The sequence below is a fragment of the Ziziphus jujuba genome, chromosome 1 (genome assembly GCF_031755915.1).
Source record: "Ziziphus jujuba cultivar Dongzao chromosome 1, ASM3175591v1".
Taxonomy (NCBI): Eukaryota; Viridiplantae; Streptophyta; class Magnoliopsida; order Rosales; family Rhamnaceae; genus Ziziphus; species Ziziphus jujuba.
Window position 1 is genome coordinate 7,431,461 of NC_083379.1, and position 72,089 is coordinate 7,503,549.

General features: G+C 31.8%; 5 protein-coding genes, 1 long non-coding RNA gene, 1 other non-coding gene and 1 pseudogene across 10 annotated transcripts in view; 5 read left to right on the forward strand and 3 right to left on the reverse strand.

Moving 5' to 3' along the window:
- Positions 1–514, forward strand: part of LOC107415179 (nudix hydrolase 13, mitochondrial) — a 3,208-nt gene extending 2,694 nt beyond the window's left edge. The window contains exon 5 of the mRNA XM_048467643.2: positions 30–514. Within this exon, the coding sequence (XP_048323600.2) occupies positions 30–287 (258 nt within the window). The 3' untranslated portion in view covers positions 288–514. The remainder of the gene's footprint in view (positions 1–29) is intronic.
- Positions 515–11,989: 11,475 nt separating this feature from the next.
- LOC107415202 (zinc finger protein CONSTANS-LIKE 5) lies at positions 11,990–13,855 on the forward strand. The gene is made up of 2 exons (XM_025072776.3): positions 11,990–12,939; positions 13,054–13,855. The coding sequence occupies exons 1-2, from the start codon at positions 12,205–12,207 to the stop codon at positions 13,426–13,428; spliced, it is 1,110 nt and encodes a 369-aa protein (XP_024928544.2). The 5' UTR covers positions 11,990–12,204; the 3' UTR covers positions 13,429–13,855.
- An 11,743-nt stretch (positions 13,856–25,598) lies between these two features.
- Positions 25,599–27,915, forward strand: LOC125418447 (uncharacterized). The gene is made up of 3 exons (XR_007237415.2): positions 25,599–26,185; positions 26,855–26,937; positions 27,576–27,915. It is a non-coding gene; the product is annotated as an uncharacterized LOC125418447 (long non-coding RNA).
- A 5,107-nt stretch (positions 27,916–33,022) lies between these two features.
- LOC107414288 (uncharacterized) lies at positions 33,023–35,110 on the reverse strand. The gene is made up of 3 exons (XR_009635467.1): positions 34,290–35,110; positions 33,592–33,920; positions 33,023–33,371 (listed from the first exon to the last, which is right to left on the reverse strand). It is a non-coding gene; the product is annotated as an uncharacterized LOC107414288 (transcript).
- Positions 35,111–36,145: 1,035 nt separating this feature from the next.
- LOC125419609 (probable receptor-like serine/threonine-protein kinase At5g57670) lies at positions 36,146–50,194 on the reverse strand. 4 transcript variants are annotated; one of them, XM_048465860.2, is made up of 12 exons: positions 49,677–50,174; positions 40,847–40,950; positions 39,256–40,769; positions 38,913–39,031; positions 38,647–38,765; positions 38,432–38,550; positions 37,958–38,353; positions 37,605–37,859; positions 37,287–37,444; positions 36,973–37,188; positions 36,616–36,765; positions 36,147–36,522 (listed from the first exon to the last, which is right to left on the reverse strand). In XM_048465860.2, the coding sequence occupies exons 3-12, from the start codon at positions 39,566–39,568 to the stop codon at positions 36,376–36,378; spliced, it is 1,992 nt and encodes a 663-aa protein (XP_048321817.2). In that variant the 5' UTR covers positions 39,569–40,769; positions 40,847–40,950; positions 49,677–50,174; the 3' UTR covers positions 36,147–36,375. The 4 variants fall into 4 exon arrangements, with proteins under 4 accessions (XP_048321812.2, XP_048321815.2, XP_048321817.2 ...); XM_048465862.2 differs by having other exon boundaries at positions 36,148–36,522; positions 37,958–38,350; XM_048465855.2 differs by having other exon boundaries at positions 36,146–36,522; positions 37,958–38,550; positions 49,677–50,175.
- A 1,434-nt stretch (positions 50,195–51,628) lies between these two features.
- LOC125420628 (PTI1-like tyrosine-protein kinase At3g15890) lies at positions 51,629–53,360 on the reverse strand. The gene is made up of 4 exons (XM_048467290.2): positions 53,183–53,360; positions 52,916–53,072; positions 52,565–52,827; positions 51,629–52,461 (listed from the first exon to the last, which is right to left on the reverse strand). Exons 1-4 carry the CDS (start codon positions 53,227–53,229, stop codon positions 51,750–51,752), a joined length of 1,179 nt encoding a protein of 392 aa, XP_048323247.1. The 5' UTR covers positions 53,230–53,360; the 3' UTR covers positions 51,629–51,749.
- An 11,747-nt stretch (positions 53,361–65,107) lies between these two features.
- LOC107405926 (alcohol dehydrogenase 3-like) lies at positions 65,108–67,199 on the forward strand (annotated as a pseudogene).
- Positions 67,200–68,427: 1,228 nt separating this feature from the next.
- LOC107415172 (probable leucine-rich repeat receptor-like protein kinase At1g35710) lies at positions 68,428–71,215 on the forward strand. The gene is made up of 2 exons (XM_048480506.2): positions 68,428–70,248; positions 70,695–71,215. The coding sequence occupies exons 1-2, from the start codon at positions 68,487–68,489 to the stop codon at positions 71,078–71,080; spliced, it is 2,148 nt and encodes a 715-aa protein (XP_048336463.2). The 5' UTR covers positions 68,428–68,486; the 3' UTR covers positions 71,081–71,215.
- Positions 71,216–72,089: the final 874 nt, after the last annotated feature.

A 72,089-nucleotide genomic window follows, 5' to 3' on the forward strand; every position in this document is an offset into this window, starting at 1 on the left:
AGACTTGTGGTTTTCTATACAATCTTCAGCTTACCATAGAAGAAGCATTCAGACTTTGTCGGTACGATTGGATGAGAGATGCCCTTAAAATGTTTTTGGCAGCTCTTTCAGAGGAAAGGGAAAATGAAAGGAGAGAAAAATTGGTGGAGCTTCCAATTAGATTGGCAATATCTGAAGCTGTGGCAGATCAAATATCATCAGCTGCAGCTGGCTGTTATAGTAAGCATTCTGGTGTCAAACACCAACACCTTGAAAGTGTAAGTACCAAATGTGTTGTACAAGGTTGAGAATCTATCCTATATATATATATATATATATATATATATAAGTGAAGCTTCCATCTTTATGTAATACATGTAATGCAATCCTTAGTTATTGTAATCTAAGATAATCTTTAATCTAGCTTTCTGTCCACCAAGTTTGTACAGTTCTGTAACCAAATCAAGTTTGATGAACTTTGTGACCTTTTCCAATTTTATTTTGTAGAACATATATTAATAGTGTTCTCATGCTCCACATGATTTTAAGATTGGGATAAATTTATTAGAGTTAGATTGGGAAATCATGGTTGTAGCTATGTATATAAGGAGTGAGTTGCAATTTTATTTATCTCATCCAAGCTGGAGTTATGACTTGAACCTTAAGCAAAGTTTTCTCATCCATTATTCAAGCAACGGATGGCACAATAACCAAATATTTGGGAATTAAATCCACTAGCAAAAGCACTAAACGAAGTTATTCATAGGTTTGGTCCAATAATAAAAATGCTGAGAATACACTTCGATTCAATTTAAGCCTGAATAAAAATTTACTGTCCTTTAGTTTATATATATATTATAATCCTAAAGAAAATAAATAAATAAAATAAAATAAAAGCTTTACATGTTTCCAATAAATCTTAAAACAATTTAGCTACTAAATACTTTCTTTTCTAAGTTTTCAATTTCACAAAATAATGGAAAGCTACTTTTTTTTTTATTTTTTTTTCTTTTCCCGAATGAATTCAATATACCTCAGATGTAACCTTGTTATTCATTCTTATACGTTCTAATATTAACTTTCCAATTAAACACGTCAATTTGTTTCCTCTCTTTCCATTTCCTAGAAAGTTAGTAAAAGTTTAAACTTTTAAAAATATTAGAAAATTGTAATCTTAATATCTTTCCTTGAAGAAGTTTGGATTTTCACATAATCATAAATATTATGATATATGAACCATAATACATGTAACTGCATATATGAACCATAATACATCTAACTGCATAGTGGGGGAAAAGTCGGGCTTTGGGACCATGCCTGAGTTTGTCCATGCTGTCTGATAATTCATATTTGGGCTCAATAGACAAGGCCAATTCCTAACATTAGCGTGTACAAGGTCCGATCAGGTTAGGTCTAATCTAATTTCTCAACAGATATTTTAAGACAAATAACTTATTTAACCGAAATATTGTCTGTCTCCAATTTATTGGATGGTATTCTCTCCTAAATAGATATTTTCATGGTTTTCCATTATAGGTTTTACGTATTTATTAGTTAATTTAAATTCTTTAACTAATCACACTTCTGATGTCCCCAAAAAAAAAAAAAAAAAAAAATCTTAATTATCTCCTTTCTTTTCGCACCACCAAATAAACTCTACACATGAGTTTCTCATATGTAAAATGGTTTTGGAATTTTAGAAAATTTTACAAAAAGATGTATGTGTTTGTGTGTGTAGTTTAAATGGTTTTGCAGATAGAATTTCCCTCCTTTAATTAGGTTGGCCCAACAATAAAACAACCAATCCATAAGGTCTAGTTTGGTCCATAAATATCTCATGTTAGTTCAAAAAACGAATAGAATCTTTGTTGCTCATAAGATTATTTTAGCCATACAAAAGTAATATACCTACAATTTCTTTGCAAAATAATTTTTTAGATATTACAAGTGCCATTTGTGGGAATAGGTCTATAAAACCTTCAATTAGTTGGCAGACTCCATTCTAATGGAGTCTAGTACTATTCAAGAAAATTAATTCTTATATTGTGATTCTATGAAATATCAGGTTTTCGAAATATAGACATTTAAAGATTATTGTTTGGTTTTATTTTAAAAAAAAATTAAAAAAAATAAAAGATTATTGTCTGGCATAAAAGTTATGAAAAAAGAAAATATAAAGTTAATATTCACATGTAACGTTTTTATTTTCTTAAAATACAATGAAAAAAAATTATTACGAGCCTAAAATAACATGGTCATCCAAATAATACTCTTCTAATTTTTAATTAAGTACCACAAGTTTTACTACACCTAGTCCAAAGTCCAAACACAGTAGTTAAAATAATAATATTAATAATAATAATATTATTAATAATAAATAATTTAATTTTATGACCGAGCAGATACCATAACATGGCATGTCTTCAATCTAGGCCTCAAATATGGTCTTACAATTGAGAACCATCTAATTCATTATTTAACCTTTTCTTTTTTCATAAACTGGGGAAGCAAATTTTAGCACCACATATATCTTAAACCTAAAACTTTATAGATTATTATTGGTAGTCTTTACCAATTGGGATGTTTCAAACAGACATTCATTATTTAACTTTAACTTTGGTTTTCACGTTATTTTGTATTTTTAAAAAATAATTTTAAAATACAAGAAATTATCCATATAATTTACTAATTGACTAATAAAATGAAACACGTTAAATTATACATAATTGGCCAACAAAAGATGAGCACATTTAATTTGCTTTCAAAAACAAAACAAAACAAAAAAAGAAAAAAAACTCATTTTCTTCTTTATCTTATTGGGTACCTTTTATATTAGGAAAAAAATTTAATTTTAAACCTCTTCAAATTTTACCATAATTACAATTAAACTTCATATATTTGAAAATTTATCACTTAAACCTCATCTATCAATTTTTATAAATTACTTTTAACAATTAAGGACTATAATTATATTTTTCAAAATATTATTCATTTATAAAATATTGATTTTTAATCTTCTTTTAAACTTTAATTGTAAAAAGTAATTAGAAAAATTGACAGATAAAACTATTTTAATAGATACTAAAAAAATTAATAAAAGATTAATGATGATTTTATTTATTTATTTATTTTTTATTTTATTATTTTTTTGGCTAAGAAGATTTCCATTTGATTGTTATTATACTAAAATTGAGGATGTATAAATGAAATTTACTCTTCATATTAACATCGTCATTAATTGGAGACAAATGCCTCATTCATCAGTACTTATGAACGGTTTGATGCTTACACGCTACAAGAAGACTAAACTACCCTTTTCAGCTACATTCACGTGTGGTCCTTTTCGATTTTTGGATACGTGACTGCCCGCCCGCCCCATCAACTGACAGAAAGAGACCCAACAAGCCCCTTATTTTTTCTTTTCTTTTTTTTTCCCTTTTTTGTCCTTCCAAAAGCTGTGATATTTACGACAATATATAATTTCATGTATTAATATTATTGTGTTTTAATTTCCAGTGCCCTATCTAATGATGGAAAAAACATTTTCCAATTTATTTGTAATTTTATCAACAATTTTAGAAATACCAAAACATTCATTAAATTTATAAATATATTTATTAAATAATATAGTATTATTTAATTAATTTTTTTCGATTATTCATATTTGGTTGTATAAATATATGTAAACCAATCATACATATCTTTTAATTTATATTTTTTGTAAATATTTTAATTCCTCAATCACTAGTTTTTTTTTTTTAACCTTTTCCAACTTGTTTATTTAGTATAAAATATTATATTTATTCAAATTTAAGACGGGAAAAATGGAAGCATGTGAGTAACAAATTGCTTAGCATAAAATAGTATATTTATTCAAATTTAAGTCTGGAAAAATGGAAGTGTGTGAGTAACAAATTGCAAATTTCATTATTAATTAAAATGGAATAACTAATAATGCCAAAAAAAAAAAGAAAAAAAAGAAGTAACTAGAGATAACATTGTTGTCAACTCCAATGCTTCAATTATTAAATCTAATTATTTTATTTTAAAAAAGTACAGCTTTAAATACACCTCTCACTATAATTTTTTTTTTTTTTTGAAATTTGAATTCAATGAATTGTCCGATTTATCTTTTGTTTCTTAAAAATTGATATATAACTTAAAAATATATTGAACAATATTTAACGAAATTAACAGTTCAAACATAATTATTTTATTTAATACCACAATATATTAAAAGTTGTACTGTTAGACTGTTACAGGTTTGCAGGTATACAGTTGTATAAAAGTTATAGGTTGTAGATCGCTAGCGTAGTAAACAAACATGTGAATTACGGAACTTCCCAACAGCCACCAAAAATAAAAAATAAAAATAAAAACAAATATGACTTTCTTTGGAAAATTGATCATGCATATGTACAAATTTTTAATATTTTCAAAATAAAGTTATCAGTTAGTTATAAAAAGCTTAATAGAGGAAAAAGATATTGTAAGGTGAAACTTCAACCACTGAACAGCAAAAGTTAAATGCCTTTAAAAGAAAAAGAAAAAGAAAATAAACTCAATAAATGAATTTAAATTTTTTTTTTCTATAAATTCAATGAAAAAGAAAAAAGAAAAAAGAAAAAGAAAAAGTGCGTTGGTAAAATTACAAAGGAAAAGGCATACCTTCAAGCTTATCTAACAAAATCTGATCCGCTTTAAAATCGGCGGTTAAACCATGTACTATTTCTTTTAAACCATTTAAAACTTACGTATAATTTTTGTCTGAAAATTGGAGGGTCAACAAATTCTAAAATTTAAATTTTATCACATTAATTAAACATAGTTTTCTAGTTTATACATGTCCAAATCAAATTCTACTCTCTACTTATTGACCTTAATTTTCCAAATAAATTATGGACTTCAAGAACTTATTCCACGAGTTGAGAAAATAAAAACTTCAACATATGTATTATATATATTAGCACACAATTTTTTTCAATTAACCATCTTTGGAAGATGATTTTTTTCTTTGTCATAAAAAAAAGGAAAAAAAAAAAGACTACTAGCAATAATGTCTATATATATCTCAAAGGTATTTTAATATCTTCAATACATTAATTCCGACCAAAAAAAAAAAATACGTATTTTATTGTTTAAAAAAAAAAGTGAATTATTACGAAAATTTGTTATCAGGTAATAATATTCTATGCAGGGGCAAAGCCACGAATTCTAAATAGTAGGGTAAATTAAAAAATAATATAAAATGTTACAAAATTATAAAAAAAAAAAATCTAGATACACTATTACTATTTAGTTTTGAATATGCACCAAACAATTATAAATGTAATTGTAATTGTAATTGTTGTTAAGAGAGAGAGAGAGAGAGAGAGAGAGAGAGAGAGAGATGGGTAAAACTTAACTTATTTTATGTAAAAGAAAACAAAACAAATAAACAAGCTATATAACATAGTGCATAACCAAATATTTAATAGCAATATAAAGACTTTTCAAAAATATATGTATACATATATACAATGTTAAAAACCAATTCTTTATTAAATAAATAAGATTCCACAATAAATCGTACCAAAAAATTTTAGGATTTAAAAAAAAAAAAAGATTTAGACGTGTAATAATAAAAATATGGTTTAATTTTATAATAAAATTTAAATAATCCTAATAAAATATATCTAAAAAATTATTTTGAATTAATAAATTTTATATAAAATAAATAATGAAAAGATTTTGTTTGAAACAACATAAAGAGAATAATAAAAAAGATTGAATACAATTATCTTTTGTTGGCATTAATTAGGTATCATTTAAGGTGAATATAAAATTTGTCAAAAAATAGCCGTTCGTAGAATTTACTCCTTAATCCCAATTACACTCATAAAGGAGAAGTAATTCAAAATATTAATCGGACCCATGCCCTTAGAACCAAATCCTTTTTCATGAGAAATATAAAATTTTTTTGAACAACGGAAAATATATAAACGAAATTAAAAATTCCATCTATGCTTCTAGATGTAAAAAATTGTTAAAAAAAAAAAAAAGAGTGCATGCTACATATATGTAATAAATTAGGTGGAAACAAATAAAAATGCTAGAAGTTAACCTTCTTCGTCTTACGCGTAACATTTTGAAATTTTATATTTTGAGAAAGTTATTTTTATTTGAACTTATATCTCTATGATATTAATGAATACCCATGTACTTAAAAAAAAAAAAAAAACAAAAAGTGAATTCCCCTTTAACATATAAAACCCTACAATTTTAACCCTCCAAAAAAAGAAAAAAAAAAATCCCACACAAAATTGGGCAAACCCCAAAACAAACTTCTACTTCCAAGACAAAATATAATTCGAATATAAAAATGAAATTAGAAATAAAGAAAATGACGCAAAGCCCCGAAAATTTGAAAAACAAAAAAAACAAAAAAAAAGAAATTAAAAAAACAAAAAATCCAGGGGGGGAAAATATCGGGGAAGATACAAACGAGAGGATCGTCATGAAAATCAAAAAAAGCAAACACGGTTTGCCGACCTTTGTCTGCCACATCTGCCAGGCTGACAGAGACTTTATTGATTTCTGAGCCACTAGTTGTGTCTGAATAAGGGCATTTCTGTCCAAATATCTTATAATATTCCCTCCCGCTCACGCACTCCATGACGTATACATTCAACCGTCTTACCTGATTTTCAATTCTTCACCCGCCCAATACTTTTCAGGTTTATATTATTATAATTTAATGATTACCCTTCAATGGCATCCGGGTCTCCATTTCCGTCCGGAGCGGGGCACCCAATTTTTCCCACTATGTCCCCTCCTTCTCGCCAAACGTCGTTTGCCTTTGCAGAATTCAAGTTCCAATATTGATTTGCTGTTATTGACCAAAAAAATAATATATTATTGATTTTCATTCCCCAAAAAAAAAAAAAAAAATCATCTTGATTTTCCTCTTCCAATAAAATAGGGTTATTTACGTTAATACATTTTATGACTTTACATTTATCACCCATGCTTTTGAAGTTCACAAAAATGTACACTTATACTTCTTAAACTTCACAAGAATTTGCACCTATGACTTTAAGCGCTAAATTTGTACTAATTTAGAAAGGTGTAAATGATAAATACAAAGTTGAAAGGACAAATCGCAAATCTATGTAAAATACCTTCTAAAAGACAATTTAAGTGCTTTTTTTTTTTTTCCCACATTACTTTTGGTTCAATATTTAAGTTAATTATGTCTAAAGTAAAATAAAAAAAGTTAAATATGTGTCTTTTTGTTTTTTTTTTTTTTTCAATTACATATATGATACATAGTAAATATGTGTTTGGTTTTGTCATTCTAAGGTATTGACTACATTTGTTGACCATTAAAAAAAGAAAAAAGAAAAAAAGATAAGTACTTTTCATTGCTACATTTTAATTGTTCCATTTTCCTTTAACAATGGTGGATTATAGTTAAACCCATCTTAAGTTATCAATTAAACCCATTATCATTGAATGTTAGGATATATTAATTATATTTTACAATGGTAGTGAATACATTTTGATTAATGAGTCTCGTACAATACAAACACACACAGGCACATATTATTAGACCAAATCTACCCTATGTAAATAGAGAAAAAGAACTACAAAGAAAAAGAAAAAAGAAAATTGCTGCTTCATATTGACTTGTGGGAGATATATTCTATTTACCTGCTTTAAGGGGGAAAGCATATTGCAAATTGAAAAAGATAGTACAGAGATTTTACTTTCTAAAGTTCAAAGACAATCTATGACTTTTCCAATAGATCCAAGTATACATGGTCCCGATAGATCATCTAGTCGTTTTCCAATCTTAATTTACCCATACCTAGATTCCACAACAAAAATGTGCCTCGTAGAGTTGCAAAAGTACACCAAATTTTCTACTGCGTCGTATAATTTTCCATTATGTTTTTTACATTAAGAAATGCATATAAAGTTTGATTAAGATAAACAGTCACTATGATATATATATATATATATATATATATTTTTTTTTTTTAGCAAGGACCCTAATATGTTCTTAAGTCAGAATCAAATTTATATTATCATATAATGAAATCAATTTCAGTTAAATTAAGTAATTAATGGGCTGTTTTACGTTTTTAGTTTTAATTATTCTTTTCTATTTATAAATTGTATAGTTTGTTTACTTTAAATGTTAATTATTATTATTATTATTATTATTATTTTATGTTAGGGATAGGAGACCCAAAACTCTTGACATTGGTGCTAATAAGATATCTTAATTAATTACAAACTTAATTAAGCAAAAAAAAAAAAAACATTCACCAAATTTAAAACATTAGTTGGAAATGTTTAATACACCACAACCAATACATAGTTTAGCATTTTGCAGTCTTAAATTTTATTTTTTTGGTCTGATGCTTCCTTAACTTCACATTCTGGTTCACTGTTACACCTTATATTTATATATCTATGTATGTATGTGTGAATTGGTATAATATAGTTTGTTTTATGTGCCCATTTCGTTGGGAGAATGATAATTTGCATTAGTGAGTGGAGCCCTAAATGGTGGATTCAACACGGATGGGATATTTGAAGCTCAGGCACTTTAAATTTGAAGTACTGTGCAAAATGAAAAGGATACAGGAATGCAGGAATATTATTATAAACCTAGGCAACTAGGTTTAATTGTTTAATCTATTTAAAAATAGTTTGGGTCATGCCACTAACTTTTTTATTGTGGGGTCTCTAAACCACTCTGTTTCATTTTATTTATTTATTTTTCAATATAATAATATTTTATAAATTAAAAATTAAGAAGGGATATACCTCATATCCATAACTATAATGTTATAGAAAAGCTTATTGTTAAATCAATTTCACCTGTTGTCAAACCATTCCTAAAGCTAAAAACCCAGGATATGGTCCAATCAAATGTAGGATATTCTCCCATTTTGGTGTTCTTTTATCTTAATATCCTTTTCATTATTATTATTATTATTTTCTATTTTTGGGTCCTTATTTTAAGAAGTTGGACATGACACAAGAAAATCTGCAAAGTCCAAATTAAGAATGTATATTTTTAAACGTTGGATATGATTTTTTGGTCGGACTTATAGTTATTTTGTAATCCAAAGAGGAAATTGGTTTAACTTGATTCCCTAACATAAACCATACCATTGGACCAACTTTTTTTGTTTTTTTGATACCTCACACGTCCTGATAATAATAAATTCCATTAAAGAAAAAGTTGGGGTGATGGACAAACCCAAAAAAATTGTATTTAGTATTAATTTTTTTTTTTTTTGGTCAATCACTATTAATTAATTGATAAAAATAGGTATAAAATTTAAAAAGCTTATTATTATTATTATTTTTTCCTTTTGGGTAAGAAAAAGCATACAGCTACACGACCGAAGCAGCCAACTGAAAGGGCTCTACTCTACAAGAAGCAGTAAAATGAAAACCATCACATTTGATTGAAGCAAAAGACTGATCAGCCTGTACATGTACAAGTTCATGACCTATAACATGAGAAAAATTGAAATTAATTGCCCCACCTCTACTAGTAAACTAAGTTCTTACACACATCAAACCAAGTCAGTCTAAGAATCCTGGATTTTACCTATAATTGCTCATGTTTGTCCACGCAATCTATTGCCTAGCTAGCTATAGGGTATCCTCTATTTTCTTTTTTTTTTTGCTTTGAAATATCCTGTACCTTTTTTTTTTTTTTTGGGGGAATAAATATCCTCTCTTATTTTTTTTTTTCCCTGAATAAATATCCTTTCTTGCTGCTTTTATTATTATTATTATTACTAGTAGTAGTAGTAGTAGTAGTTTATGAATATTCTATCTCGCTTTAGATATATAGATTATTGCCCCTGTAATATCTGCTATATATTTATCTTAGTATATCCTAGTATACACATTTATATGATGTGACTTCCATCTACCATATATTTGATATACATGACGAAGAATATTTTTTAGAAATATCGTGCATCTTCATTGTTGAATAGATACATATCTAGCAGCATATAAATCATGGTCTTAACTACCATGATTTATGATTTTTTGTGCACTATTAGATGTATTTATTCCAAGTATATATCTAGTACACGGGATATACTCCATTATATAATATATTAAGCCAATTTTTAATGGGATCGACCTAACAGTTTTTACATAAAGGTTTCTATTTCATCTTTTAATTTACTTTAAATTAATAAGGAGCCCAACACTTTTGAGAAAATTCAACAGGTATGATAGAATTCCTTATTTTAAAACTATTAATTAAATTTTTTGTCCCTATATTCTTCATAAATCTTTTACAAAATTTTTATCAGATCAAAATTATATATCTCCAATTCTTTAGGTGCAGCCTTACACCTATATATGGTCACCGTATTTGAACAATATAAATTTCTTCTATCCCAGGAGAAATTTTCACCATCGGTCCCAATTTTATTTTCCTCAAATCTTGATCTTTGCAAAATGAAAACATAAGAGATCATTTTCTTACCAGCAAGTAGTAATTTTCACTTCTTTGGCATTAGTCGAGTTTAATTTTTCATGTAATTTTTGTTAATTTTCTTTTGTAATACTAATTAGATACCATTAGTAATATTAATACAAATTTATTTTTTTCATGATCAATTTTTTATGCAGAAGATTTACCCACGTGGACATGAATGATCCGCAAGTCCTTGTGAAACGCTTGACTTCGCTCTGGTCAAATATGATCCAATACAAATCTTTGCACAGGATTTGGAAGATGATCTCTTTAATTTATTCAGTACAATAATTGTTGAAATCCAACTCGGCGTGTCATAAAATCAATTACTATTTGGTAAATTCCTTGATTGTTTGGAATGCTTATAGCCGTGTAATTCTTTTTTATACTGGACCAACTAGATTTGTTATTTTCTCTCAACTAATTATAATCTGACGGTCTTTATGGAAACAATCTAGCAATTAAATTCATTATTTTTTAAAATAATAATCAATTTTCTAATTTCCTACCCTAATGTTAAAAAAGAAATAAAAACTATAATCTGACTATTTTTCTTTCTATTTCCAGTGCATGCATGTTCATGCATTTTTATAATTTTAGAAACAAGGTTATGGCATCTATTTTAAGAACGCAACTGAAATATCACATACATCGAATATTAATCCGTGGTTTTATGGAACCAATTTATTAATATTAAATTAAAACAATAAATGGATGTTGGGTTTTTAATATGTAATATATATATGTAGTTTTGTCACGGAGATAAAGATTTTATAATATTAAAAAAAATTAAACAAGTATATTTCAATAAATAAACCGGTTGTAAAATATAAAATTTAAATATTTTGTAAAGATAATAATAATAAAGAGAAGAAATACTATACGAAACAATCACTAAAAGAAGAAATGCTTTTAAAATTATTAATTTGGAAAAAAAGAAGAAAAAATTGAATTAGATTTATTCGTTACAGGGGTAAAATAAAAAAATAAAAAGTAAAAAAAGAAAATAATTTGAAGAAAGGAAAAGCAGAAAATGCAAAGTAATAAAATAGAAATAGAGTGCCACCGAACCCTTTTAGAAAACCTACGGCTTTCAGTCTTCCTAACTCGAGCTGGTCGCCCCTTCCCCAATTCCAGCCAGCCCAGACCCCCAAATCCCAACCCGCAAACCCCAAACGTCTCCCCACGAACGGACCCCACATCATCTACTCTCTCTCTCTCTCTCTCTCTCTCTCACATGGGTCCCACGTCGGCACAGAGCCACACACACAAACGACAGCTACAACTCTCGAACATTATTATTATTATTATTGTTATTTTATTTACTATTAAAATTAAAATTATAAAAACGAAATTTGGGAAGTGGGAAAACCTTTTAATTGAGGAAAAAAATGAAAACCTTTTTAAGTGGCTAAGAATGACCCACGTGTAACTATCTTACTCGTCAGCACCAAGATTTTCTTCCTCTCTGACTAGATAGATAGCCAAAAACACTATGCTATCTCTGCTCAAAACTCTTCCGCCTTCAAAGTCTTCCCCCAGTAACTCTTCACTCCCCTCTCTCTCTCTCTCTCTCTCTCTCTCTCTCTCTCATACACGCTTACTCTCTTCCCCCCTCCCTTCCCCACAACACACACACACACACACACACCATCCTGAACGACGACCTGCACAACAACAACAACAACAAACAACAAACAACCGGACGCAGTCTAAGTACTATGGGAATTCAAAGCGGAGAGAGCCTTAGGGGCTTTGGAGGTGGATGGAGCGTCGCTGCTAAGCCATGTGACTCCTGCAAATCGGCGGCTGCGTCTGTCTTCTGCCGACCAGACTCGGCTTTCCTCTGCCTCGCCTGCGACGCTAAGATTCATTGCGCCAACAAGCTGGCTTCGCGCCATGAGCGAGTGTGGATATGCGAAGTCTGCGAGCAAGCTCCAGCTGCTGTTACTTGCAAAGCTGACGCCGCAGCTCTCTGCGTCACGTGCGATGCTGATATCCACTCCGCTAATCCTCTGGCTCGACGCCACGAGCGCGTTCCCGTAGAGCCTTTCCTCGACTCCGCCGATTCCATCGTTAAATCTTCTGCTATCAACTTTCTCTCATCCAACGGCGCAGGCTCCGATGATACCGGTGGTGGAGCGTGTCGCCATGAGGAAGCCGAAGCCGCGTCTTGGATCCTCCCCAACCCAAATTTCAGTTCGAAGCTTATGGATGGACCTGATGTTAAGTCCTCTGGAGAGCTGTTCTTTTCCGAAATGGATTCGTTTCTGGACTTCGATTACCCGAATCCGGTCCATCACAGTTCGGGTACGGATAGCGTCGTACCTGTTCAAACCAAACCGTTTGCTCCGCCTTCAGTAATCAATCAATCATCGGAAAATTGCTTCGACATCGATTTTTGCAGATCTAAGCTCTCTTCTTTCAACTATCCCGCACAGTCTCTAAGTCAAAGCGTAAATATCTACATCCCTTTGTTCTTTGTTTGTTTGGCCGGAAAAGAAAATTGAAAAAACGAAATTGAAATAGAAATGTTAGTCATACTGATTTGAAAAGCGAACAATTTTCAGGTTTCGTCGTCGTCCTTAGATGTTGGAGTGGTTCCAGACGGGAATTCGATGTCCGATACATCGTATTCGTTCGGTGCGAACGTGAACCACAACGGTGCCGATCCCAGCGTTTCGGTCTGCGCGACCGCCGCACAAGCAACTCAGCTCTGTGGGATCGATCGGGAGGCCAGGGTATTGAGGTACAGAGAGAAGAGGAAGAACCGGAAGTTCGAGAAAACCATTCGCTACGCTTCGAGGAAAGCCTACGCCGAAACCCGTCCAAGAATCAAAGGCCGGTTCGCAAAGAGGACCGAAATCGATACCGATGTCGATCGCATCTACGGAGCCCCTGCGGCTTTCATTGACTCTCAATACGGCGTCGTTCCTACGTTTTGATTTCGAATGATGAGAAAAAAATAAATTAAAAAAAAAAAGAAAAACAAAAATAGAAATTAGATGCCCAGAGTTTAGTTGGGTTGTAATTTCTCATCACAAATCCTGTACTTCTCTTAGTAATGATTCTTGTTTTGCGACTAGAATAATCGTACGGTGTTGGAAGTATAGGGAAGTGTTAATTATGATAATTGTGTAAATTAGTGGTTTTTTTTTTTTAAGTGATGTAATTTTTCCCTTTGATCGGTGTAGTTTTTAGCCGTGAATCTGCAGGAGCATGATGTGGAGCCGAAGCACCTGAATGTATCCTCATCTCCTGCCCAAAGCCTATCTACTTTTTTTTTGTTTTTCCTAAGTATTATTCAGCTTTTCCAGGGCTCATGTAAACTCTTTTTCCTATGCAAGTGAAACTCTTTTTTCTTCCCTCTTATTTCACGTCTTTTTGCTTTCTTCTGCCGTCAATCTGATCACGGATCTGTTTCTCATTTCTGATTGGTTCAAAGTTTCCAACCTCATTTTTGTCTATAATGAAATATTCTAATAACATATCATTATGCTCATTTAATAATGGGGTTTGAATACTAAAATAATAGATAAGTTCCATCGTGGCCGGTGGGGGCTTGATTTGAAGGGTTGAAAATTAAATAAAATATAGTGGTTGGGGATTTAGCAAGCTAACAGTAAAATATTAAACTATTATATTAGTTCGCAAGTTGTTCTGGAACTTTGTGTGACTACTGCAGGCTGGTTTAGTAGTCTCTTTGTATGACAGCTTGGCTTTCCAAGAAAAGCAACATCACGTTTACAGGACTTGTGACCTGAACCATCTTTTACTCTTTCTGTTCCTAAAGGCTATATCATATGATAGAAGATAGAAGGCAATTTTGAACTTCTCTTTCAGAAATTGTTTTCCAAGTTTGATGCAATTTTACATCTTTGGTCGATTTGGGTGCTTCCTCCAAAGCAAAAGCAATTTAATATTTCATTTCTTTGTAACCAAAGAACATGCATATTTTTTTCCATACATTTTTCCCCCCCTTGTGCCATAATTGAGAGGACTAGGCTCCCTTGGAAGTGTAAAGATTTTAAAGGAAATTAATGCTTGAAAATGAGTTTTTCAAAAATTAGCTTAAGAGAGTTAATTTTCTCGAGCTTTGGTTAGTAATGAAAAAATTTAGAACTTACAAGCTTGGAATTTTAAAATTAATAATAAATTTATTTTTAATAAAATAGATAAAATTAGTTTTCAGAAAATCTAACAATAACACAATTTTGGAAAGAACCATTTGGATGCGCAATTGCATATTGTATTCATATCAAAATGTTTTCATCCAAACTGAATCCATTTAACTTTTATATTGGAGTATGCAAACTCAAACTCGTTTATTAAATTATTGTATTATTTATTGTCTACATCGCTAATAAGATAAATTTTGTTATAAAATTATTTTAAAAAGATAAAAAAAAGTATAATAACAATATTAAATGAATAAAATTAATACAAAGCTATATTTAATTAATAGCTCATCTTGCAAAAAATATATATATAGATAATTATAAATATAAATATTAAATAGTTAATGCAAAATTTAAAAAAAAATAATAACAATAATAAACCCAATGTATCTATGTGATAGTGAATAGTATTCAAAAAAATTATTTTTTTCATTGTACAAATTGAAAGTACAATAAAAAAGTAAAACAATATAATTAAAATCAGTTAAAAAAAAACGTACTCACATAGTAATTATACAAACCAAAGTACAACATAAAAATAATTAAAACATTACTGTCTAAAATAAAATAACAATAATACATTAACATGTTTCAAAGTTAGAATTTTCCTTTTCTCTTATTGAGAATTGCAAAATTACTTAAAAACTTTTTTAGTAGAGAGATGATTCATTGTAGACCCGATCCGTTACATACATGCCTAAATTCTTAAAAATGCGAGTGGGTTCTTGTTGTGTTAATGGGTTATGTTGAAATTTACTAGATTTTTATTTTTATTTTTTGTGGATTTACAATTTTATTGTGCTTTTTTTTTTTTTTTAAAGAAAATAAGATTTTTATTGTTACATTCAGCCATATTATGTACAGATCCATTTTACAAGAGCCTTGCTATTTAGTATATTATACTAAAATAATTTTATTATTTTTATACTAAAATTATAAAAATAAACTATTTAATAATAACTGTTTGAATTATCTTCTTTCGTGTAGATTCCATAGGTGATTGTTCACTAATGGTGACAAATAAAATTTTTTTATTTTATAATAAAAAATAGTCCCAAAAAAAAAAAAAACTCGGTTTAACTAATAAAATCTAGAGGTGACAATTTGGGTCATGATACGGGGACATGACTCTAAAACGACATGGGATAAATGAGATTGGGTTTATCATAAATGGGTTCAGATCATAATCGAATCAACACGTTTAATACGATTATTAATCGTGTCATTTTCAGGTTGATCCGTTTAACTCGAAATTGATTCGTGATGACTCATTTATTAAATGTGTCAGTTTCAATCCGACAGGATTATATACCTATTAGAACCTATTTAAATTTAATTTTAAATTATAATCTGACCCATAATATATTATTTAATAAATAAAAAAATATTATAAATTAAAAAACTCTATAAAAGTAAATTTTTATAAAAGCAGAGATTTATGTATTGTGGATTAGGATTTGCAAATATAATTTAAGGGTAGATTACTATGAAATTTGAATATTGTATCTTAATTTTTTAATGCTTAAATTTATTTTATGTTGTTTTTTTAATTATTATTTTTAAATCATTTTCAAATAGGGAGCTTAATTTTCAAATTAGTAGAATAGATATATTAATAAACAAGTTAATTGAAAATAAATAGGTTAATTTTGAATTAATATGTTAATTTTCAATAAATAAGTTAATTTTTAGGTTAATATTCAGGTCATGTGGACCTGTAAAAGTAATCGTGTTAAACGGATCGTGTTGGATTGATTTATTTATAAACAGGTTGGGTTAGTATTTTAGATGCCTGACACGATTAATAAACGGATAGGGTTAGAATTGAATATTTTTAACACGATTATTAAACGGATAGACATGAATACGACACATGAACACGAATTGCCACCTTTAATAAAATCTACATAATCCAATTACAAGTTTAAACAAATTTTTCGATATATACTGAGCTGAATGTTGAAATTGGTTTGTATTGAATCGAGTGTTAAAACCAATAACTATGGGAACAATTTGGTTATTTCTCAAATAAAGCGGTTCTAGATCGATGAACCTAGATAATTAATTTGTGAATAATATATGAATAATATGACTACATAAGTATTTTTATTTTTTATTTTTAAAAAGAAGTGCTTGTTTTCCTGATCGATTTCAACTATATCCAAAAAAATGCATTTTTTATAAGAAAAAGTTTAAAACATGTTTTTCTAGAAAAAATTGAAAAAATATATATATATATATATTATCTTTTGTGACAATAGAAAAAATATGTATATAGAAAAGAATTTTTTATTTTATTATTTCACTCGTTTAATAATTTATTGTTTTTTTTTTTTGTTTGATGTATCAAACTATTATTATGTTATTAATAGTTATATTCTTATCATGTATATTAAAAGCAACTAATTTTAATATATATTTAATGTCCATGCTTTTGTTTCTATATTTTTTTTAATTTATAATCTATTAGTACGTATTTACCAAATTCATAAACTTCTTGTTACATATAGTTATACACGTATATATTGTATACATATTTTTTTTCTTTTCCATATTTCACTAACTATGACTATGAGCATCCTTGCACTTATGTTATTATGGTATTTTTAGAATATTAAAATGTCTGATACAAAATTTTAAAATTGTTTTCAAACTTTAATGTATAATTTATTTTATTTTTGATGGGGAAAGTAGTGGAAAGTTAATACTTGAATATTTGAGATAGCATCTAAAACAAAATATAAAAGTAAAACAAAAAAAATACTAGCCCTTAGAAATAGTATTCATAATTTTAGAAAGCAACAACTTGTATTTCAATACTAAATTGTTAGTTTGTTAATTTCTATGAATTGAATCAATAAATTTATAGATGAAAACGAGCATTTGATGTTTACTTAATTGATTTTTTTTTTTCCCTTCTCCTGTTTCCTGTAAAACTATCTAAATCAAAAAATGTTTATTGAATTTCCACGTTTATTGCAATCTTACGATTAATATCTATATTCTGCTTTTAGGAATGTTTTTTTTTTTTTTTTTTGGGTAAAAATTCTTAAGAAATGTTATGTTGCCAAAAAAAAGAAAAAAAAAAAACTTTCAAATGATGAAATTTATCACGTTAAATATAATAGTTCATGCAACTAAAAGGGGGGAAGAAAAATAAATAAAAGTTATAAGGAAAATATATGAAGATTGTGAATAACTTGTTACGGTGTTATTAACCCAAAAAAAAATAAATAAATAAAAAATCTGGTGATGGGGTTGGTGTGATTGATGGTTTTCATGTTGGACTTGAGCTACCTTGGTCGTGTTTCACACTGGTGCACCCCACTATCTAATGGTGGATTGTGGACGTTTTTAATTTGTTTATTTTTCTTTTGGCGGTGGATTTAAAGTTGATTCAGACAATTTCGTGATTTAATTGTCCAGCTAGTAAAAAATAATTTTTGGCCTGTAGCAGCTAGTGTCATATCCACATTTACACTCCTCGCTTTGTTTATTTTTATTTAAGTAATAATGTTATAAAAATACCAAATTGGTTACCATGTGGCAAAGTGATATCACATTTTTTTTTTTTTTAGCTGTAAAATTTAAATAAACTATTCAATGCAGATCCATAAAATTATGTCACCTTATTAGTTTTCGCCTAGAGAAAAAAAAAAATTGTCACCTTATTAACTTACCAATATTTGGTAGGATATATTACATTACATACCTACGAGATTTTTTTTATTACAACCGGATACTTTCATCTTTATATTTTTATAATTTCATGAAGGTATTTGGTTGTAATTAAGAGAAACTTCAAAGGTGTGCAGTATAATAGACCTATATTTGGTAATTAGAGTTGGTAATCATTTTGTCTATAATATATATATATATATATAGAGGGGGTGAAGCTACAGTGCGGACGATTCGTATAATAGATCAACATCGAAGCTAATATTTTTTTTTAAAAAAAACATTGGGTTTGCTGTACATATGTAATAATAAAACTGATGTTTTTTTTAAAAAAATCAACTTTGGTGCTGGTATGTATGCGGACTGTTATATGTGTATGTGTGTGTGAGTAGTGCTAAGCCAGTAAATGTTTTTATAAAAAAATATTTATTGAATAATAGATATCAATATACTATGAAAAAATTACTGATACAATGTAAATAAGAATAAATAATATTTTTATAAATAAGTGAAGAAAAAAATAAATTTGATCAATTAAATATTATCATATTCTTCACCACATCATTAGATGAATATTTTTATAACTCTATCATTATTGTTTTTATTTTATTTTATGTTTTGTGATTAGTGCATCAATGCAATGTTGCATAATCATTTTTAGTACAATAATGTATTTCTAACAAATAATTTTGTAGAAAATTTTGTTCTTATTTTTTAAAATTTCAGTCAAGCAATCCAAACATTACTATCTATATCAAAAAAGAAAAAAACAAGAAAAAAATACAATAATTATGAACCATTCGTAAAAGGAGAAAATTCATTAAAAAACTAACCATAATAATCTATGACACTTATACCCAAAAAAAAAAAAAAAAATTCAAATTGTTTGCCTATCATCCATATTATAAAAAAGTGAAAATAAAAGAAAACACATATGAAGGAAGCCCCTATATATGAACTTGATATTTTATTAGTAATATAGTTACTTACCATCCTATGCTTGGACTTAGCGAATAAAATCTCATATAGTTTGTAAACAATCAATAAATGAAACTGACAAAAAGGCGACGGGACGTTTTGTTTACGAATCACAATAAGCTTTTGTGGTCTCCTATTTTGCCAAGTGCTAATTAAACAAGGAAGACTTGTTCTGTGCAAGTTAATTGACGCTTGAGTGACACAAAACATATCTTCAAAGTTCAAACAAAACAACACATTTAACTTATATGTTTGTTTTCGTAAAATAGTATATAAACATTAATCTATTTCGAAATATGTAATTTCACTTTCATTAGGTTTGAATTTACGTAGAAACTTGTCGTCCAATAATAATTCATCAAATAGTTTTATGAATGTTGAAAAATCCCCACGCATATATATCATTGTCTAGTTTATCAAGCGTGCCTTGATTGGTCATTTATTTTGGGAGATTTTGGTCTGTATTGACTAAAAGTCCCTTCTCTTTCAAAATGGCTTTTTCCTTTTAATATTTTATGTCTTCACAGAACTGAATAAATCTCTATATTTACAGTATATAAAAGAAGTGCCTAGCCACAATATTTCTTTTTGAACCATTTTTGGAGTTACATATATAATCCCCTTTTCCTAGAGAAGTCACCCACATTATGCTGTACGATTGTGCCCTATTATTAATAAGACGAAGCCACATATGCTTTATTAATTACCAGTAAATAGAACAAAGTAAGCAAGCAAAATTTGGACGACTATGGCCAGTAGAATAATATATATATATATATATGTATGTATATATGCTTGATCTTGAATCTTGAAAGTAAACCAACAAACAGTGCGAGCCTAAATCAAGAAGTGCACTGTACCAGCAGAGGATTGCCAATCTATAAATATATATATTAGGTACGAGTATAAATGTGGGTCTGAAAGAGATCTAAAGAGAGGTATATGAGCCTGAAGTTCAAAGGCAAAATCAAATCCAATCACGACATATCAGAAGACATGGTTTCATTTGAAAGCTAAATTTAATGGGAAATTGGAGATCTCATTGCCGGAATTGTACAGACAAAATGGTAAGCAAATACTGAAAATATCTAATCCTTTTTCTTTTGGTGGGGTGGGTTTGAGAAAGTACTAATGAAATGGGTGCCAAACTTTTCTTTCTTGTGGTTGCACCCTTCTCTTGAGGCATCCTTGATATGAAAAATATCAGCCAAATACACCCAAACTATGCCTAATTTAACGTCTATATAAACAAAGATTGTGACCTTGTATACGGTTTTTATTTGTTACCATTTATGTGAAACTTTTCTTTCATCGTTTTCTTTATATAGCACCTCCTTTTTCACACAAAACAAGTTCATCCCAAATTTTTTGTTTATATTTGTTCGTTGATTTTTTGAATTATCTTCCATAGGGTCTCTATTCTGGGAGAGGTAACTCATAGCCAACTGAGATATATATAGTATTCATATCTCCCTTCGAAAATGGGCTAAACAAAGATGTTTGAAAGGAGAAGTTTCTTTCAAAGAATGTAGAAATTGATAGATTTTAAGAGAGAGGGGTGTGTAAAACATTGTCGATGAGTCAAAGGGTTTGTTTCCACCTGCTTTCTAGTCTTAAATATCGCTCTTTAACTTTTCAAATAGCTAGCTATAAAAAATAAAATAAATTTAAAACATAGCATATATACTCGTATAAAAATAAATGCCGAGAATTTATTATACTTATTATACATATTTATAAATATTTATATACATTCAGGTAGGTATAGTTCAATATATTCCCCCTACCCACCCCCCTCCCCCTTCAAAAAAAGAAAAAAAAAAAAAAAAAGAGGTATAGCTCATTATATTAAGTAATAATAGGCTAAATTATCATTTTAATTCGGAAAAAAATTAAAGAGTAAAATGCAAAGAGTACAAGTTTTTTCAATATATTTCCTATAAACTAGCTTTTTTTTTTTTTTTTGGGGAAACATCTATAAGCTAGTCTTTAAGCTGTGCATTTTTTCTTTTTATTTTATTAAATAATTAGGATTTTTTTTTTGATAAATTACAACGAAAAAATTCTAATTATTTAATAAAGTAATTAAAAGTTAAGGACATTGTTTAAAGATATATAAACACTTTTACATATATATAGTGTTTATGTAAAAGTGAAGAATATGGGGCTTTGGCCATTAAGTTTACGCTGGAAATTAATAATAATAATAATAATAATAATAATAATAATAATAATAAACAAGCTTACAAAAAGAATATATGTATGAAAAAATAATTATGCTTCAAATTTGGTTTTTATATATTATATATATATATATATATAGATAGTAAGTCTCACACCATCTTATAATTTTAATATCAAATTTCTTTTTTATTAGCATTTAAATTATATCAAAATTAGAATTTAAAATTTTAAAAAAGAATTAAATATAAATATAATAAAATATTAAAATTTTATTTAAAAAACTAAACCCAAATCCAAGAACCGTAAAAGTCCCGATCCGATTTCGTGAAATGAAAATGAGAAATGTCGGTTTTGCATGTGCACGTGCAGTAGCTATCAAAGTGGGCTCGTAATGGGTGGGATGTGGTGGGCCCAACCTTCACGTGCGTCACCATCCGGTGCCATCCCCTGTGGGCTCTCCGTGTCGTCCACCAATTCCCCAGTGTGGTCCATTCCACTTAATCAATACCACATTATCCACCATGCATAGTCCACTATAAACTCCGATTGGTCAACTCTACGAATCTGGCCATTCAATCTACAAATTAATGGCTACTTTACACAATTAAATATTCCAACCTTTTTTTTTAAAGTTCTTATCAGTTATTTTAGTAATAAAAATAATACATGTTAAAGTTCATATAGAATAATACTAATGGATGACTCATTATTATTGCCAAAATAAAAATGGATGACTTGTTATTGTAGTTGAGCAAAAAATATATTAAATGAAGTTGGATAGCTATCCCTCCATAAATTTGTTTTTTTGTCATTTTGCTCCTAAATCTCACTTTCAGTTCGGTATTCAACAAATATGTTATTAAGACAAACCAGATTGTAACTTTAATATAATTTAGAGATACCTGCCAAATAACAAAAAAAAAAAGAGAAAAAAAGAAAATAGTAGATCTTTTTTTCAATAGATTTTACAAAAGCTTAAAGTAATATAAACATCAAAATAATATTTTTTTTTCATACAAGACTTTGTTTAAAAATTGAATTGAGAATTAAAGTTTTGAAAATTTTCTTTTATGAGACAACATAAATTAAAATGATCAATAAAAGAAATTTAAGAAAGATAATTTAAAAAAAAAACAGTAAAAAATAAATTCATTACTAGAAATAAATGAAGAAAAAACATAGAAAGTGATAAATGGTTTTAAGAATAAAGTTGTTAAGTTACCACTTTTAAAAATGATTTTATAAAAATGGTTTAAAAAATATTTTTGTTACAAATGTATTTGAAAAGGTTTTCAGGAAGGTAATGCTGTGTTGACAGTTTAAATTACAAATAAGACAAAAAAAAAAAGGTCTGTTTAGGTGCATTTGATATTGTGATTGGTTTTTAGTTTTTTTCTATATATAATTTGCTTATTTTTGAGTGTTAGTTAATGATAATTAAAGTTTGTTAGAAATTTAAGTTAAAATTAGAGTTTGTTAGGGCCTTTTTACTATTATTTTGCAAAATAATTTTTTTATTTTACAAATTAAAACATGACCAAAAATGTATTTTTTTAGCTATTTTTGAAATATTGAATTTAAAAAAAAAATGGGAAACATTTTTGAAAATATAGATATATTTAGACATCCTATTGAATTGAAAAATGCTGGAAACATCCTATAATTGAATCAATAAATATAGAATAGGTATTTAATATGTCAATGACTTTTACAAACTTTTTAAACTCACGGATTTTAATTGTTTTTTAGTCAAAAATATAAATTTTTATACAGTCATTGATCCAAAAACTTTTAAAAACTTTTTAAAGATTCTAAAATATAGATTATTTTTTGAACCCCTCTCTCTCATAAGTGTAATAAAAGTAAAATCTAATATAAAAATAAAATGTCACATGATATTCATAGATGTGCCATAACAAAATATACCCTACGCAAAATTAAAAATAATATTTTTCAATTTTTTTAAAAATTATTTGGTAGCATCTTTGTTTTATACCTTTTGATTTCAATGGGCTTAAATTTATTAAATTTATAAAAAAAATATAAATAAAATATATCGAAAAAATGTTTCTTCATTTTTTGTAAGAATTATGTTAGTGGTCAAATTTTTAATCGTAGTATTAATAATCCCATATGTTTATTGAGTTTGTTTTTGTATAAAATTCTAATAGATGTGTAGAACTAAACTACCTTTATAAGGTTTATAAATGGGAATAGATGATTGACACAAAAATCTTTAACCTATTTATTGAGTGAGCCTGCTTTGAAGCATTTATAAATTCATGATATAAAATTATAAATAGATTGTGAGTTTTTGATGGCACTTAGAACAAATAGTCCACTCGTTTAAAGAATACATTATACACAAGATCATCATATAACGCATAAATAAATCATTAACCCAAAACATGTTGAATGGTTTCCCAAATATGTTTATTATCATGCCTTTGATGGAGTCCTACCTAAGCCCAATCTGCCTAGCCTTAGTGAATCTCATATGTGATTCAATAAACACGCTGTAAATTTCATTCATGTGATCACTTATGTCCAGCCATCCAGGAACAATCTTTTCTTATTTAGGAAAATGAGTTCCTTCCTTTATTAAGTTATTTTAGAGTAACACAACCAAAAGGAGGATTGTCGTGTTGCAATCTAAGGTGGGAAAGAATCTCTTTTGAGAAACGGTTAAGCCTCTCATTCTTCCAAGTCAAAACGGCAATCAATGGTAAAACCATATTTTAAACTAAAATGGTCTTTAAAATCTAATGGTCTTTAAAATCTAATGAAAGTTTTACTGAAAAAGAGGGTTATGCCTAAAGGCTAGAAAAACCTCATTCATGCTCCCATATCACAGTTGACTCAGTGATACATTCCTCATGTTCCTCATGCAAACCACCAAAATTCCTTTTTATTTAGTAAATCTTCCAAGTACTTGAGCGACACTGACCATAAGTATTTCGTTTTTAGTTATATGCCATCTAGAACTTATCATGGTTTTTGCTTCCATTTTCCTTTTCTTCTTCATAAGCTTTACCTATTATTAAAATTATATATATATATATATATATATATATATATATGTATATATATTCGGTTGTTTGTGTGCCGGATTGGTGTTTTGGATGTGATTTGTCGTATTTTTGACTAGGTATACCTTGATGATGATTTATATGATATTTTCGATGCCCTAACTCAACTTCTACTCTAAAAGAACCAAAGGGTATCCACGTCCTGTTCAAATGGAAGATCAAAGGCTGCCTTAAAGCTTGCCAGCCATCTTTTACACTTTTGAGCTAACTCCAACCCTCTACACAAAAATTATCCCCGAACATATTCCAGTAATTTTTTTTTTATTCATTTCTTGTTACCCTTTTTTTAACCTATGGGTTTATCTTAAAAGCACTTTTCAATTATCCATGTCTAATCAAGTCTAATGTGGCAAAAGTGTTGCAAAAAAGAAAAAACATACTTTATATGACAATAGTTTTTATTTTTTTATTTTTTAAATACGATAATTAATTATGTGCTGGAGCATTTCTTAATGTGAATTTGTCATTGATAGATATCACAGCAAGACTCTCAGAAAAATTAATTAATGATTAGCATTTTTTGGAATTTTATATAAGAACCAATGATTAGAATGTTCAGTTTAAGATCACTCCTAAATTCTAAAGAATTGATCAATTTTTGAATTGTTTCAAAAGTGAAATTTAAATTAAATAAATCTATACAAAATTTATTTTATTTTCCTGTACTTTTAATATATCATTAGATTTATATATATTCTAAACTTATTATTTTTTTTTAAATTTAAATTTTAGCTTTAAAGTAATCCAAAAATTAATAATAAAAATTTGGCTAATAAGTTTATAAAATCTATCAGGAAGAACAACTGTTTATGAAACTATCTTTTCTTTTCTTTTCATTTTTTTTTTCATCTTCAGTGTTCCAGTCTTGTCCTTAATTGAAAGCGTTGCATTTTATGAAGCTATTTCTTTCAAAGAATTTTGGGTTACTTTCATCCATAATTTAATGGGGAATTTGGCCCTTTACCCCTGTTAGAGTCCTTCTAATGATATCTACCCACTCGATTCTAAACCTTTTTATTTTGCCCTTTTATTTTTTAATATTTCTATAGTACCCTTTTGGGATATTAAAAACAAATTAAACAAAAAGTCCATTGTTTTTTTTCTTTCTTTCACTTCCCTTCGAGTTATACTCCTTCAAAATCTTCGCCAACTCTTCTCTTCTCCTTCCTCATCCTTCCCCCAGAAACACTAGATTTAGGGTTAGGGTTTGAGTTTTGAATTTCCGATTCAAACGTAATCGACGACGGTGTCTAAGTATTCAAATGTGTGAGCATTAGACGCTGAACTGAAGCGGTCAGATCCCAAACAAAATAAAAACAGAGAGAGAGAGAGAGAGAGAGAGAGAGAGAGAGAGAGAGAGAGAGAGAGAGAGAGAGAGAGAGAGAGAGAGGAAACGATGAAGTAATGGCGGGCAAGGAAGAGAGCGCAGTGAAGGAGACTGCTCTTGCCAATCTTATTGTAAGGTTTTTTGTCATAGCTTTAAAAAATGACCCATTGTGTTTTCAGTTAGGTATTTATGCTAATCTGATCATATACCAAGATAATTCCTTGCAAGCAGTATGGTCAAACAATGAAGGTGATCGAAGACTTATTAGGTGGGTCTTATTATGATAAGTGTTAACTGGATAACCTTTTTATGCTTGCTCTATGTCCTTTGTATGCTTGCTCTATGTTAAATGACATTTTATTGATTTCTTGCTTGATTTTCATTTTAAAAGATATTATGTTAGGAAGGCAGAGCATGAACTAAAATGACTTATTGTTTACTTTGCCTATGAAACCTGCAAATTAGGCAATTGTGTAATTTGGGCCATGATTATTTATGCAGTCCCCATGTAATATATTGATTATTGGAATTAAGCTCTTTTTTGTTCCTAATTTATATATCAACTTGAATTTCTGTCGAGGTTAAAAAGTTAAATTACTGGGTTCTGTATTAAATAAACTAGTCTTTTGATACCTTCTTATTTGTTATTAACTTTTCTGTTTATCCTTCAATTGGATAGAAATTATCTATGATTTGTGCATATTTCTCGAATAATTGTGCTACATATCCCTAGTTGCCTTGAATTATATTTTGATGCCTAGCAGCTTAAATTTATGTATTTATTAAAATTGGTCTTCCAACACTTTTGTAGCTGTTTTTTTATTTTTATACCCTACTTCAGTGGTCATGTTTTTTTTACATTGCCCACCTTGAAATTTTTTATACATTTTAAAGTATCACTTTATGGTAAATATACATCTTCCTTAAATATTTGAAGGGTGGATATTGTTAATTGAGGATTTCAATATTTGACCTTCGTCTTGGAATGGATGGCAGTGATGAGAATTCAATTGTAAAGTGGTAAGGAAAACAAGTATCTTTTCTTACCTTTTTTTTTCTTTTCTTTTTTTTTTTGTCCCTCGAAGCCATTTTTTAGAAACTAAGCTCTAATATTGTATATATGCTTTTCTATTTGTACAATACATAAATTTTTTAGTTGCATTTATGAGCTCATGTCTTTCCACATCAAGATCTTGAAATGATTTGAAATTCCTTAAGCTTCGTCTTATCACACCATATTATATATATATATATATATATTAAACAATGAAATATACTTAGTGTGATCATTGAACCAATTCCTACTCCTTTTTTTCTTACAATTCTTATATTTTCTTTTTAATACTCATTCTTGATGTAATTCCTTGCACAAGCGATTGGTACTTCAAAAAGGCATAATAAATTAAAGAAATTGTTTTCCCTATAAAGTGGATATGCTAGTGTCAAACAGAAGAAGAATTTGCGAAAGAACTAAAACCTTAAGCAACCTGACAAGAAAATACATTTTTCATTATTTTTATTATGATAATAAATGTTATTTTCAAATTCTGATTTCCATATGACCACTAGAGGACTGGCTGTTAATTGTTTAGGTGAAAAAAGCAGTTGCTTGTTTTTATTCCTTAAATTTAAAATGAGCTCTCCTCGGTTTCCTCCAGATGCAGGTATCTGAGATGATGTGAGAGGTGTAGAATAAGGCAGCAACACAAACATGGAAAAGTTTGAAGTTTCTATTTAACATGATTGCATGCCAGCAGCAATACAATATGTTGGAATGTTTAACATCCTGAACAGCTCATATCTGGTAGCTAGATCATTCTTTTGAAGTTAGTGAAGAGCAATAATTTTATGGAAAGCCAGCTTTCCTACTTGTATATATGTTTCTAATTTTCCAAAGATGAAGTGTTGATAATGACCCTGCATCTTTTTTACTGTGCCTTAACGATGAGTTGTTACCACTCTTAGTAAAATAATGAGCACTAGTGTAGTTATGATTCATGTCCAAGTAGTATTTGTTCCTTTTCAATGATGTTATTGTATAATACTTCTGTACATTATAAGATGGAAGCTCACTTTAATATGTTTTCTATATTATTCTTATACACTCTGATCTACTTCAGTTATTTTGTTTATTAATCTCCACGCAACACGCTTTGAATCCTAAAACATCCTTGAGTGTCAGTGCTTTATTGCTGGGGTCCTTTGCATATGCCTTCATTTCTGGTGAGGTGGTAAAAATAACTACATTTTGACCTTATGCTGAGCAGAACCTAACTTGTAAACATGCCAAGGTTTACTTCTTATACACTTTGATAACGTTTATTTACACCAAGATTTGTGCTCAATGCAACTTCATTTTATGATGAGAATCATGGTAAACAAAAGAAAACACACAAAAATATGATCAAAAAAATTCAAAAATTAGAAATGAACAAGATTACCAACGAGCGAACCATCAATAATCTACCTCTTTTTTTGCAACCTTACAAGATTACTAACCTTTCTGGAAAACTTTGTATACTATGGTGAATAAAAGACAATGGGGGCATGTTATGCGGTATGCGTGTGTTATGCAATGTAGTAAGGAATGCAATTAGTAGCTCAACCATGTAACATGTGTTTTGGCATAATAGACGTTGGTTTTATGTGTTGTTTTGTTGGCAAAGTCATCTGTTGTATTGTGTTTCTAAAATATCATTCTGTGTTCAGTTATTTGTTCAGTTTTTAGTAGGCTTCTTACCGTTTCATGGATGCTATTACTGCCCAATGGTAATTACTGATGCATCGTCGGTAATTGACATTTGTCCACCGTCGTAAAAGAATCACCACGATTCCATTTGACAACTTCAATCGTGTGTGTTTCCACCAAGAACATGCTAAATCCAGCTTTATTAATGATAAATGTTGACAAAGTAAGAGAAAAAATGACATTAATAAGTGAAAACATTCAATTTGTAGTTGCTGGAAAACTTACCGTAGGTTTCAACGATAATTACCAAAATCCTTATGGTAATCACATTTTAATAATTTTTTGGCCCCCACAAGTCCCCTAATGTGTGTTAAATGCAACAACATGCAAAATATACATTGTTCCATGATCCTAAGGAGAAAAAACCTCAAACGTTCTGAAAATGTTCTCAAATTGGCACAAAAATTTGATTACCGTAGGGCCTTCGATAATTATTGATGAAACCTATGGTAATCAATTTGTAGTTACTGGAAAAATTACCATAGCTTTCATTGGTAATTACCGAAACCCCTATGGTAATCATATTTTACCAATTTTTTGGCCCCCACAAGTCCCCTAATGTGTGTTAACTGCAAAAACATGCAAAATATACATTTTTCAATGATCCTAAGGAGAAAAAACCCCAAATGTTCTGAAAATGTTCTCAAACTGGCACAAAAATTTGATTACCGTAGGGCCTTTGATAATTACCGATGAAACCTACGGTAATCAATTTGTAGTTGCTGGAAAAATTACCGACGGTTTTGTCGGTAATTGCCGAAAGTGTACAGTCAATCACATTTTACCAATTTTTTGGGCCCCACAAGTTCCATAACGTGTGTTGAATGCAAAAACATGCAAAATATGGATTCTAAAATTATACTAATGAGAGAAAATCCCAAAATTTCATAAAAGTGTATCAAATTTTGCAAAAAAATTGGATGACTGTACACCCTCGGTAATTCCCAAGGAAACCGTCGGTAACCAACACATACCCTCTGGAAAAATTACCGACGGTTTCGTCGGTAATTACCGAGGGTGTACAGTCAATCACATTTTACCAATTTTTTGGGCCCCACAAGTCCCATAACGTGTATTGAATGCAAAAACATGCAAAATATGGATTCTAAAATTATACTAAGGAGAGAAAATTACAAAATTTCATAAAAGTGTCTCAAATTTTGCAAAAAAATTGGATAACTGTTCACTCTCGGTAATTCCCGAGGAAACCCTCGGTAGCCAACACATACCCTCTGGAAAAATTACTGACGGTTTCGTCGGTAATTACCGAGAGTGTACAGTCAATCACATTTTACCAATTTTTTGGGTCCCACAAGTCCCATAACGTGTGTTGAATGCAAAAATATGCAAAATAGGGATTCTAAAATTATACTGAGGAGAGAAAATTACAAAATTTCATAAAAGTGTCTCAAATTTTGCAAAACAAATTGGATAACTGTTCACCCTCGGTAATTCCTGAGGAAACCGTCGGTAGCCAACACATACCCTCTGGAAAAGTTACCGATGGTTTCGTCGGTAATTACCGAGGGTGTACAGTCAATCACATTTTACCAATTTTTTGGGCCCCACAAGTCCCCTAATGTGTGTTGAATGCAAAAAAATGAAAAATATGGATTCTAAAATTATCCTAAGGAGAGAAAATCCCAAAATTGCTTCAAAAGTTCTCAAATTTTCCAAAAAAATACAATGACTGTACACGATTGGTAATTCTTAAGGAAACTGTCGGTAACCTACAAATACCCTCTGGAAAAATTACCGACGGTGTCGTCGGTAATTACCGAAAGTGTACAGTCAATCACATTTTACCAATTTTTTGGGCCCCACAAGTCCCATAACGTGTGTTGAATGCAAAAACATGCAAAATATGGATTCTAAAATTATACTTAGGAGAGAAAATCCCAAAATTTCATAAATGTGTCTCAAATTTTGCAAAAAAATTTGATGACTGTACACCCTCAGTAATTACCGACGAAACCATCGGTAATTTTTCCAGAGGGTATGTGTTGGTTACCGACACTTTCCTCGGGAATTACCGAGGGTGAACAGTTATCCAATTGTTTTGCAAAATTTGAGACACTTTTATGAAATTTTGTAATTTTCTCTGCTTAGTATAATTTTAGAATCCCTATTTTGCATGTTTTTGCATTCAACACACGTTATGGGACTTGTGGGGCTCAAAAAATTGGTAAAATGTGATTGACTGTACACTTTCGGTAATTACTGACGAAACCGTCGGTAATTTTTCCAGAGGGTATTTGTTGGTTACCGACAATTTCCTCGGGAATTATCGATCGTGTACAGTCATCGTATTTTTTTGGAAAATTTAAGAACTTTTGAAGCAATTTTGGGATTTTCTCTCCTTAGGATAATTTTAGAATCCATATTTTTCATTTTTTTGCATTCAACACACATTAGGGGACTTGTGGGGCCCAAAAAATTGGTAAAATGTGATTGACTGTACACCCTCGGTAATTACCGACTAAACCGTCGGTAATTTTTCATATTACCAAAAGCGTTTCTGTAATTACCGATGGTGAATCGGGAATTATCGATGCACCATCGGTAATCATCTTTGCTTTAATTTTTACCACAACCGAGGTTTTTTTTTTTTTTTTTTTCAACGGTTGTCATTAGTAAAGATAGGTTCAGCATATTAAGATAACATTAGTAACATCCCATCATCTTACCCAAAATAACACGTCTAATATGGCACAGGTATTGGTGAACATCTTCTCATTATCAAACCGCCTTTTTCGTATGAAATACAAAATAGTGTCAATATGCTGCAAAACCACATTAAAGGAAATAAGTAACTTTTGGTTGCTACTTTTTTGAATTTAGATATTTGCGGATTGATGCATTATGGATTTTCTTGTCACATACACCTATCAAAATCAAAGAGGGAATTGATATGAAAGATTCTTACATCCTTGAAATTTGAAATCCAATAATCTGATTAAATTTAAGTGTAATATTTTTGTAACAAAATGTTTAAATTTTTAGTTTTATCAAGCATTAACTCAACATGGTTGTTTTTTCAGAGTCCATAGATTTTGTTTGATAGTATGCCTATTTTTCTAACGCTTTAATACATGTTTTGTTTCCTTGTCTAGCTACTTTATCCTTCTGTTACTAGTCAAACATCCAAATATTTTATCATTCCTTTATAGTATGGAGACTAAAACTTTTCATGGTAATACGACAAAGGTTGCTATCTATATTGTCATGCAGCCGGTTGTTCCACTATTAGAAAAGATCAAGGAACTAAATTTAGAAGGTACATAAAGGTATAAACAATCTGGTCTTCCTGGTTGATATTGGTTGTTTGATTGGATTAATCTGATTGCATGATACATGTAATTCTTCTTGTGCTAAAAAATGTTTAAGGTACTTGCACTAATGGTGATAGCATATGAAGAATCTTGGAGAATTTAAAACTACTCTTTTGACTTTTTCTTTTGAAAATGGGAAATCTAAATCAATATTAGCCACCCATTTGATTACCGTTAGACCTTCGGTAATTACCGATGAAACCATTGGTAATCAAATTGTCCTTGCTGGAAAAATTATCGAAGGTTTCATCGGTAATTACAAAAGGCCCGACGGTAATCAAATTTTTTTGGCAATTTTAGAACTTTTTCCAAATTTTATGGGGATTTTGCTGTTTAGGATCATTGATGAATGTATATTTTGCATGTTGTTGCACAAGACACACATTAGGGGATTTGTGGGAGTCAAAAAATTTGTCAACTGTATTTACCTTCATTTTTATAATGAAATAAAATTCCATTTAGCATGTTCTTAGTGTAAATACACATTATCAAAGATTGTATTGAATTGTGGTGAGTTCAATTGAAAAAATTAACAATTGACAATTACCGTTGATCCATAGGTAAATTTTCCATCAAGTAGTAAAATAATTAATTGGATTACCAACTTTTTCCATCGGTAGTACCGATTGCCCGTCGATAATGAAGTTAATTTGTCATTTTTTCACTTCTTCCAATGCTTTTTTTTTTTTTTTTTTACTTTGTTATTTGAATTAATGTATATTAATCCAATCCACGTACAAAAACAATTAATTTCGTTGCTACTACATGTAATTCTGTATAATATCAAATGTTTAGTGAATCTAAAGCCTGTAAACAGACACCTGATGAAGATGTTTTAAAAGTTTTAGCAATTCTATTTTGTCATCTTTAAAGGGCAAACAATGAAATATAATCTAGAGGTTCAAGGTACAGATAGAGTTGTTAAACATAAATTAAAAATAACATGAAAAGCTATGACACCTATTGCGACATTACAAAGCCACTAATTTTTTTACAGCGAATAGAAAAATACAAGTGACAGATATCTCAAAATAGGTAATAGCAACATATCAAATGTTCAATTTTTAAAACAATAAGTTTTTGGTTCATCAACTCAAGGCTAATATTAGTAGTACTTCTCAAAATTAAGAAAAGCTACAACCATGCAAACAGAACAATAGATGCAAGGAATTTATAGACACATCTTTCTAATGACTTCGCCCCAAAACTTACTATGCTAGTTCCTATAATCTTACAGTTAGAAGCATAAATTAAGAAGGACACCATCGGATATGGTGAGCTCAGTAATATGTTGAAAGTGTTCAGTGGTGTTGCAGAGATGGAAATTGAATGCCAAAAGACCAAAGCCAAAGGTCTAACTCCACACTAAGCACCTGAATACAAAAGTCACATGATTTAAACAACTAGATAAATAAATAAATAAATAAAAATAACGGGAAAACACTGAGAAAACAAAGAGAAAGATTATATATACTACTGGGAAAAAAAAAAGGAAAAGAAAAAAAATAGAAGGACATAGATTGATCTAAACAAAAAGAGTGAAAATCATTGAAATACCAAAAGGAAATATACAAGTACTAAATTGCTCAGCACCTGCTGCCCTGATTTTTTACTGATCAACTCCTTCATCCTCTCCACAGCATATATGGAGCAAGTCCATAGCTTAACTTCCTCCTCACTGCCTGAATCTATTTCATTATTAGCCACAATCAATTTGGTAAGCTTTGAACTGTATTTCAGCATGCCAAGTTGTTGAAGAACTGCTGGAACAATATAATCGACCATAATAGTAATGGATCTAATGTCATTAAATTCTCCATATCCTTGGCCTTGAAATGCACCCCACAAATCTGTAGCAGATATTTGTTCTCTTTTGTACAAGAATATTTGGTGTCCTTTGTACACTAAGTGATCCTAGAAGCCTAGAACATTTAAAGGAAGTCAATATATAGAACTAGTTTCATTTACATATAGCCCATAGAAACTTTTTATGCAGCCATCTAAATGTATTTTTCTATGTGACAACTTAGAACATATGACATAAAACCTTAAAACAATGAGTTTTCAGACAAAACCTTACATGAATGCATTACAAAGCAAGTATTGTGTGCTAAGTGACAATATATATATCTTTCTACACTCATGTAACCTTTTATAAAGGGGGCAACCCAATCAAGCCCAAGCATGTGAAATTTCAGACAACATTCCTATAGTATCATAATGAGAAACAAGATCATATGCAATTGAATAAGAAATTAACTTATTTCTTAGATAAAATAAATGTTGTTTACCTTAACTTTGTAGTCAGGATAGTCATTGAGAGCCTTAAGCAAGGATGAAGTGTTGAGCTTAGCAATCCAACGAGCAGCAACAACCATCCCACAATATGCAAAAACCAGAACCAAATTGCTTATCCCACCATCATGCAAAATAAAAGAGAGGAAAGGTACCACTGCACCACTAGCTGCTGTTAGTGTATCTTTGATACTATGGGTTCCACGAATCAATAAAAGGAAGTATTTTGAATCTTTATCAAAGGAAGCGTTTTGAATCTTTATCACATATAATTGTGAAAGTAGGCTTCAGGAGCTGCAAGCATTATACTACTCAGTAACTGATATTAACCCACATCTGAATCTAGATCAGAAAGCCTGATTCAAGGGTGATTTAAGCATTCTGATTAAGAATGATTTGAAGCTATACATACCCCAGCTTTGGGCTTCTGAAGGAGCACATCTTCTTGAGAGTAGCCGGTGGATTCTAAAAATGCCAGGAACGGCTTCTTTGAGAAAAGAATATACACTTGCAACTTGCAGATACAATGCCTTAAGAAATAATTCAATTCAGCAATTATTTCATGCCTTTGAGCTCTACACTGTTGGTACCAGCATATAAATTTGCAACTTGCAAATTACCCTACAAAGCACCAATTACATATCAAGGCCACCGATACAGCAATATTAGCTAAGAATTCACATAGAAAAAATAAAAAAGGTGTAAATTTGATTTTTCATGGGGGAAAGGAAAAAAGAGGTCGAGCAGGATTCTTGATGGGATTATTTGTGGGTTTTCTCAGGCAAGAAGAAAGAAATGAAAGCAGAGGTGTAGGAACCCGGAATTATTGGCTTTAAGAATGAGAAAAGGAAAAGTAAAGTAATTTTTTGTTTTAGTAGGGGCAAAATAGGAAGCAAGGGGTAGATAAAAAAAAACTTGACGAAGAAGGGGTAAATATCATTAGCCCTCTATTTTTGTAGGTATTGGGCTAAATTCCCCTAATTTTATGCCTCATGCCTTAGAGGTTTCGACTTTCGAGACGTGGAAGCAAAAGGTTTCAATTGCAACCCTTCAAGCAAATATTAAAAGGAGCCTGTAGACTATAGCCTTACAAGTTAGCCAGACCAAGGCCCATATACTTTTTCATACAATTGTCAGATAACCCTTTTACTGTATGTTGCGTTCAATTGGGCCTAGTGTAGGTCAGACTAGGATTTGGTGAAATCCAAATGGATCTCTGTGGTTGTCCATCTCTTTCATTTTTTAAAAATTTTTTTAATGATTTTTTATTTTATTTATAAATTTATAACATCCCTCTTGTTATGTTGATTCTTGCATCTATCAATAATGCCTACTAGAATATTCACATCTCTTTGATTTTTTTTTTTTTATAAATTTTTTTAATGATTTTTTTATTTTATTTATAAATTTATAACATCCTTCTGATGTTTGATTCTTATATATATTAGTAATGACTATAGAAATATCTACCAAATTTATCTATCAATTATAATGTGTTAAAATATTATTAATTAATATATTTATATAATCTAAATATAAAAAAATTAATCTTTAAATAATGAAGAAATTAAAAAAATAAATTAATTAAATATTATTATATTATTTATCATATCATTTATAAATATTTTAATAATTTTAGCATTATTGTCTATATATATATATATATATATATGAAAATATGTGTCCTTGGGAATGGTACTTTCTCGACTACAATCTGAAGTTTGCTAAAAAAGCTTCTGGATCAACCAGAAGGTTTTTATTTATTTATTTATTATTATTATTATTATTATTATTATTTTTTTTTAATAAATTACAATGAAGCGTGACTTGTTAGAGAAAGCATGAAGTTGCTAGGGATACCGCTCTTCCATGTGTCCTTGTATCCAATCCAATTTAAACAAAGATCAAATTTCTGTCAAAAGTTTTACAAACTCAAAAAAAAAAAAAAAAGGGGCGGGGGAAATCTTTGTTGTATCACTTAGTCAACTGTATTTCTCTGTGTCACAAAGGAATTAAAACCTAAAACTAAAACCAGTAACACAAAAAAAAGAAATAAAATAAAATAAAAAAAGCTACATATAATCATAAACAATCCTCTAAGAGAATATCAGAAGGAACTTCATAGCCATAAACCATTGAGTAATCATCCAACTCATCAGATGTGAATTTTGGAATCCTCCAGCTTCTTGCAACCTCAGAGTCATGGCCATTAGTTAGAACCTCCAACACCTTTTTGAACAGAAACAAATAAAGTGGTGGTCAAAATCTGCATCAAATGGATCATTTATCTTCAATATAATTCATATGTATACATTGATGTACCTCAGTCATTGTTGGACGCCATATTGAGGATTGTCTGATACAATACGAAGCTGTTAGTATTACTCTATGGAGTTGTTCTACATCGTATTTGCCTTCCATTTCTGGATCAGCTAGTGTGGCAATGTCTCCTGATTCCATAAGAGGCTTTGCCTACATATATACATAATCAAATACGTGCAGAGAGGATATGAGGTCTATATATACTGGCTGCTGCATCAATATTTAATTTTTTGCATATATGTACTTTTGTAGCGTATTCAGTAGCTATAAAATTAGACACTTCTACTGGTTTAAACAGACTTAAGACATTCTGCAACAAAATCAACGAAGCATTTATGACTGGGATAATTTGCTTACCCAAAGTAGAAGATTTTTCTTGGAGGAATCCACAGGCCTTCGGCCAGTCACAATCTCCAAAAGAAGAACTCCATATGCAAAAACATCTGTTTTCTCATCCACAATTCCATGCATAAAGTACTCTGGAGCTAAGTATCCAAATGTACCCTCTATTGGAATCACAGCATGGTGAGTCCATTTATTGGGAAGCCATTTTGCTAGTCCAAAGTCTGTGATCTATACGAAAACAAACATACAAAAAAGTGATGGATTTGTCAATATATAAAGAATTAATGCTATTATGCAACAAGTTAATTTGGTTCTTAATTCCTTACCTGTGGTTCGTAATCTGGGCCAAGAAGGACATTTGAGGCTTTTATATCGCGGTGAATTATTCTGTGCTTGCAACATTTATGAAGATAATGCAGACCTCTTGCTACTCCTATGCAAATTTTGTATCTGATAGGCCAGTCAAGTGACTTGCCTGTATTGCCTGGAAAAACCATTTCAATTTTTTTTTTTAAATAATAAGCAAGATTTTTTATGATGATCTTGAGAAAATTAAGAAGACAAATTGAGCAAAAGTTTCGGAATCCCATATATAAGAAGACAAAGATGAGTCTGAATATATTATATGACAATATCCTTTTTACCATGCAATGCGGATGCCAAATTTCCGTTCTCAGACAAATTGAAGATGAGATAGAGTCCATTTTCAATACAGCAGCCCACTAACTTAGCAGTATTTGGATGGCTAACATGGCCAATTACGCCAAGTTCCATGAGGAACTCTTTCTCTTTGTTAGCATCCTTATTGTCCTTGGCTAACCTCTTCACTGCAATGGTTTTTCCATCAGCAAGGTCACCTCTATATACTTCGGAGTATCCACCACGACCCACCATATTATCTGAAACTCAAACAAGCCAAATACCAATAAGATCTCTAAATCTTGGAGACCATTTAGCCTTTCCTGTCAATGAAAGTTAATTGAAATAGGTTTTTCACCTGGATGGAAATCATTTGTAGCATTCATGATTTCCTCATAGCTGAAGCACTTTAACAGAGGCTGTTTAATTTCTTGCCCACAATTTCTTTTCCTGAATGGCGAACCAAGGAAAGAGAAGATAAACTTGCAGGGAGATAATGCTTGCTTTCTTTGGTTGGTTTGGTCCCTTAACTTTGGACCTGAAGGGGGTGTATCTGTGATGGTGGAATCCCCACAGCTGAGGGTACTGTCATCTTCTGTGCTCTGATACTCTGTTTCGAGTTCATCGAGGACGGTTCTTGGTGAAGGACTTGTGTTTTTTGTTTCTGAAGCAATGGAGTTTTGTGAAGGGGAGATGGCAGGGCCACTTTTAGTGTTCTTGTTTATCCACCTTGAACTTGATTCACGACTTTCTGCTGTGAGAGACGGATGAGAAAACATACTACGAAAGGAATCCACATGCCATCTCACAAGTTCTTGAAACAGTGATCTACCTTTAGAGATTGTAGAATCTGAATCTGAATGTTGTTGGGGTCGCTCAAATTTCCCGTATAAGACCAGCGTGCAGCCACTGGGGGCATGTCGAAAACAGTACCTTGCAATGCTTGGATGTCTAGTCGAGGGAGCACAAAACATGTTAGTCATCATGGTATTATATTACAAAGCAGAAAACACAAAATTTATTTTTAGACTAAGCTGGTTTTCACACCTTTTTGATCGGTCTCTTGAGGCTCGAAGAAGAAGATAGTCGGCTGAAACAGATTTTGCTTCCTTAATTAGACCTCGTCGAATACTAGAGCTAAACCCTACTCTGGCCTCCAAGTTCACCTGAAAAGGTTGCCAATGGATTAGCATATTAAGTTCAGTTCAGTGAAAGGAAATGGAAATTTGGGGTGCCTGGCAGAATCTTGACTACTAAGAAATATAGAGATTTGCAATGCTATAGGATTATATTTAACTTTCCACGCTGCTCACCTGCTTGGATTGGCAGGTCCCGGCAAATTCTCCTAGCACTGATATCACATAGGCTTTGGCTCGGCGAAGCTGCGATTGGTATTCTGTTCTTAATTCATTTTTTTTCCTCTCCTTGACAACTGATGATTAACAAACAAGTAACACATTTCAATCTTCAAAAGGGGAATCATACTAGACACATAAATATTTCTTGAGACAAAAAGTACTACAAGAAGAGCTTGTCACAGGCAAATGAAAATGCAGAAAGCCAAACTCATGCAGAAGTTACTCAATTTTGACTTAGCAACAAAATAACAAAGCAGATAGCAAAGTTGAGAAATACAAAAATTTGAAACCTACTAACCAAGAATATGCGTGGCAATAATGTTGTCATTTGGGTGAGCTAGAACGGTGATTGCCCATGAGAGAAGCTCTTTACTTTCATCTGGGTCCAAAGAGATGCCTATGAGTATTCTAGCAGTTGATGAAGTGGCCATTGTCATTGACACTGCTGATTGGCAGACAGATTCCAAATGCGGCTGACAAAGTTTTGGCAAATGCCAGTTATTTGGTCTGATGATTCTTGTCCACCATGGAAGCAGAACAGACAATGGGTTTAAGAAAGGTTTGAGAGGGATAACAGCATGATTGGTGTCAGTTGGGTTGTGAGGCCACATTGGCTCTCAATTCCATTATTCTTGTTCAAGAAGCATTAAGAAGCTTTTTATTTTTATTTTTCCCCCCCTTACAGTGAAGATAGCAGAAACAGATTAGTCTCTCTCTTATCTCTCTCACTTTGTTTCTTTCCAGCCACAATTAAGTGTTATGGTTGGTTGCTTTGAGGTATAAGCAAAGTTGGTGGGCACATATTTGATTTGTCTTGCCATGAAAGCCATAAGAGAAGAATCCTCTAAACTAGCAAAGAAAAAAAATTACTTCTTTGTTTGGTAGGAGAGTCTACATGCCACCGATAAAGACCGATTCACTTTATCATGAACGAGGCGTTGGGATGACACTAACCGTTTCACTTTTGATGGATATGACTTTTCAGAGAAAGAGAGCGAGAGAGAGAGAAACAGACATATAATCATTCTATAATAACAGCAATATAATTAGTTTAGACCACATGGGACTCTACGATTGGCCAAATCTTTTGGCCATAAACTAGTCGTCATAAGTGACATGTGGTTTGCAAGAATAAAACTCGACTTGAGGGAGAAGTATTCTAATATGAAATTGATTAGGAAAATAATTTCGTTATCTTTTTTTGGTAAACATTTTCAGTGAGAAGCATTAAATCAATGTGATTCCTAATCCCATTGCTTCAGGAAATTATTTTACAGTCCCAATGGATACAACCAAATACGTAAAACCTTATTTTTTGAAATGCCCTTTTGAAAATGAGATGCTAAAGTTGAAGAATTCACACCGCAAAATAAACATTCTGCAACTCAAGAAAAATAATAACAGCAATAATAAATTCAACACTCAGAACTGAATCCCATTCCCTTATATTTCCTTATAAAATCTAGAAACATATGACATCAGGCGCAAAGGTAATTCAAAGGTTAAAATACGGAACCATTGGACAGATCATTTTTTTTTTTTTTTTTTGGATAAGAGCATCATTATTTATTCTATATCGTGCACAACAAACTTCCTACAGTGGAGCACAAAGAGCTAGAGGGGACCTTTGCTTTCATTGTATACAACAACCTATTTTTAAGTTTCCAAATTTTGCGGTTTTTAAACAGGGCACATGGGACTTTTCATTCAAGCTTCATCCATGGTACTGTTCCTCCACTGCTGCAGGCAGTATGGACATGGAAAACTGTAAAGATGTGTTTGCTTGCATTTGCCAAAGGAGCTCGCTTGAACCTGACAACAAAGAACTAATAAATAAAGACCATCACTAGCCAATATATTCTGCACAAATCTCGAATTACTTGACAAACCTGGCTGCAATTCATTGACATGTACAACTCCATTTCAAATATATAAATTGTACGCACAAGCAAACCCCAAGAGTGAGTTCCAAGTTTTATGTAATATTGAGATCCTGGAATCAGAAATAGAAAACACATAATACAGAAGAATGTCAAATGCAATTTTCCGTTGGCTTCTTTCCCAAATCACACTTGCATTAAAACAAACAGTACGTTCAATTATTGATTATTATATGACAGAAAATGGAATAAAAGATTCTCATGTTAAGATTCTTTTAGTGCTTCTGATTTCATCCGGTTAGAAGGCTTTGAGGATAGTGTATTTCAAAAGTCCCACTCAACATCCAAACATTTCCAAGTCCAAGTCATCATAAGATGCAATCAAAAACAGATAAGTCATTTAAGGTGCGTTAATGTGACATTGACCAATTAAAAATGCTTTTCTTATTAGCACAAGAATAGTCACACGCTCAAGCAAAACATGGCCAGACACTTGTAATTTATAAATATCTAAAAATATATGCATAGACACACACATATAGAGAGATAGAGTCAACGGATAAATATTAAATGGGTAAAATCAAAATTGAACCCATTTGATATGGAGACTTCACTTTGGTAGACTTGTGCTTGAGTTCTTTTCAAGGTTGACAAAAATAAAGCTTTACTATCTTCAATACTCTTATAATACGAACTTCATAAACTTCTGAATGTGCATGGGAGGCCCAAGAAAGAATGCACATGTATGCAAATGCTAACAAACTCACCTATGGGATGGAAGCATTTTCTACAAACTAAATTTGAGGTAACTTTAGGATATCTTGTCCATCCTTTCATCATTAGTAACCTTATTAGGGCCATTTGTACTAAAATGAGTAAAATCATAAAAATAACTGATCACCTAGTGTTTCCTAAATCCACTCAAATTTGATGCTAAACCAAGTTCAGTACCCTTCCACTTCTTGATCAACGAGATTCAATAGAAACAGTATGTCTAGATCAGAACTCTCAAGAACAGATTGTTTTACTTACAGCTTTATCAATGAAAACATGTTAAAAAAATGAGCATGAAGATCAATTCAACCAAAGGTTTATTTCCTAATAAATCCTTACATCAATACTGATTCTCTCCTTGATGTAAGAGAGAGGCTGACTGCCTATGGTTTAAGAGAGAAGCAAGCAATATATCCTACAAAATATCTTAGCAGGACTTTATCATGTTAATATCTAAATGATAAACATGATTAGAAAATATGCTTGATATACATTGTAGGACACTTTTATGAGCTATAGGTTTTGGATTGATGGTGATTTAATATGGTGTTAGAGCTGTACTAGAAGGTGACTTGAAGAACCTCTTTACCAATTAATATTTGCTGGTGATTCATAATTTCCAAGTACTTTTTCATACGTGTATACCAATTAAAAAACAAGCACAATAAAACATATTTCACTCATACTCTAAGATTATCTTAAATTGTCTTAAGCTCACAAAGATGTTACAAATTTCAATACTATTTTCACATCATTTATATTGAAAAGCACAAACTAATATGGCCCCACCTTTGATGACATTAAATTTAAGGAAAAATGCTTAATAAGGCATCATATTTGTATCTTGCAGGTTCTGATGTTCAAATTCTTAAATCCGCAACATCTCTTCAATTATATCCTCGCAATGATATTCCTTGTTTAGTTGCCACTATCCAAAAGCTTAGCTATTAGCAATAATGCCCAACTATATTTATCACCTCCTGTAAGATGAAACTTAATAGGGCATCAAAGTTGTATCTTGTAGGCTCTGATGTTCAAGTTCTTAAATCCACAACATCCTGAAAACTATAACTACATATTAACATTCCTTGCATAGATGTTATCATTGCCAACAGCTTAGCTAATAGGAAGCATGCCCAACCATATTTATTACCACTGATAAGATGAAACTCTTAGAAAAAAATGCTTAAATAAGGCATCAAAGTTGTATCTTGTAGGTTTTAATGTTCTAATTCTTAGATCCACAACATGTCCAAAACTATACCCACACATAGGCATTCATTCGTTAGTTGTCATTATTTCCGAAACCTTAGCTATTAGGAAGCATACCCAACTATATTTAACAAGTTGACATTTGTCAACAGTAATTCTTGTAGGTTTTAATGTTCAAATTCTAAATCCATAACATCTCAGGAAACTATATCTACATATTGACATTCATAGTTAGTTGTCAATATTCCCCAAAGCTTAGCCATTAGGAAAATTGCCTGACTATATTTATCACCCCCACTAAGATGAAACTTTTAGGAAAAATGCTTAGTTGTATCGTATAAGTTCTAATTTTCAAATTCTTCAATCCACATCTCCAAAACTGTATCCACATATTGCATTTCTTGTTCAATTGTCATTACTCCATATGTTGGGTTTTCTGATATCTAATTCAAAATATGCTAGACCAACACGTTTTCAATCCATCCATGAAAGGAAAGTATCATAATAATCTCATTTCCTTCACAAGTCATTTTTTTATCCGTTTTTACCATTTGTACACGACAAACAAACCTACTAGAGGAGAGTCACAAACTTGTTCTCCTTTTGATGTAGAAGTCTCACATGGTAAATATTGGCAAAGTCATTCACAAGCATCTTCATAAATTACTAGCATCAAATAAAATGGCATCCAAGCCCTTTCTATTCTATTCATTTTGTTTCCCCTAGAACATAGCCACCTCACTTTCTTCACGAGTTGACATAATTATATACAAATGTAATTTAAATAGAAAGAATATATGATCGTATCAAACAAATCTGTTTTTTACACATTTTTACTGTGCATACGTGACTAACAAGCATACCAATCGAGACTCCACAACTATTTTCCTTTTGATGCAAGACTCTTGCATAACAAATAATGGGAATTAAAGTCCTTCCCAATTATCCTCCATAACCTTCTAGCATCCAATTTTATGGCATTGAGTCCCTTTTAATTTTATTCATTTTGTTTTTCCAAGTATGCAATAATAGTTTATTCAATTTGTTATAAAATGGATCTAACTGATTAATAGATAGTAGTTTTAACACTTCTCAGTCATATGCGATATGATTGATTATCCAATTCAAAAAAGGCTTGACCAGCAGTTTATCAGGCCCACCCATGAAAGAAGAGTATCATAGTATATAGTCATCTCATTTACCTCATAAAGTACATAATTCACGAAGAAGTGATTTAAATAGAAAGTTTTTATGACGAACAAATTGACCACTTATTAGTTATTACCATGCATAACAACCAACAATGCCTACAAGTTGGGACTCCAAAGTTGTTCATCATTCCCAAGTATTCATCATAACCTTCTAGAATCCTAATATATGGTCACTCAACAAATATACGTAATTATATAAAAACACAATTTTAAATAAAAAGTGTTTATGACCGTAACAAACTGATGCCTTTCTAACCTAACCACATGCACAAGACTAAGAGGCCAACTTGCAGAGACTCCAAAGTCACCCTTTTGGTGTAAGGGTCTTGCATAGGAAGTCTTAACAACAAAAATACTTCACAATTATCCCCTATAACCTTCTTGTTTCCATTGAAATTTTGGCATACAATCCTTGCTAACTTTACTAGTTATTGTTTTGCATTTCATTAAATATGACTTGATGAATTGCTTGTTGACAGTAAAGACACAACAAAAAACTGAACCGGTTTAGATCCATACCCAACTTACAAGCCTTTTAGCAGAGACTCCAAAGTTGCTATCCTTTTTATGCAAGAGTCTCACATGCAAGTATCGGCAATGAAAATGCTTTCCATGTATCGTCAATATCCTTCTCGTATCTAATTAGAATTTAGGCATTCAATGCTTTCGTATTTGATTGATTTTGTTTCCCCCTGGTATGTGGTAATATTTTCCCTCAAATTAGTTCCATCAATTCTCATTAAAAGTTTCATTTGTCCTTGCTCGGCTGATTTTACTTTTTAGTGCTTAGCATTCCATATTTATCATGACTTTTGGTTTATAAATTGCTTGTTCGTAGCAATGACATGAAAAAAAAAAAAAAAAAAATTTGACCCACTTTTGACCCGTTTTAACCATCTAACAACAAGCCTACAAGCAGAGACTCCGAAGATGTTATCGTTTTGATGTAAGAGTCCCGGATAACTATTATCGACGAAAACATTACTCCCCAATTATACTCTATAGCCTTCTAGTATGCAATTAAATTTCTGGCATTTAATCTATTCTCGTTGTTGATTTTTTTGCTCCCCCTAATATGCTATAAAATTTCCTTTCAATTTTGTTCTATCAATTTTCATCAAACGTTTATTTCTCCTTGCTGCTAACTTTACTATTTATTATTTTGCCTTTCATATATACCATGACTTTTATATAAGAATTTCTTGTTCATAGCAATGACAAGACACCAAAGTTACAAGTTTTAACCATCTATAAAGAACTGTCAGGTCTATAAGTAGAGACTCCAAAGTTGTAATCCTTTTGATTTAAGAGTTTTAACAAGGATTGGCAACAACAACAGTTACAAAGTACCCTCTATAACCTCCACACATCTAATCATAATTCTAGCGTTCAATCCTTTTTTCCGTTATTTATGTTAATTTTAATTTTTTTACTCCTCGTAAGTATATGATAATATTTTTCCTCAAATTAGTTCAATCAATTTTCATTTAAAGTTTATTTCTCCTTGTTACTGACATTACAATTCATTATTGCATTCTGCATTTACCATGACGTTTGCTTTATGAATTGTTTACTGATGATTGTAATGACATGACAACAAACTAACCCATTTTTGACCTGTTTTCATTTAAAGTGTCTTGCACAGCAAGGATCAGCAACAACAGTACTTTCTAAATATCCTCCATATCCTTCCCACATCCAATTAAAATTTTGGCATTGAATCCCTTTTTATTTCATTGATTTTGTTTCCATTGGTGTTTGATGGTATTTTTCCTCAAATTAGTTCAATTAATTTTCATTAAAAAATTATTTGTCGTTATTTACTTTACTGGTAATTGTTTAACATTTTGTGTTTACCATTACTTTGGTTTATAAATAGCTTTTTGATAGTAGTGACACGAGGACAAACTGACCCATTTTAACCATCTGTGCAGGAATAACAAGCCTGGAAGCGGAGACTCCAAAGTTGTTATCCTTTCGGCGTAAAAGTCTCGCATAGTGAGTATTGGCAACCACAGGACTTCCCTATCCTCTATAACATTCTTGCATCCTACTAAAGTTCTAACATTCAATCCCTTCCTATTCATTTTGTTTCAAGCATGTGATAATATTTTTCCTCAACTCGTTTCATCAATTCCCATCAAAAGTATATTTCTCCTTGCTACTTACTTACCGTTAATTGTTTTGCATTTTGTATTTACCGTGACTTTGATTTACGAATTGCTTATTGTTAGTGATGATATGCAAATTTTTTGTTTGTGCCTTTTAGATTATCCACATCATCCTTAATTTGTGAATATCTTCTTCATAGCGCAGCTGTTATTGGTTGTTTATACATCTCAGTTTATTATTATCATTCTTTTCCTGCTTAGAATTTAAATTTTTGCTATACTGTTATATTATAGTAATACCATCACAATTTCCTTAATGGAGTTTGTTTGGTTGTATTTCTGAAGTTGATCAAGAGGTATATATATACTTTCTATATTACCATTCAAACACAAATAGAATAAATCTTGTGCAAGGGAAGTGAGGATTTTTTCTAACCAGGTTTCCCTACATGGCATGAGATTTGGTTCAGCAAAATATGTTAACTTGCTAGAATTCCCTTCATTTTGACTGAATACTATAGAACCTAGCATGTGAGAATATGATTAAGAAGGAATTTCCTAATACATCCTTCATTCTTACATGTAGAAAAATAGGTTATTTCACATGTTAATAAAATTGTTTATTGTCACTCCTTGATTACCTATTTGACATGGTCAAAAAAGGAATTGCGAGTTTAACGATAAAGAATTCATGAGTGGCACAAAGTGGTAATTTTCTCACTCTATAAATTGTGAGTTAACCATAAAGTATTAATAAGTGGTACATAGTGGTATTTTTCGCGCTTTATACACAAATAATAGAGAACCTAATAGTGGAGACCCTAAAGCTGTCTCCTTTTATGCAAGAGATTTTTCATAGCAAGTTTTCCTTTTCATGCACCCTCAATGACTATCTAGAAATACTTTATCCTCATATTCATTTCAGCTCTAGCATTTATCTCTTGTTATTTTCTTCAATTTGTTTCCAATTTAAAATCCAGTATATTTCCCCATATGTAAAATAGGATTTGACTCAAAGGTCCAATCTATTCTCAATAAACTCTTTTCTCAAAGTCCTTAGAGCTGATGGTAATATTTCTTATTTTCATTAATCACTACTTATTTAATGAGATAATAGGTTTGATGAGTCGCATGTTAATAGCAAGGTATAGAATAAATAATCTATGCATTTTAGACTATTTTCAATATGTTAAGTCGGTTAGTGAAATCCATTTATTTTGCCCCCTGATAGCAATTCTAATATATTAGTTGTTTATGCAATATTGTATATCATCATTTTATTTGCAAATAAAAGTCATAATTTGCTATGCCATTATATTATTACAATATCATTACAGTTTCCTGATTAGAATTCATTTTGCTGTGTTTCTTAAGCTTATTAGTCCAACATTGTTATCATACAGAGTTTTTGAAGCCAGGTAAAAGAAATCTCAACTGTGAAAAGGAAAGGAAGTGGGGTACGGTAGGATAAGTCTTTTCCATTCCACAACAATAGTGGATCAAGTTTAGATTCTATTAATTATACAAATTTCAAGTTTAGAACTTTGGCGCATGTGCTGTTAAAAGTTTGTAACCTTTTTCCATTGTCCATTTACACAAATGAAGACACCAGTGTCACCATGTCACATGGAAATCCAACTTTATGGTTTAAAAAGTAAAAATTTACCTTAACTTCTTCAAACATTCCCAAGGTTTTTCTGGTACTTTAGACTATGTTATACCATAGTTTCAAGTTCAGTAAATGCTAGAGAAGTTAGGAAAGTAGTGATTTCAGTAAAGAACATAAAAAGAGCAGAAAATATAAATAGGTTTAACAGGAAACCTAAACTTTTAGGTTTAATTGAGGTAAGGACCACTCAGTTTAGTCAACCCAAAACCATTATAGATGACTATTACTAGACAAGTTCACTAAAATCAAGAGTTTTGTTCTGCAACAGTACCACTGAGGTATACTAATATGCTTTCTCTAGGTTCAAAATGGGACGACCAAGATTGACTGACATAGCTTGGCAACACTGCACAGTTGTTGATGAAAATCATAGCCATGTGCGTTGTATTACTGTGGACACACTAGGTGGGGTGGGGTAAGCCGTCTCAAGGAACATCTTGCACAAAAGAGAGGAGATGTGATTGTATGCAGTATGTGCCCCCCCGGCTGTAATCATACAGATGCAGGAACATCTTATAGAGCTATCACATGAGCGAGAAAGGAAGGAAAGGATAAGGCGAGAGGCATTGGAGAATATGAGGAGGACAACAGTTCAAGTTCATCAACCACAACAAGGAGGGCATACAGAGGAGATCAATGCAGAGGAAAGATCATTACTTGAACAAGCTATTCAAGAGAGTCTCCGGACGCATGAAATGGAAAAGAGTAGAACACTTGATGATGATGGATTTGAGCCTGCTTGTTGTGAGAGTATTCATTCTTATAAGTTAGAGCAGAGAAGGCGTCGAGAGGGTTCCAATTACTCTAAAGCAGGACCATCACACCGTAATGATGAGCCGAGTGATCCTGAGACAGACTATGATAGTGACCTGAGCTTTTAGCTTGTTCATATGTGTGAAAATTCAGAAACTACAGTTTGATAACTTCATGTTAAACACAAGCAACTTTATGGCTAAACTTATTTAAAATCTTTTGTATCGTCTTTCCTTTTACTCTATTCATGGTTTTTTGGTCCTTCATTTTGTTTTTCCTTTTCTTTCTCTTTTTCTTCTTGTTCTATTTATATTTTCTTTCCCTTTCTCAAATTCTTTATGAAAAAATGCAAGTTCATTAAGAAAATGCATATTTAACGCTTACCACCTTGACATTTCTTTTGATGGTTATATCAAATCCCTACATCCTTCATGGTAGGCCAGATAGACCTACAGTTTTCCTATCTGAAGTTGTCCGCTAATCTATTCTCAAAAGAATTATAAGCAAGTTTTGATTGCTTTTGTTCATTATAGAAACACAGAAGTGATATCCTTTCCAAAACCAACAATATGCAATCAAAATAAAGATATGCTCAACCAGACCAAAATTTTCCGTCAATCCCTTATTGACTTAGACACAAACTAAGCAGATAGTGTATGGTGGACTATGATGTGCTCTAATCTTGAGTTTTACTCAAAGCTTACCCAGCAAAAATCAGAAGACATAGATAAGGTAGGCTAAAATCTTTCATTTGAAGAATTACAGGGACCCAATAAAAACAAGGTACTCTGATGGGGCATATGATTTCAACAGATATATACATATTTGTATATGCATATGTATAGACAGACATATCCCGAATATTCAGTATCATAGATTTATGAGTTACTTTTTTTACATATACAGTATTATACACTCAAACAACAAAAGAAGGAAGAATCTACATTTTCCTCCATTTTTCCACAGTAATATCAGAAACCAACCAGACAGGATAGATAACTTAGAAACCATAAAGGCAATATATATATATATATATATATATTAAATTTTTAACAAAAGCAGGAAAAGAAAAGAAAAAAAGGAAAAAAGAAAAAAAAAAAGAAACTTACGGAGTGGGAAAGGTCATGGAAGATGGAGAATCCATGCTCTTTCAACTTCCACAGAACTGAGTGAACAGAAGGGATTGGATTGGGTTGCTCCATATGCTACACCGCGAAACCACACGACATCGTTTGGTGACAGCAAGTTGTTAAACTGCCATATCTGAAATTTTCGAGGAAGCTGACTTTCAGCTATTCTGCCGCTCCAGTGCTGCTAAGCACCAAAAACATAGAAATAATATGCCGAATTAACTAATATTTTTAAAATTCACCAGAGAATTCGGGGTTGGAATTTGTTTTTTTTTTTTTTCGGGGGGTGGGGGTGAAAATTCGGGTTGGATTTGGTTTAATTTCTTTTCAAACATGAAAATGATTATTCAGAAGATTTTAGATCTTTATATTGATGATGATAACTTATTTCTTCTTAAAATTTAGTTAATTAATTAATCGGTACGCATGAGAGGACATTTCTTTTATTTTTTATTTATTTATTTACTTTTTTTGGAATTAGACCTTTCTTTTCTAGTCTGAAATAATTTTTAAAAAAAAAAGTAAAAAGGATGGTTATATTTCAATTGCTTATAAACCCGTCATTAAATGTCATTTCTAAAATACCATTGGTTTCCCTTTATCATGTATTTTTAATTTCGAAAATCTTATTTTTACTTTGCGTTATATTTTCATTTTTATTAAAATTATTCCCACGAGTTGCCACGGCTGCCGGCAGTGCTTTAAGAACAAAAAATAAAAAATAAAAAATAAAATGAAAATAATAAAATAAAATTTACAGTGTGGGCTGGAGAGAGTGAAGGGATATTGTCCAATTATGAAAGCCCAAAAAGGGAAAGACCCATATCTACCCCTGAGTGAATAGAGCCCAAAAGTGCTACCCTAATAAATTCTCATAATTTTTTGAAGCAATTCAATGTCAAACCCATCCCTCTTAGGACAAACAGGGCATCGTTGCTTTTACTTTATAAATCTAACATCATCTTCAATAGCATGCTATTGTTATAGTTTGAAATTTTCTTTTCGTTTGGTGTCTTTCATGGAGAATGCCAAATTTTGGTAATATCTAAACTAGTGCTAAATTTGGCATTGTCATTTTTTTATATGAAATCCCACAACAATACTGTATGGAAACATTATGATTTTTTTATTAAATTAAATATTATTATTTTGTTAGTCAATTTTTTTTTTAAGTTGTTAAATCATTCACTTTTGGAAGGAAAATTATTATAAATGATCAAAATATTGTTATTTTTTTTTTTATTGATTAAGTGGATCCCATTTTTGTTTTTTATTGATAAAAAGTGAATCCCATCACTATAAAATAAAGTTTATAAGTTGGCATTATTATTTTTTGGCATTTACTATTAAGAGTGCATATGATAAAATTTAACAATGACATTGATATTTGCTATTGGAGAGATCATATAAATGCCAAATTATAAATTTTGCAATGTCAATGGTATTTACCAGTTCTAATATTATTATATCAGTTCGCACTTAGAACCAAAACAGGAGGAAAAAAAAAAAGAAAAAAAAGAAAAAAAAGAAAGGTCACATATCCCTTGTTTGACCATTTTCCGTTTTGCAGTTATTGATTTATTTGTCAGATTTTAAGTTCGCATGAATTATTAGTATCAATTCATTGAGCAACATAATTTTGAACTAATTTTTGCATATGCTATGCTATGAACTAAAATTAGAGTATTCGAATATTATAGCTTATCAATAAGGATTTGATAACAATTATTAATTTATGTTGAAAATGCATGCAAATTGGTTTTACTAAATTAAATGAAATTGATTGAAAATCTGTTTTAGCGATTTAGGAAGGATAAATCTACAAATACAACAATTAAAACAAACTACTACACCCATATAATTATCTCTTTATATTTAGCATCACTACTAATTTTGAAAAAAAAATAAAATTGGTTCACATTAATGTAATATATAAATTTGTATATATATATAATTTCCAGACCAAAATGTACTTGCTCTGTTCTAAATATAAGAAATCAGACACCAAATCCACAAGGAAAACACAAATATATTAATCATTAACTTCTTCCCTCAAACACGTTTAGCAATCCTCCTATCTGCGTAGTGCTTGTAGGGATCTTGCATTTTCTGAACCTCTAATGCACTAAAAACGCCATATCCATTACTACTCTGTTCATGATAATGACCCCCACCTTCATCATCATCATCGGTTGCTTGATCAAGTGCCACAAGTTCATCCTCATATTTCACACTTTCAATTCTCAAATTCCCTACCACTTTATTTGGTTGAGGCTCATACCCCTTCAAAATACCAACCACTTCCTTCATCTTAGGACGATTCTCAGGCTCAGCCCGAACACACAAAGAAGCAACTTTGATAGCCTGTTTCAATTGGTTTTCATCGAAACTCCCTCTAAGCTTTGGATCAACAAGATCTTTGAATCTCCCTTTGGCTATAAGTGGCTCTGCCCATTCTGTTATAGTCCTCTTCACTCCACCAGGAAGCTTTTCAATCGGTTTTCTGCCTGTTATAAGTTCCAATAGAAGGATTCCAAAGCTATAAACATCACAGCTCTCTGAAACTTTTCCCCACATGGCGTATTCAGGGGCTAGGTAGCCTAAAGTTCCTTTCACTTTGGTTGTCATGTGGCTAACGCCTTCTGGGATCAATTTGGCGAATCCGAAATCAGCAACAAGCGGTTCGAAATCCGAGTCCAACAGAACATTGCTTGCTTTTATGTCTCTGTGAATTATATGCGGTGTTACTTCATTATGCAAGTACCTAATTGAAGACACCATGAAGTGGTTAAAATCTTTGAAAACCCATGTGAGAATTCAAATGGTAGATTAGGAATTGGTTAGTGATCATTAATGCAAAAACTCACAGAAGGCCTTCTGCTGAGCCGAGTGCAATCTTCATTCTTCTTTTCCAATCAAGACGAACTTCGCCTGCAAATTGACCATGTAGATGAGAGAGTAAGCTGAGATTGGGCATGTAGTCATATACTATAAGCCGTTGATCAACTCCAACGCAGTAGCCCCTAAGGCCTAGCAAATTCTTGTGCCTAACTCTTCCAAGAACTTCAACTTCTACTGCGAATTCCATTTCGGCTTTCGAGTTCATTGCTTTCAATTTCTTTACTGCTATCTGCATTTGCATTTCTCAAATTCATGGAGTTTTTAATTATCAATTGCTAAAGGGAATAAGACCAATTGGGAAAAAAAAATTTACATGCCTGGAGACCATCACTGGTTTTACCCCAGTAGACACTTCCAAATCCTCCTTCTCCAAGTTTATTATCATCACTGAAACCATTAGTAGCTGATTGCAACTCCTTATAAGTAAATATCCTCCATGGAGTACTTCCATTAACTCCACCAATTGGTGTTGCCCTGAAATTCCAAAAAAAGAAAAAAAAAAAAAGAAAAAAAAAAACCACAAAAAGTTCAGCAAAATCTTCTATAAAATTTCATGCTATAATTAATCTTTTTGAGGTACATACCCTTCATCAACCTTCTCTGAACCACAGCAGCTCAAGAAGGATCCCATAGTGATCCAACTATGGGATCGATCAAGGACTCCAAAAGTCCAAATTAAATTAATATTCTCAGTTGAGCCGGTTTTGGTGAAGCACTATTGTCTTTTAAATGATAAGAATGGTGATGTCTTAATTATTTATATTAATTATTGCTGCAGGCCGACTTTGGCCGGCTTATTGTATGTATGCAATATATATGAAGGTGCTTAAACGGCTATACCTGCTGCTGGTTGAGAAAATATACATATAGTAATTTTTTTCAGATAAAATATAGGGATAGTATCATTCACCTCCTCTCAGATTTACCTTAAATACAATTTAATTCTATAGATTATTAAAATTCATCAACTTCTTACCAAATTTTACGAAATTATCATTTTTATTCTCTATTATTTCATTCACATTTTTTAAAATTATATCACTCACAACCTTTAATTATAAGAGTGCTAACTAAAATTTTTAAATTCGGAAAGATTAAATTAAGATCAGTGAAAACCTAAAAGGATTTAGATGGAATATTTTCTAAAATATGCATAGCAATTAATATATGAGTTGCACTATATAATAAAATAAATTATAATGCATATATATGTATATATATATATATATATATGTATATCCTGAAATGTACAACATATTTATACGTGACTTGTGAGATTGTCTAACCGGTTAGCAACAAATTTTGTGGGATGGTCCGTCATATAATTAAATCATATGTACACTGACACCAACAAGAAGTAATATATAGCTAGCTTTGTAATTGGCTCCCTTTACTGGCTATCTTACATGCAACAAGGGAGTGGCTAATTTTACTTGGAAGAAATCTTACTTCTCCAAGATTAAATTATCAGTTAGATCACAATGGTTCAGTGTCATATAGTAGTGAATTTGAATATTTGCAAACATATATATGAACTCCAATAAATACCAACAAGACAAACCAATTAATTAAATGAACCAACAAATTAACAAGAAACCGGAATTAATTCAAACCCAATAGTTTTCCAATTGATTTGCAGCCAATCTTATAAGTTTCAATTTGCAATCGATTGATCATTGATAACTTTTAAAGTTTGAGGACCAAGAAGTAGAACTGCAAAATATTGGAGTGGGTCATTGGTCAACGGCACGTTAATCAAGAAATACTCTTGGACATGATGCATCTGCATCATATATATTATGCCTGTTGGCCTTGACTAAGACCTGGTCCTGGAAACTATTAGATATTAATTAATTCTTTATAAGGGCAAATAGTGAAGACCATAGGCATTCAATTGATCACCTCTTTTCATTTGACTTTTCGATCTAATGAAATAAATTTGACCAACAATTATTCAAATGATTATTTATAAAAGTCCTAACTTTTTACATGATAACATTTGGAAAGGCCAAAACCAATAATAAAAAAAGAAGCTCAAAGATTTGACTTCTCAAAATTAACATTTTTCACTTGAAAAGATTTCATAGTCCTACTAAATTATGAGTTTGTATATTCTGAAGCCTAATGTTAGTTTATGTTCTCATCGTTCCTTTTGATGGGATCAATATGGTTATTAATAATTAAACTAAAATTGATTGAATAGCCAATATCAGACAACCTACAACTTTATGCCACGTGGTCGAAAAGCAAAGGATCCATGGGGATGCAAGATGAGTCACCCTAATTTGAATACGAATAAAATAAAGTGTATGTATATGAATGATTCCAAATTGCTAAAGGACATTCTGAATGGAATATCCAGTAGATGCTTGGATCCTTCTAACTTAAAACACATGTATAAAGAAAATTTCAAAACCCGACATGCACTAAACTTCATATATTAAATATATAAATTAATTTCTTTTAATTGAGTTCATTTTCGTTGACCTTTTAGTGGAAGATTTTGGACATGGATTCAGCAAAGTTGCCACCAAATTTTCTTTGAACGTCCTTCTTTAATTACTTACTGTGGGAGGGCTCCAGATGCCACCCATAGGAAAGGTTCTGGGATGGACCCTCTTATTCCCCAAATTATGATACTTAGCTAAAATCAAACATATTAAAATAACTATAATTCCATAATTTATATGTAATATTATAAACCATTCCTTATGCCACAGTCCTCTTAGCGGAGGTAATTTTTTTGAGAAATTCTAAATACACTATCAAAAGCTCTTTTCACAATTTTATTAGTTTGAAATGCCAAAATATCTTGGAAACATTATTTTATAATTGTTTCCATTATTCACTGTTATACTATGTGAAATTACCATTGTCCATGAAGCTAGAAGAAAAGATTTGGTATTGCTAAGTTCGTTTTAATAAATTGTAGTTGTTAATCCAATTGCAATTTGATATTAATCCTCAAACTGAAAAAGAAAAGAAAAGTAAAGAATTTGATCCATCCAAAAATAAGAATTCTTAATTATTAGGCCTTGAAGAAGATGGACTATCAAATTCTTCTTTCACCCAAATTTGAACATTAATTGTTAAGATCAAATTCTAAAGGGACAAGCAAAAAGACTTGTGTTAGCCTACTCCATAGATGTGTAGTGTATGTGAAAACATTAATTGTTAAGAATAAATTCTAGAGGGAAAAACAAAAAGACTTGTGTTGGCCCACTCCATTGATATGTGTAGTTGTTAAGATTAAATTTTGAAGGAAAAAACAAAAAGGGAATGTGGCCCAATACCCCTGTTTGAAAAACGATAATGAAAACTAGCATCTCTCTTTCAACTTTTTTGGTTTTACCTCTCTATACTTATTCTATCTTTAATGAAAATTAAAAATAATGTGAATGTCTTTTTTTTTTTTTTTTTTTTTCCTTCGACCAGCATTTCCATTCAATTTTTGTTTTTAATCAAACCCTAAGATCTTAAATTTTATCTTCTCCAACTCAATATCCCTCTCTCTTTTTTATTTGTTGTAGAAATAATGTATACTTTTATATCGGTTGCTTTGCAGTGTTAGAAACGTGTTTGCAATTTGTTACCCATTTTCTAAACTTGTCGGTTTTGCTTTATAGATTTCATTTAAGATATTCTATGTTTTTTTGGTATCTTGTTATTGGGTTTTGGACGATTTACGTTTGTCTGTGTTTTTTTGGTATCTTGTTATTAGGTTTTGGACGATTTACGTTTAAAAAAGTTCTGGGATTCTCTCCTTTCCTCTTGATTTCGTAGTTATTTTTTTATTTGTAAATATTTTTTTTAAAGAAATATATATAGAAAATATTCTTTTATTTCAGATTTTTAAAATCGAACCAGCTTATGTGTGTTTTTTCTTTGGTGAGTTGGGTTCATATAAAAATGGAGTATAACAGAGATTAGAGCTGGTTTTACTTTGTCGTTCGTCATAGGTTTGAGACATTACCACATGATGATTCATCATAAGAAAAACTCATTGATCGGAATTCGCATCTTGGTATCATCGACTTACCCATTACCACTGGTAGTGTCGAAATACACCTTACTAGTACCCAGCAATGACTGATTCCTTAAAGCCAATATTAAATCCTCATGTGCAGCAGATTCCTTTCCTGCTATGAGACCATCGTGATATTCACTGTAACAAAATATAATAAATAATGAAAAAGAAAAAAAAGTTATAGAGAATTGGTGAGAAGCAAAGGAATGGGAAGAGTGGTGAGAAGAAGAAGAAGAGGAACAAGGGGCAAGGAGTTTTAGATTTGCACGCGGACTAAAAAGAGCGATTGAAGAAGAAGAATAGTTTTTCATCTTGATTTTTTCTTTATATTTTATATTAAAAAGGACAATTTTGGAATATTAAAAAGTTAATGGGCAAAACAAAAAATATGTGAATGGGATGGGCAGTTTTCATCACGACCCGTAAAATAGTGGTATTGACCCAAATTCCCCAAAATAAAAAGACTTTTATTGGCCCACTCTATAGAGATATGTAGTATATGTGAAAAAAAAAGAAAAAAAGAAAAAAAAAAGAAAGAGAGTAGAGTAGAGTAAGAGTAATGAGAAGAAGAACGAATTAGGTAGAGAGCAATATGGTGGTGATGAGGATTTTCTCATTGGAGAAGGTAAAAATATTTGGTAATTATTACACTGGAGTTCAACTAAAAGTTTTTTTGTTAGTCTTTGTTGGTTTTGGCATCTTCAAACTCCCTTGCCAATTGAAACGGAGAAGCGACAGCATTATAAAAACTGCTAGGGTTTGGGAAAAAAAAATAAAGAAAAAAAATAAATATTTTTGATATTTTGTCCTAATAGGCTGTACAGAGATTAAATGGAAGTGTGAAAAGAAATAGTCAATATTTTGACAAGAGGCTTATATTTGCCCATCCTAAATGTGTAATGTTGGCCCATAACTAAACTGAGTTTTGAATTGTTGGTTGTGTATGGCAGGCCGGTGGCCACATGGACAAGTTGGTTTATTTGGATAGACTCTCTAAAAGTTTTATTTTATTTTATTTTATTTTCATTTTTGGTTTTAAAGGAATTATATATATTTTTCAACATCGACTTCATAAATTCAAACTTTAAAATAAAAAGTGGAACTTGGTTCTCCAAATGTACCGACTAAACTCATTCTTTGGATAAAATTTTTAATAAACACATTATAGTGATAAATGTAAGATAAAGAATAACTATAAAAAATGCTATTGGAGTATCTGCTAAAAAAAATCACTCCTGTCTTATTATTATTATTTTTTAAATATCCTTTAAAGTGTTTTTCATTTCTAAAATTATGTTTTTTAAAATGAAAAGCACCATTGAAGATTCCCTTTATAGTGATCATAAATAGTTTTTGATGTGTTAATAGTGATAAATGTTATATCTTCCTATTTATTTATGTTTTGGGTTTTTAGTATCGATGCCTCTTAGTTTTAATATTTTTGCACTTTACACTATATAGTTTAAATTAACATCAACGTTCCATAGTTTGTAAATTGTGCAATATCGGTTAAAATTTTCACGCTATATCATTTTAACAGCTAAATTATATTAATTGAAACAAAAATTTCGATTTGATTATATCCATAATTAGAAAAGGAGAATTTCTTTATTGTGCAGCATGTACTTTAACATTTAAAAAATTATAATTTGAAGGCAATGCTAACTTGATGATACAGGAGCTAAAAGTGCAAAAATATTAAAAATATAAATACTGGTATCAAAACCCCCCCTTTTTTTTATATATATGTTTTATTTGCAAAAATAAAAAAAATTAATAAAAACAATACCATTCATTAAAAAAAGAATATATGTAAGCAGTTATATCAACAATATTTTATATATAAATGATCAAAAAATTAACATAGATATATATATATATATATATAATGAGATAGTACTACTCCAGTCGCTATGCTTCATCACACGAGGAAGTAAAAAATCAGTTATATTTATTTGTTTTGCAACTTAAAAATTTCTTGTACCTCTTTTCTCCAATTTTTTTGTATTAGTTTTATTTGAAAAAAAAATGTGATTTTTTGTTTGGACGATAATCAACATAATGTGATTGATTCCAATAGAAATTTGAAGTTCACCATTTCCAAATTAGAAACCATTTAGAGAGAAATAATTTACAAAAAGAGCAAATTCCATTATCCCCATGATTCCCTAATGACATAAAACCGCCATTTCCATACATAAATGTTTAAATTGGAATCCTCTACTTCAATATTGAAAAAAAGAAAAAAAAAAGAAAAAAAGAAATGACTTAATATAATCCAAGTAATCGGGCCCATCTAACTAAAAAAAAGGGGTTTTAAAACCAAAAAGGTCAAATTTGAAATCCACGTGGCGTTGACTTGAGAACCAAAAGGCTCTGTGGGCAAAGCCAAAACCAGAACCGAAAATAAAAAATTGTTTTTAATAAGATAGTGGTAGCGGTTTCTACAGGCACAGTTTGTTTGGCAGCGGTTTTACAATCCTTGGCTGATTTAGTATTCTCCAAGCCAAAGCTACCCAATTCGGTAATTAAAAATCCCAACTTGTTTCTTTTCTTGATTCATTGAAAATTCTACGCTCTCTGTCTCACTCTTAAAACTATAAATACTGCCATTCACTCCCACAAACCTCACATCCATATTCAAGTATTCAAGTTATCAATCATCTTTCTTAACAATACTACTACTACTACTACTACTACAACTGCTACCATCCATCATCTGAAAAGTCATGTCTAGCACAGCTGGTCAGGTCATCAAGTGCAGAGGTGAGCCACCCACCATTTGTTCTGCCACCCCCAATGCGCCAGAGCTCATCCCTCTGATCACCATTCTTCTCACTTCTTATCATGGGATTTTCTAATATGTTAACGTGGTCATACCTGTTTTTGTATTTGTATTTGTTCTTGGTTTTTCGGTTTTCAAAATTGATATTTGCCGAACAGATATTGTTACTTTCTCACAGTACTACTGTTTGATCCTCTGTTTCCATAAATGGTTGCCTTTCTAAGTTGATGTTCAGTCTAAGTTGCTTATTCACTTATCTAACTGATATTTATTAATATATAAAAATAAGAATTGCGGTTAATCTTATTTTTTGGGGTTTGAATTCTGATTTTGGATCAGTGGAAAAATGTTGTTCGTTATTAATTACTCTTTCCTTTTATAATATATATATATATATATATATATATTTTTTTTTTTTCTTTTTTAATCAACTAATCTCCTCGGGTGTATATGTTAATTATAGCTGCTGTAGCGTGGGAGGCTGGGAAGCCTTTGCTAACTGGTATTTATTAGCACCACCACAGGCTAATGAAGTCCGCTTAAAGATCCTCTTCACCTCCCTTTGCCACACGGATGTTTATTTCTGGGAAGCCAAGGTGCCAGATTTCATTTCATATGGTTTTTCAAAGTTTTCTGACTGGTAAAAAAAACTACTTTTTAGACTATAAAATTCTATAACTTTGCACATTTTGCATCTAAGAAAGATTGCTCAAAAGTATTGCATTGTCTTTATGATGTTTTCTAAATAAAGGACTCAAATACTCATATGTAAATTGTAATATACTGTCATATTGTACTTACCATATCTGTTGATTTATTTCCATACTCACTTCAATGTATTCTGTATAAATAGTTGCCACAGATTAATAATAAGAATTAAGCCTTTGCATTATATTTTCTCTAAACCTCATTTGGTATCAGAGCCTCACGCTTAAACAAGCAAACCTTAATTCTTTTTTTTCTTTCCTCTTTCTTTTCTGTACCTCCACTGTCATTCTCATGGCTGGTGACGATTCCTCTGTCACAAATCCCTCTCAAGGTTTAACTCCTTCTTTTTCCTCTGTTCCCCCTGATGATGCTCTAATTAGTATCAATGTTGCTGCCCACGCCCCAATTAAACTCTCTGCCTCTAATTATCCCTTATGGCACTCTCAATGGCTCTTCTTGCTCATCGGCTACAATCTTATGGCCTACGTAGATGGTTCAAAAATTTGCCCAACTGATTTTACCTCTCCTCTGTCTCCCAATCAGTTCTACACTCTTCGCCAAGATCAACTCCTTTGGAGTTCTTTGCTTGCTTCTCTCACTCCTACCATTGCTTCCTTTGTTTCATCTGCCAAAACCTCCTATGAGACTTGGATCAAATTGGCTCACATATATGCCAAACCCTCTCATGGTAGGATCATGGGGCTTCGTGAAAATCTTCATAAATATACAAAAGGCTCTCAATCAATCTCTTCCTATATGCAAAACATACAACAACAGGCAGATGCTTTGGCTCTAGCAGGAGTTCCCCTTCGTGATGATGAGATTATATTTTATGTTCTTGCTGGCCTAGGCTCCGAATATAAAGAAATTGCTGCTGCTATTCACGCTCGTGATGACACTATCTCCTTTGAAGAGCTGCACAACAAGCTTGCTGATTTTGAAGATCTGTTAAAACGATCTTCTTCTTCCACCAGTGATCTTTCCACTCCAATAACTGCTCACATCACTACTCGGTCTGGATCCTCATCACACGGTTCTTCTATCTCTGGTCGTGGAAGCCGATCTTCTGTTACTGCCACCAACTATTCTTAAAGGCCATTCCCTCCCTCTTCTGGCCGTGGGTCTTTCCCTGTCACCTATGATAATAATTTCACACGGAATAATTTTGGCAGTAGACTTATTTGTCAGTTTTGCTCCATACCTGGTCATGATGCACGCCGATATCGTAAGTTACTTGCTCTTGTTCCATGGTTGAATGCTAGTCAATCTGGTGCTCCTTCTTTGCTTGGTGCTTATTCCTCTCCCATATCTACTTCCACTACTGGTCCACGGACTAACTATGTGGCTTCGTCTACCAAACCGGACTCCTCTTGGCTTGTTGATTCGGGTGCCTCTCACCACATCACCTCTGATCTCTCCAATCTCTCATTGCACTCTGAATTTGGTGGCACAGAAGATATTATGGCTGGTGATGGTAAAGACATCCTATCACTCATATTGGCTCTACTGAACTTCCCTCCTCCACAAAAAAATTTTTGCTTTCTCCTGTCTTATGTGTTCCTACCATGCAAAAGAATTTATTATCTGTTTCTCAATTATGTTCATCTAATAATATTTCTATTGAATTTTTACCTTCCTCCTTTTATGTGAAGGATCTTCGTACAGGGGCACATCTACTGGAAGGCAAGAGTAAAGATGGCATCTACGAATGGCCTCCTAATGCATCCATTCCCTCTTGTTCTCTTTTAGTTTTCAGTGCTGTCAAAGTTCACGTTCAATGCTGTCATGACAGATTAGGACATCCCTATTCCAAAGTCCTTCATCATTTAATTTCCACGTGTCAACTACCTATGTTACCTAAAACTCATGTTTTCTCTTGTAATTCTTGTCATTACCATAAAATGCATAAGTTGCCATTCCATACTAATACTCTTTATAGTTCTTCTCCTTTAGAATTAATATATTCGGATGTTTGGGGTCCTTCTCCACTTCTATCCCATGATGGTTTCTGCTATTATCTCCTTTTTGTTGATCATTACACCAAATATATGTGGTTTTATCCAATTAAACAAAAATATGATGTCTCTATTATTTTTCCTAAATTTCGTGCTGCAGTTGAAAAGTTCTTCGATAAAAAAATTAAATCATTTTATTCTGATAATGGCAGTGAATTCCTTAAACTGAAATTTTATTTTGAAAATTTTGGCATTTCTCATTTTCTAACACCCCCATATACTCCACAACATAATGGTGTTTCCGAATGCCGTTATCGTCATATTGTTGAAACTGGACTTACCCTTTTACATAAAGCTAATCTTCCATTGTCTTTTTGGTCCTTTGCTTTCTAGATAGCTACATATCTCATTAATCGCCTCCCTACACCATTTCTATCTATGGCTTCTCCTTTTGAAAAATTATTTGACTATCTACCCAATTACTCTAAAGTAAAGGTATTTGGTTATTTATGCTATCCTTGGATACGACCTTATTCCTCACATAAATTAGACTCTAAATCTCTACCATGTATCTTCTTGGGTTATTCTTCTAATCAAAGTGCCTATAAATGCTTTGATCCTATCACTTCTCGGTTATACTACTCCCGTCATGTTGTCTTCGTGGAGTCCTCATTTCCCTACACCTCTCTTATCCGTTCTACTTTTGATAGTTCCAGTTGTTCTCAACTATCAACCTTCTCTTCCCGTTCTACATTTTTTCCTTCCTTTATAAAAATACCGTCCATGTCTTCGCCCACTGCTTCGTCAGCTCTGCCTCTCACATCTATTCTGCCTACAAATCCTAGTTCCTCTTCCGTGTTGTCCCCTTTGGACGCCCATTCACATGAACTATCGTCTGCTACTTTGCCTCCACCGGTCGTGCCCTCTCCCTCATCCACTACTTTGGTTGCCAATCCATCAGGTAATTCTCAACCTTCTTCCTCTACTCTACCTCCTTCTGGCATTATTACCCGTTCCAAAAATAAAATATTTAAACCAAATCCAAAATTCTTTTCTGCTACTCTTTCTTCTACACCTATGGATTCTATAGAGCCTACCACTGTTACTTAAGCATTAAAAATTTCTCATTGGCGAACTACCATGAGTGAAGAATATAATGCCTTGCATAAGAATGGTATTTGGACTCTCGTGCCTCCATCACCTTACCAGAATATTGTTGGTTGTAAATGGGTTTTTTGTACTAAGCGAAAGTCCGATGTATTGAGAGATATAAGGTTCGTCTGGTTGCAAAGGGCTTTCATCAACGTCCGGGGTTTAGATTATTATGATACTTTCAGTCCAGTTGTTAAACACACTACTGTGCGGATTGTTCTTTGTTTGGCTCTTTCTCGCAATTGGCCGCTTTGACACCTGGATGTCAATAACGCCTTTCTTCATGACCATCTATCTGAAACAGTGTGTATGTCTCAACCTCCTGGTTTTGTCAATGAAATGCAGCCACATTATGTTTGCAAGCTTCGCAAAGCTATATATGGGCTCAAACAGGCTCCACGTGCTTGGTATCATGAACTCCGAGCCTTTTTATACTCTCTTGGATTTGTTAACTTGATGCTTCGTTATTTCTGCTTTCCAATCGTGGTGTTCTGGTGGTTATATCGGTTTATGTGGATGATCTTATTGTTATTGGCAGCTCTTCAGATATGGTTGATTATATTATTTCTCAATTGGGTGCAATGTTTTCTCTTAAGGATCTTGGTGTGCCTCGATATTTTCTTGGTGTGGAAGTCACTTGTAGACATAATGGTTTGTTCTTATCCCAAGACCAGTACATTCATGATCTTTTATGCCGCACCAACATGTTTACTTCTAAATCGGTCGACACTCCTGCTGCCACTGGTTTATCTTTGTGTCTACTTGATGGCTCCAATCTTCCAAGTGCAACTGAGTACCATCAGGTTGTTGGTAGTTTACAATACTTATCTTTTACTCGACCTGACATTACTTTCATCGTAAATAAATTATCACAGTTCATGCACAAGCCTACCTCTGTTCATTGGAGTGCCGTAAAATGAGTACTTCGCTATTTAAAAGGTACCATCACTCATGGTTTTTTTCTTCGAAAAAATTCTTCCCTCTTTTTGCATGCCTTCTCTGATGCTGACTGGGCAGGAAATAAAGATGATCGAACCTCCACCAGTGCTTATCTTGTCTTTCTTGGCTCCAATCCCATTTCCTGGAAATCTATAAAACAGCGATCTATTGCCCGATCTTCAATGGAAGCTGAATATCGATATGTTGCTTCTACTGCTGCTGAGTTATGTTGGGTGAAATCTCTTCTTTGTGAACTTGGCATACTTTGTACTCCATCTTCTACTGTTTATTGTGATAATATTGGTGCAACTTATCTGTGTTCGAATCCGGTGTTCCACTCCAAAATGAAGCACATTTCAACTGATTTTCATTTTGTTCGTGATCAAGCTATGGGTGGTTCACTTCGTGTATCTCATGTCTCTTCTGCGGATCAACTTGCTGATCTCTTGGAGTCTTCGATGGCACCTCCATCTTGTAGGGGTATATAAGGGACTCAAATACTCATATGTAAATTGTAATATACTGTCATATTGTACTTACCATATCTGTTGATTTATTTCCATACTCACTTCAATGTATTCTGTATAAATAGTTGCCACAGATTAATAATAAAAATTAAGCCTTTGCATCATACTTTCTCTAAACCTCATAATATTCATCCATAACCTGAATAATCTTTCCACATGTCAATTCTAATTCTGCTTATCCTACTGTACACCTAAGCAAGAAAAAAAAAAAAAAAACTATTTAGTCTTGCATTTTCATGGTAATAAATTTCTTCGTATTTCACTCGCATAGATGACATGCTTAGAATGGTTGGAGCATGGTACGTGATGTTGAACCCTTTAATGGTTTTGAATTGCAGGGGTAGACACCGTTGTTTCCCCGCATATTTGGTCATGAGGCTGGAGAGTATGTACATCTCTAAATATCAAGGGTTTATATAGTCCAAGTGGCAAATATTTACATTGCTCTTTCTGTTTGTTTTTTTTTCTCAGAATACTGACTACATGCAAATTGCAATCTGTTATACTTTCATTGGATGCAGAATTGTAGAGAGTGTCGGTGAAGGTGTAACTGAGCTTCAACAGGGTGACCATGTCCTCCCTGTATTCACAGGGGAGTGCAAGGAGTCCGCCACTGCAAGACAAAGGAGAGCAATATGTGTGAGCTCCTAAGAATCAACACTGACAGGGGGGTCATGATCAATGACGGTCGGACAAGGTTCTCTATGAACAACCTCTATACCATTTTGTTGGGACCTCTACTTTTAGTGAGTACACAGTTGTTCATGTTGGATGTGTTCCAAGATCAACCCAGCAGCCCCACTTGACAAAGTCTGCATTCTTAGCTGCGGAATTTGCACAAGTCTCTTTAATATAGAGATAATTAATAGTCCTTAGAGATAATTTATAGTGTTATAGCTTTGTTAATTAGTATGATCTTTTTCTTGGTGCCACACTGAATGTTGCAAAACCTCAAAAAGGTTCATCCTTTGCCATTTTTGGATTGGGTGCTGTTGGTCTCACTGTAAGTGTTTATTTTTATTTTTTTTGCTCCTCTGTTGCTTCGGTTCTCTATGTCGCCAAGAGTTTGTGACAGTGTTTTTTTTTCCTTCTCTTTCTTTACTTACTTTAGGCTGCTGAAGGGGCAAGGATTGCAGGGGCTGCGAGGATCATTGGTGTTGATTTGAACCCAAGCTGATTTGAAGAAGGTAGAAATTAATTGAATTATGTTTATGCGTGTTAAATATAATTAAGGACACATACTCTGCCGCTCATGTTTCTATGGACTGATTGATGAGCATTTTCATACTTGATTCTTTTTAACAGCAAAGAAGTTTGGTGTGAATGAGTTCGTGAATCCAAAGATTATGATAAACCTGTTCAAGAGGTCGGTTTCGAACTCTGGCTCTCTAACTGTACACATTGTTAAGCAGACGAAGACCAATTAGTAATTTCTGATGCCAAAACAATGTTGATGATATTTAGTCTAGTCCTTATACTAACTTGACATTTGAATTGATCAAAAAAGGTTATCACTGAACTGACTAATGGTGGAGTGGATCGTGAGTGTTGAATGCACAGGAAGCATCCAGGCCATGATCTCTGCATTTGAATGTATTCATGATGTAAATCACTTGTTTCTCTACTAGACATTAGACATTACATCACATCTCCACAAACTGAAATGTTGTGATTTTTCTTGTTTCTCCTCAGGGTTGGGGCGTCACTGTCATAGTTGGTGTGCCTAATAAAGATGATGCTATCAAAAGCCATCCAGTTAATTTCTTGAATGAGAGGACTCTGAAGGATACCTTCTATGGTAACTATAAACCACTGTCGCCATCCAGTTAATTTCTTGAATGAGAGGACTCTGAAGGATACCTTCTATGGTAACTATAAACCACAGTCTGATCTCCCTGCTGTTGTGTAGTAGTACCTGAAAAAGGTAAAACTTCTATATCTTTTCATATATTCTGAGTAAGATAACTATTAATTAGACTATGTTGTACTTCTGATCAATTAGGGGAAATGTATTTACTTGTTATCAATATTTTTTGACCACAGGCTATTAGTTACGAAATGATATCTTAGAATTGATAGTTTTAATGACATACAATACTGTTCATGTGGAAAGACATTGTTGGTTTCTCATGCTATAATATTTTTTGAGATCAATATAAATTGCACAATGGGGTATTTAGGATAGGTGCAGCTCTATTGACCCTCATAAGTTATGAAACTAGTTTGGTGGTGATATTGCAGGAATTGGAACTTGAGAAATGTATCACTCATTCAGTTTCTTTCTTGGAAATTAACAAAGCATTTGAGGACATGCTACAAGGCAAGTCTATCAGGTGTATCATCCGCATGGAAGATTAAAAGTACCGCTTCAAGCATATGGTGAATGTCATGTGAATATATTTTATGTTGCTGATATGAATAAAATAAATTTTCTCTTGGAGGGAAACATTGTATAATTGTTTTGTGGTCAAAATTTGCTTTTCTTGATGTCTCTCATAACAGTTTGAATCTCCCTTTTTTACCAATGCAATATTCATATTTGATTATATCATGGCTTGTTGTTTTACATAGAATGGTGAGAATATGCACCAAACTAGGCTATGGAAATTATATCAGTTTAAAAACTTAATTAACATATATATACATATTATTAGAGTTGGTGACCAAAATTTTTATTGACCCCATTTGAAAAGCTCACAGTGCGACCCATTTGGTGAAATTTATTTTGTGGAATTTTTGGAGTTCTGTGATGATAATGGAGGTCTTGGGCTGCCCCCCCCGGTACGGACCGGTTCAGTTTTTAGGTTTATTCCGTACAATATATATTTATGCTTTTGGAGTTTTTTGGCTGCATTTGATTTTTTAGTCCCTTTATTCGCTCATCTCTTGTACCAATCTTTTCAATAAAAGTCTTGCCTCTTTTTCTCCATAATTTTTTCCCGTCAAAGGTTTTCCACGTAATATATGCATGTTTTTATTTTTATTCTTCTATTGCTATTGTTCTTGTCATATTTTCGTACAACATATATATATATATATATATATATATATCAATGGGGAGCTATAAAAGTACAACCGCCTATAATGTTTTTTCCTAAAGTGCTAACAAGTTAACTTTTGGATCTTAAATTTAACTGGGAGGTTTGTAGAAAATGGCTTGCTGGGTCAAATGGCCTTGTTTCTATTGCACAAAGATATTTATGCTTAACCACACAAGGAAAGCCAAAATCTGTCTTATTCAAAATTTGAATGAACAAACTTAGTCACAGTTTAGTTTGTTTAGTTTTTTACTGGTCAAAACCACAAACAAGAAGGAATGGTGCACTAAAGAGTAACATCCATCGAGCACTGAAAATTTGGATAGTCCATCCATGTTTATCAGTGCAATCTCCGTGGCCTCCGATAATATTCAGAATCAATTTACCTTCCTTACCAGAAGTTAAATAGTGATCATTTTCCTTTAGGTCCAGGTCAAGAACTCGATTGATGACTAGCCTCATTGAAGGCAAGTCAAGAAGTCTTTTTGGCTTTTCTTGTTTAAAGTCAGCAAATATTGGTCATCCACGCATTCCACAACCGCGTAGCAAAAGTACATGGAAAAATTTTCTCTCTAGAGCTTAGTAATTGAGAAGTTATTTCTCCGAGTCTTCTGGGAGATCAACAAGCAGGCTTGAGAGAGAGGGAGACAGAGACTTGGACCAAATTTTTGTACAAAAGCCATTAGCCCTGCAGATACATGTACACAACTTGGTTGCTTCCTGCTTATCAATAAGCTGATCATAACTAAACTCCACTATGGAACTCTCTGTTTCCATTTCTTTCGTTACAGTATTTTCGGCTATCCTTTTTTCCACCAATTTGGCCAACACTGAAATGCATTCTTCAATCACAACAGCAGCTTCTATTCAATCAGTGGCACTGAAACGAGAAGCACATGCTCTGCTCCATTCTGGGTGGTGGAGTGGTGAAAACACGTCAAGCCACCATTGCCAATGGCCTGGTATTACTTGCAACCATCATGGAAGCGTTACAAATATTTCTCTGCATGGTGAGCTTTTATGGGGAAAAAGCCTGGAGGAATTGAACTTCTCTTCTTTCCCAAATCTAGTTCATCTGGATCTTGGCAGTGCAAGACTCGTTGGGGAAATCCCACTGAAGATGAGTAATATTTCAAATCTATCCCACCTAGACCTCTCAGATAATAATCTTTGGGGTCAGTTACCTCCTTCACTGGGGAACCTTTCACAGTTACTGATGCTTGACATTTCTTCCAATAAAATCAGCGGTCACATTCCTGGAGAATTTGGCTGTTTGATGAGTCTCGTTACACTAAAATTGAGATCCAACCTTTTAAATGGTACAATCCCTCCGTCCCTTGGTCTCTTGACCAACCTTACTGAATTGGATATTTCTGAAAATTCAATCGAAGGTGAGTTACCTCTTTCATTGACAAACCTCTCCAATTTAGTGAAGCTTGATATTTCTTCAAATTATGAAATTAATGGTTCTATTCCCTCAGAAATAGGGAACATGAAGAAGTTGACATATCTGGATCTTAGTTCTAATCAACTCAGTGGTCACATTACCTCTAGAATAGGGGCTATGAAAAATTTGACATATCTGGATCTTAGTGGTAACCATCTAAGTGGTAACGTTCCCCCTTGTCTTGCATCCACGCAACTAAGAATTGACTTCTCTTACAATTCATTAGAAGGTCAAATCCCATATGAGTTTAGCCCCTACTTTGCAAATGTGTCATTCTTCGGCAATGAGAATTTATGTAGTGACATCACTTTCACAGGTGTCCATCCTTGCTCTACTAAGGATTCAGGTGATGATAAAATCATTAAGATCATCTTTTCCATATCAGTTTTCATTGTGTGTGCATTCCTTTCTGTACTTTTGGTCTACAAATATGGCTACAAAAATAAAAAGAGACCTTTTGGTGATACAACAACCAAAAATGGAGATATATTTTCAATATGGAATTATGATGGAAAAATTGCATACGAAGACATCATACAAGCAACGGAGGACTTTGACATCAAATATTGCATTGGAACTGGCGGTTATGGAAGTGTTTACAAAGCACAATTGCCCAAGGGCAATATAGTTGCATTGAAAAAACTTCATGGTTCAGAGGCTGAAGAACCATCTTTGAGGAAGAGTTTCATGAGCGAGGTAAGAACTTTGAGAGAAATAAAGCATAGAAGCATTATAAAACTTCATGGGTTCTGTTTACACAAGAAATGCATGTTTTTGATCTATGAATATATGGAAAGAGGAAGCTTGTTTTGCATGTTAAGCAATGATTTGGAGGCCGTGGAATTGGACTGGAAAAAGAGGGTGACCGTTATTAAAGACATAGCGTATGCCTTGTGTTACATGCATCATGAATGCAGTCCATCCATTGTTCATCGTGATGTAAGCACCAACAACATTCTACTAAACTCCTCACTCGAAGCTTCTGTTTCTGATTTTGGAACAGCTAGACTCCTCCATTCTGATACCTCCAACCAAACCATACTTGCTGGTACTTACGGTTATATTGCTCCGGGTAAGTTGCAACTTATATTCTCCATGTTTAATACAAGTTTAAGGACTACTTTTTAATTTATTTTGGGTTTATATTTTGGCTTTCATGTTTAGTAAATGGTTGTAGTGATTGTGTTCTATTATTGCAGACATAATTAATGGTCACCTTTTATATTATTGCAGATATTGATTTTATATTATTGTTTTCATGTGTTTACACGACCAGTTAACACGTGAAATCCGCTAAAAGAAAAAGAGATAATGTTTATCTCTTACATTATGAGCCATTAACTGGTTGACAGATATGTTATACAATCATATTTTGTCATAATAAAAAGTAGACAATAATAATGAGTATTTAAAGAAAGCATTTAGTATCTATAGAAACTAAGGAGATCTAATATATATTGTGAAAGGAAAAAAGAAAATTTGAGTTAATATGATGCTTCCACATATTGTGAATTGCAGAACTAGCTTACACCATGGTTGTAACTGAAAAATGCGATGTCTATAGTTTTGGAGTGGTGGCGCTTGAAACATTAATGGGTAAGCATCCAAGAGAATTGTTATCGGCAGTATCATCATCATCATCTGAAAATCTAATGCTAGCTCAAGTGCTAGACCAACGCCTATCACCACCGACAAATCGAAGGGTTGTGCAGGATATTTTTCTTATTGTCAAAATTGCGTTCATGTGCCTGCTTGCTAATCCAAAATATCGTCCGACAATGAAACAAGTATCTCAAGAGTTTCTTGCTCGTGGAGCACCAATATCATCCAAGACCTTTCGTGATATTTCACTTAGTGATCTCATGAATTCACAAGTGTATATGGATGCTGAAAGCCAAGTATGATTAATCTAGTACTGTTACTAGAACTAGAGAAGATCCAAACCTATATGGAAATGAAAATTTGAATATTATGGATATTCTATTTTTTGTTCTTTAATTATGCTCTGTTTTGGCAGACTGCCAAAACAGAGGTAGTTTGAATTAGAAGTCAAAGTTAAACTTTACTCGGCAATTTCGACAATTTTCCCTGTTCATTTTCCACCCTTAATTGCTTTTGTGTTTTTTCATTAAAAAAAAAAAAAATGCTTCCTTAACACGTTGATCTTCTATCTATACGTAACAGCAAGAAATTCATTGATATTTTAGTAACAGATCTTAATTATATTATTTCCGTATAATTGTGAGATATAGTTATGTATGGCATGTTGCAAATGAAGTTTCTGTCTTACATTTATGACTAACTAGTCCCCCAGTAAATTAAATTTTTTATAACCATATATAAACCTAATCATGTCTAAATTATGAAAAGTAAGATTCAAGACATTCACTTCTAATCACTTGTCCAAATTTCATTTGTCACAACAATTAATCAAGAATAAGATTGTAAATAATAAGTCTTGATTGAAGATACTATTTGACAACAATTGGCACAATGATTAAGATTATGCTCACAAGGAAAAAAAAATCCAATGATTAAGATAATGCTCACAAGGAAAACAAAAATCCATCTAATTAAATGAATAAAGTACTCAAAGTTAAAGTTGTTCAATATTTACTGTTCGAGACCACACAAACAACAACAATTGGTACACCTATATAGAGTTACATCACATCACATCCTTCAAGAACTGTAAATTTGCATAGTCTATACGTGTTTATCATTTTTTTTTTAAATCTTCTGGGAGACATGCAAGCGAGTTTCATAGAGACGGATTGTTGGTACGTGGATCAAAGAACGTGGTTGCTTAGTATTTAACAATCCAGGATCATTGTTAAACAACAACAATTGGTAGACTTATATAGAGTTACATCACATCACATCCTTCAAGAACTGTAAATTTGCATAATCCAT

Coding starts and splice junctions, on each gene's coding strand:
- LOC107415202 (XM_025072776.3), top strand. CDS start 12,205: ATGGGAATTCAAAGCGGAGAGAGCCTTAGGGGCTTTGGAGGTGGATGG. Junction 12,940..13,053: donor CACAGTCTCTAAGTCAAAGC/GTAAATATCTAC, acceptor AACAATTTTCAG/GTTTCGTCGTCGTCCTTAGA.
- LOC125419609 (XM_048465858.2), bottom strand. CDS start 39,568: ATGTGGCCTCACAACCCAACTGACACCAATCATGCTGTTATCCCTCTC. Junction 38,766..38,912: donor GGACCTGCCAATCCAAGCAG/GTGAGCAGCGTG, acceptor CAACCTTTTCAG/GTGAACTTGGAGGCCAGAGT. Junction 36,766..36,972: donor AGAAAAATCTTCTACTTTGG/GTAAGCAAATTA, acceptor GTATATATGTAG/GCAAAGCCTCTTATGGAATC.
- LOC125420628 (XM_048467290.2), bottom strand. CDS start 53,229: ATGGGATCCTTCTTGAGCTGCTGTGGTTCAGAGAAGGTTGATGAAGG. Junction 53,073..53,182: donor TCAGAGAAGGTTGATGAAGG/GTATGTACCTCA, acceptor TTGGAATTTCAG/GGCAACACCAATTGGTGGAG. Junction 52,462..52,564: donor GGCTCAGCAGAAGGCCTTCT/GTGAGTTTTTGC, acceptor GTCTTCAATTAG/GTACTTGCATAATGAAGTAA.
- LOC107415172 (XM_048480506.2), top strand. CDS start 68,487: ATGGAACTCTCTGTTTCCATTTCTTTCGTTACAGTATTTTCGGCTATC. Junction 70,249..70,694: donor TTACGGTTATATTGCTCCGG/GTAAGTTGCAAC, acceptor TGTGAATTGCAG/AACTAGCTTACACCATGGTT.